Source organism: Cornus florida, unplaced genomic scaffold (genome assembly GCF_030987335.1).
Source record: "Cornus florida cultivar Cherokee Brave unplaced genomic scaffold, ASM3098733v1 CherokeeBrave_3.0.0_Hap2_Chr11, whole genome shotgun sequence".
In the NCBI taxonomy this organism is placed as follows: Eukaryota; Viridiplantae; Streptophyta; class Magnoliopsida; order Cornales; family Cornaceae; genus Cornus; species Cornus florida.
Genome location: NW_026775581.1, coordinates 64,586,240 through 64,658,328, shown reverse-complemented (window position 1 = coordinate 64,658,328; position 72,089 = coordinate 64,586,240). Strand labels below are relative to the sequence as shown.

Below are 72,089 nucleotides of genomic sequence, written 5' to 3'. Positions count from 1 at the left end.
ACTCGATTGGTTCACAATCTCCTTTCTACAGTTTCGGAGGTAATCACCCAACCTCAAAACATAGCTCAAAACCAACTCCATTTGCCTCAGTAAATGCCAAAGGCTTAACCTTCATCCTCCTTATACACAGGTTACAAACCGTCTAATGTAGTTGTATAAAGCAACTTAGATCATCAAAACCTAATCCTCATACTCCCCGGAACGTGCTATATAATCTTTGCTTCGTTCTGAGAAGAACTTCATCCGATTCCCAAACCCCTGAAGAGTTCCCTTTATTTACCTCGTTTAAAGGTAATACACAAAGATAACTATCCACCTCAACTTTATGAGTATCGTTCACTATACTATTAGCGAACAAGATCACTTTCACATGATCCCTAATTTTCAACATTTAATACCTTCTTTCTTGAGTTTGTTGAAATCTCCTCCACTAGAATCCTCTTTGGACTCCCATTCCTCGGTTGTCTCTTTTAGGAGAATAACTAAAATCGTGTAAGTCCCTTTATACGGGGACCTAAAACACACTCCTATATCCCTCATTGGCTTATACTTCCAAAAGTAATGCCAACCAGAACTAAACCTTAAATCCCAAGTTCTGCTTCTGATAGAGAACTCGATAACGTACTCCTCTACTCCTTCGGTCTGATTTGCTGTCGCCGCAGACCCCATCCTCCTTCTAGTGTCAACCATTCCATAATTATGGAATATAATTGATACCAGGAGCTCCTCCTAATGAACCGTAAAATAGTACAAGGAATCCTAATATGGCTCTAAGTTTTTCAGAGACGCAACGCGGAAGACTTCTAATAAAAGAAACTCCTAAGGACACTAGAACCTGGAGTGCTCTGATACCAACTGTGATACCCCTCGATTCTAGAGCCACGGGTGATCAAGTCCGAGCACAGATCCGAGGGATATCAGACAATTAATATATAAACAAGCAATAATAAAACTGAATTCATAATAAAATAATGATACGCTGAAAAGAATTCTAATTGTAAAACCTCCAAAATAAAAGTTTTAATATAAATAAACTTTCCAATCCGTACAACTCGGGAATCCATCTAGTGGACCCCTAATATTTCCAACTGGTAAAACATTTATAGAATTAAAATCCAAAACCAAAATAAGAAAGAAAATCCTATGTAGTCGGAAGAGTGAGTGACTGTATCTGCATCACCACGATCAAACCCTAAGCCTGGTACTCACGAACACCTGAAAAATAAAGGTGGGTCAGGCCCACATGCAAGTTCCATCCTACTACAATCCGTACATAAACCCGATACGCAGATACATCCTAGATAGCTCAGCAATACCTACAATAGTCCATAAATATATATATACACACTATAGGATGCTCACTAGCCTATAACATAGTTCAGCCTGGGTAGAAGGTGACATATAAAACACGCTTTTCAGAGGCCAAGTACCTAGACCTACCAGGGAACATTAGCTATATCTAGCTACTCAACCTTTGCAATATACGCACCCTAACCGTGATCAGGAGACTCAAGCTCGTATCACAGTACCATAAATATATATATAAATTCCTTCCTAATGCCGAAAGATAAAACAAGCATCCATTATGTCGTTCAACTGTTTTAGTTGACAGGACATGTATCCATGTAGGAGTTAACTATTTTAGTTAATCCATTCCGTGTGTAAGAAGGGGTAGGACTTAGCTTTTTGATCTAATCCATCCCTGATATGTCACCGTCCCATACCGGTACATATAATGCAAATGATCCATAAACGATGCACATTCATTAGAACATCAAATAAATCCAGAAACCAGCATAATAGAAAACAGATATTATTGAGATCCTATTATGCATCCAGTATATGATTATAATCATTAATCCTCTAAATAAATTGTTAAAGTATTGATAAACAATTTATATTATTCACATCCATACAATTGATAAAACAGAAGTTAAACAGTTCATCAATTAACATCCATAACCTGTTATAATGATCAGCCAGAAATATAAACTAAATACATTATACTAGATATCCCAAACCATCCTCTCATACCATATTATTTAAATTGCTAAAACAAAGACAAGTAATGAAATCCTCCATAAATCCTTAACAGCATGAAAGTTAGCATTTACACCACATGACGTCCCTTTGATCCTCCACTCCAAAACCTGTGCCTGATATAATATGACACTCTGAATTCCAAACTGCTCATTATATGAAACCCCAACAGTATTCCCACACTAGTCCATTTAGTTCGCTAAACCAAAACTAGCAACTAAAATTCCTACCACTCCTGACAGCATACCATTTAATATCTAAGTTAATACTGTCTATGCCCATATCCCACACCGAATTTTCTGGCCTCCATTAAAGTATATAAATAATTTATATAATATCCCAAAAGTAATTCGATACCAGTCAGTTTAAGTTATTAAAACAAAGTTATTAACTTAAACATTCATCCTTCCTTGACAGCATGCCTATTCCACGTTTCTATTTCCTGATGCCCCTTAAGATTAGCACCCTAGCATAACCAACTATTTAAGGGTCTTAATAGGTTAATTTTAACATATTTGAAACCCCCTTTAATTTTCAGTATTTGCGTTTAACCCCAGAACTCCGGAAAAATTACAGAAAACACCCCGTAGGGGTTTTTTTCCATGGGAGCCGGCTCCCCTTTATTGGAGCCGGCTCCTAGGCTTCTAGAGCCGGCTCTCCCTCATGGAGAACCGGCTCTCTCTTCATGGGAGCCGGCTCCCACCAATTAGGAGCCGGCTCTCACCCCTGAGAGCCCCTCTGCCTCGTCTCTACTTCGTCCGATGATTTTTCTGCGTTTCCGGCGAAGTCCGACGTTCCTGTCCCAAGTATTTTAACATTCCTAGGGTTTAATTTAAATTCTTAAAGCCCTAGAAACTTCTCACCATCCAGCATGCATTAATTGACAAAAATCTAAAACAAAAACAAAACCGTATCTAAAAACGCCAATCACAGTTAACTGAACGTATGAACAATCTAAAGTCTGATCACATGTGTCAAAATTCCATTATAAAGGTTAACTAACTTCCTAACCATCCTAACAACACCTCACATTGCATTATGAATTAATTTATAGAGGTTTAACACATAATCTAACAATTTATGCAAGAAAAGCCATCTTCAGTTATTATTCGGTTAACCAAATTTCAGACTAAACTAATATGCATAAAATTTGTTTTAAAAGTTTTAATTAAATTCCTGGAGTCTGTTTAGAATGCACAGAACACAAGTTTACAGGAAGGAGAGAATGAAACTTGCCTTAAGATTCCGATTTGAAACCTTCTATCGCCGTTGCTAAATTCTGCAACGAACTGTAGACTACCTGCAACTCTCCCACTGTTCCAGTTTTATTCCACAAGCCATCGAATCTTTCTTCCTTGATCCCACCTTCAATCCATGGCTGCAATCCTAATTGATTCTCTCAATCTCCCTCTGTTTTTCCTTCTCAAGGAACCTCTCTGTTTTTCCTCTCATAAACCCTTACGTGAATTGAGTTTTAATTTCCTCACCCTAGCAGACGTATAAGATTTATATATATACACGTCCCAACCTTAAGTCAAATTATATAACCGTATATTTATAAGATTTACGTAAAACCTAATTTAAGTCGGCGACTACACAAAAATAAAACCCTAAATCTAAACCATAAATACAACACACCTAAATTACATAAGCTACCAAAAACTACACGTCAATTACATAAATACAACACACCTAAATTATATAAGCTACCAAAAACTACACGTCAATTAAGTCACTAATAATCAAAACTTTAAATTAACCAATAATTAAATTAAAAATAATTACAATGAACTTAAACAACCACAATTATCAATTAAGCAAATAAAACCCTTAAACACAACCAGATAAATCATATTTAAATGCACATAAATCAACTAATCAATAAATCAATAAAATGCACATAAAATAAATAAAGAAATTCCAGTTATATCCTTCTAAAAATTAGGGGTATTACATGGTGCGCTGTGGAACTAATTCGCCCTCAGAATTCTCAACTACTGTAATACCTATTTTTTTAGCTACTACTTGAGTAAGACTCACCCACTTACTATCTGAGATGGGGTAGATTATTCCCGCATCTAGCAACTTAACAACTTCCTTCAACACCACCGCCTTCATATTAGGATTCAATCTTCATTGGAGTTCCCGAGATATTCGAGAATCCTCCTCCAAATGAATCTGATGCATGCAAACTGTGGGGCTAATTCCTTTCAAATCAGCCACACTCCACCCAATAGCCTCTTTATTTTCCTCAAGAACTTTTAAGAGACTTCTTTCTTGGGAACTTGTAAGATTGGAAGCAATGATCACCGAGAGGGTGTCATTTAAACCCCAGAAGGCATACTTGAGCTTTTTCGGTAATGGCTTAACCTCAAGCTTAGGTGGAGACTCTAAAGAAGGAATAGGTAGAGTACTAGAAAGTGGTAGAAGTGGTTCTAACCTAAAGTGAAGGAAAATCTATGATAGCAGTGGAATCTAGCAAAGAACTCACTTCAGCTATTGAAGCATCGATATCGAAATCTTCATAGTTGAAGTGATTCAGACAAGCTTCTAAAGGATCCTTGGATAAAATAGTTGGGAGTGATTCCTCAACCAACTCATCAATAACGTCAAGGAAGAAGCATTCACTATCATCGTGGGGATGATGAATAGCATTGAAGATGTTTAGCTTGACTTTCATATTTCTAAAAGATAGATCCATGGTTATAGTCTTACAGTTAATGTAAGCATTTGCTGTGGCTAGAAAAGGTCGCCCAAGAATAACTGGAATATACTTTTTGGAATCGTAGACCGGTTCTGTATCAAGAACTAGAAAATCGACCAAAAAATAGAACTTGTCCACTTTTATAAGCACATCTTCAATAATACCTCGTGGTTGTCTGACAGAACGGTCAGCAAGCTGTAGAACAACCGACGTAGGTTTTAACTTTCCCAAACTTAACTTCTCATACACCGAGTAAGGAATAAGATTAACACTTGCTCCAAGGTCAAGAAGTGCTCGCTCTATCACATTGTTTCCAATGGTGCAAGAAATTGTAACTTTCTTAGGAACTTGGCTTTTAGATTTTCTTTTAAGAGTGCACAAGTCCTTTAGAAATTTAGAATAGGCTAGAATTTGCTTTATAGCATCAAGCAGAGGAAGATTGATTTTGACCTATTTAAAGACCTCCATTATATCTTGAATTTTCTCCCCTTGTTTACCAAAGTGGGAGGGTTCCTTGAGACATTCAGGATAAGGCGCTTTTGGCTCATAAGCTGTCTCAGGGTTAGGAGTAGATAAAGAAGTGACTCCATCTTCAACTTCTCTTATGGATTATAGAATAACACTTGAGGAAACATCATTGGGATGTGGATTTTGAATGATAGGAATAATGGGATTCCTAAGCCATTCTTTTTCTTCCTGTCCTTTCTCAACTTGGTTATCAACCACTCTACCACTCCTCAATGTAGTGATAGGCTGAACTTGCTCATGATGAATATCTGAGGAATTAGTTTCATCAATCATGTAAGTCTGCCCTTTCGGGTTGGCTATTGGTTGACTAGGCAACTTTCCATCCTCTTTTCAAGATAGAGTACTCACTATTTGCCCAACTTATGCCTCTAGCTTTGCTATGGCTTGAGAATGAGAATTCAAAAGTTGGGTATTGGCTTTAATTTCACCTAGAGCATTGAGTACTTGTTCCTCAAAAGCAAAATTTCTAGGAGGAGGTAGAAGATTTGAAGCTTGAGTGGATTGATTCCTAAACTGAGGTGGACGGTAAATACCAGGCTGGTTGAAAGAATTATTTTGTGGCATAGGATTAGATGAATTTTTGTACTGCCCCTGAGATTGGGGAACAATATTTCCTTGGTTTGGATTACGCCATGACAAATTAGGATAATTTCTCCAGCCAGGATTATATATAGCAGAATATGGATTATAAGCTGGTCTAGAGAATGCAGCATTCACTTGCTCCTGTGGGATCTCAGATGATTGTCCAAACATAGGGCAAGTGTAGCAAAATGGTTAGGATTAACATAGATTGAACAAACTTCCTTTGGCAAGGCAGTTTGTGGATTAGCAACATGAATAAAGCCAGATGATAAATTTTGATCGAACCTATGGTTCAAGGCTTCTATTTGAGCGACTAAGTCTTTAGATTTATCTATCTCAAAAACTTTCTCAAGTTTATGTAATCCATGTGAAAACCTAGACCTAAAGGAAGAAGCATATTGCACTAAGTTTTCACTTAGGGCCTCAAACAGTTCCCAAGCATCAGCCAGACTATTACGTAGAAAAGCTCCATTGTAGGAAGCATCAACCATAATTCTATATGAATCAGTAAGACCATCATAGAAAATCTGTATTAAGTTCCACTGAGCAATATAATGGTGTGGACACTTTCTTAGAAGGTCATTATATCTTTCCCATGCATCATGAAGCTGTTCTCCTGGGATTTAAGAAAATACCATGATTTCTCTCCTTATTTGTGTGGTTTTACCTACAGTATAGTATTTCTTCAAGAACTCCTGTTGCAATATGTCCCATGTAGATATGGAATTTGCTGGAAGGGATTGCAACTAGGTTCTTGCTTTATCCTTAAGAGAAAATTGGAAAAGACACATCCTGAATGAATCATTGGATAGAGTATTCAACTTGGTAGTTGAACACAATTCCAAAAATACATCCAAGTGCTTATAAGGATCCTCTGTTTCATACCCATGAAAAGTATGAAGCATTTGGATCATAGCAGGCTTAATCTCAAAATGGGTTGCCTCAGCATCCGGAAAAACAAAGCATGAAGGGGAAGTGTATATGGTTGGTATGAAATGGTCCCGCAATTGTTGTTGCGGAGGAATAGGTATAACCCATTCTCCATTACCATTACCATTATTACCAGGTGCATTATGTTGCTCAGCCATACTTTCAAAGGAACTATCAATATTATTCAAGTGTTTTTTAAGCTTTCTTAACTGACTCAAAGTTCTCTCTATTTCAGGATCATGCACTAAAGGTTTTGACTTAGTTTGGCGAGTTAACATGCACTGGTTCCACTAATCCTAATAGTAATAAAAAGAAAATATTCCAAGTAACAAGAAAAACAATAAAAGCTCACAAAAGGTTTAACAAACCGAAGCTTCTCACTTAAGTGTCTTTATCCTAACTGCTAATTTGTACCTCAAAAGAAAAAGAATTAAGATGTGATATCAGAAAGTTCAAAGACTAGTAAACCAAAATAACTAATTAAAAACTAAAACAAAAACAATCTCCCCGGCAACGGCGCCAAAAATTGATGTGTCTCTCGCAATCGTACGATACCATGTAGGATATAACTCTATGCAAAAACGATGTCGAACCCACAGGGAAAAGAGATTTGTAGTTTAGTTTTTAACTTTCTTCTATGGTTTACAAGTAACTCAATTGGGAAGTTTGTTGGTTGTCACAATTTAACAAACTTAAACTATAAGATAATCAACTAAAACAAATTAAACTAAATTAAATTATCAGAGAGGGAAAGTCTTAGGGCTTTGACTACACCACAATCGTTATACTATGGTCAATTGAATCAACTCTGGGACTTTAACCAATTCTATTTTCAAATGAACTGAACTCAATAACATTCATTCAATTCGGAGTTTAAAGAAAGATGTTTTACAAAATTAGCTAACTATAACCTATCTGCGGTTAGCGTGGACTATTCACCTACCTACTTTACCTACTTTAACTACTTTGCGAATGAACCACCTTTCCTAAGCATAGATTATGAAAACATTCTTCTGTAAAATACATTAGAACGCCATTATATGACTTGTACTCTCGTGTCCAGCAGGGCTCCGCCAGATACCATACAACGAGTTAGGTTGAGAATAGAACCTAAATTATTATATCTAAGATAAGGTAATAACAATTTATATTCTACTACAGCATGAAAAACCATTTGAGTTGTCTAAAGTGCTCATAGTCATATAATCAAGAAAACATCATATATTAAAATAAACCCAGAGTTAAAACAATCAATTCATAATATAACGTTTGGTTACATCAGTGCCCTAAGAAAGGGTTTAGCTACTCATGACAAGGTTGGATATCATCTATGTTGAGTTCATCTCCATCGTCACGGACGGCACATCTCTTCTCAGGATCTTCACTTTCAAGGTTGTAGGAACCCTAAAAGTCACCACCCCTTCAGCCTTTTGAATAACACCGTAAACGAGATTGAAATTTTGGACCTCTTTTCTCAAGGCTTACGCCTTCTTTTGTAGAAGAAAATATATATTTGGTGGGCCTTTATGTTTCCTGGCCCAACTGGGATGAGATACAGCTGAAAAGATAGCAATCCCGTAGCTTTTAATCTGACATGTCATACAATGCTCGAGCTTCAGGAACGGATGCTCAAGCTTTAGGGCTCATGCTTGAGCTTCAGGAACAATTGCTCGAGCTTCTCTGGATAGATGCTCGAGCATCAGTGAATGGTGCTCGATCATCACATTAACACTTAGCCAGTTTTCTTCAACTATTTTTCGAAGCGTCTTTTTCTTCAACACTTAGAATATTTTTTGGGTTAAACTCCTTTAACATTGCTCAATCCAAGCTTTATGAGTTCGAGCACTAGGTCCCATGCTCGAGCATCAATGGATGATGCTCAATCCTTTGTGGATAGTGCTCGATTGTGGATATGATGCATGAGACCAAGGAGCATAGCCTTTTATTAAAATCAACTCATTAATTTCTGACGCCTCATGCTCGAGCTTGAGAGTCAAGGCTCAAGCACCCGTGATTAAGGCTCGAGCATCAAGTACTGATGCTCGAGCATTTGGGCTTTGTTGACTTTTCTTCTTCTCTTTGTTGTAATGCTTGAACTGTAACACTCGGGCTCGGGCTCTAAGGCTTTAATTGTTTCAAACTTCACCAATTTAGCTCCCGGCTTGCTCTGAATGACCAACGACGACTTTGTAAGCTTCGATATCATCATAAAGTCCCGGTTTTAACCATCTTTATGGGAAAGTACCTACAAACACACATTAATCATAAATTAGTCTAACTATGGATAGAAGTATCACTTTAGGCCTTAACAGATATGTATTTAGGGGCTCGAATATGTATATATTCAGCGCTCATCAATCATCACTAGATTAACTTCATTAATACACTTAGACATGTATAAGTTCCATTAAATCTAGAGAAAAGCACATGAATTATCTATTCTAGCATACATAGACATATGGTTAGAAATAGATAATCAATTGAAAGCATTAACCCATACATATTAAGTAGAAACCACAATATATATATAAATCTAAGATCAAAACATTTATTACAATTAAATCCCCAAAAATATACAAAAGACTAGGTCTAGGAAGCAAACTTAGGGGCTAACTCAAGCCCCAAGTAGATGTTTAGCCACTCATTGAAGTAGTCATCCAACCTTCAAGGGCTATCTCTATAGTAGGAATGATCTCCTTCTTGATGGAAACCCTAGATGAATGGAAGAAATCCCAAATGGTGTGTATAGCTCTCTAATCTCTAGCCTCCTCTCCAAGATTTCTAAGATTGTGCATTTTGATATATTATAAAAATGGCTCAAAATCCTTATATAGGTAACTCAAGTGTCACACCCAATGGTCAGGTCTCGTGCACTAAGGCCCTCTTAATGATTGCACCACGAGCCATCTTTTAATGAGCTGGACTCTGTTTTATTTTGGACTTAAGGAGGTTTGATCGATCGAATTCTGATGAGATCGATCGAACTATGGCTAGATCCATCGAAATATGGCCAAATCATCAGTCCTTGGGGGCGTCATTTTGAAATACGACAAATCTCTAAGATATTTTGGGATATTTTGGGAAAAAGACAAAAGTGGTAGGTGGGGATAAGATCAAAGAAGTTCGATCGATCTGAAGAAAAGTTGGATCGATCGAAAATGAAAATTCTTGAGGATAAAGACAAGAAGTTCGATCCCTCTTAGTGAGGTGAGATCAATCACTGTGAGATCAATCGAAGATTGGTCAGATCGATCGAAGCTTGTTGTTTTCCACCACTTTGCTTCCACTTTGCTCCTTTCCTCCATCCAGCTTGAGATAGCTTCTTTTAGGCTCTAATTTTGGCTGAATTGACTTATTTTGGAGATAAGCGCCTGAAAGGGGCAATAACATGAAATTAGTCTAAGACGGGAAAATAAGATAGGTAAAGGTCCTAGAATGTTCAAGCTTAAGGGGTTTAAATGCACACTTTTCAACGCTCATCACACCCCCAAACTTAAATATTGCTAGTCCCTAACAATGAACTACAAAGTAAAGAAATGAAATGAACAACTATACAACTATGAACTAAAAAGTAATAAATGGATAACACCACTTTCGTAGGGCACACGATTACATTTAGCATATGCAACAAGCCTTTTAAACCCCTAAGTTACCCTTAGTGGATGAGTGAAGTTTCGTAAGGGTTTTCAGAAATGATACCCATAAACATTAAGCTCATTCTCACAAAACAGGCACCAATATTGCAAACAAGCATTGGGAGAAAACTACCTTAAGTATGCAATTTTTCAACCATTTCCAAGCATTCTCCCAAATTCTCAACACCAAGCAAGCAAGTATGGTCCTCCATACATCAAGAAAATGATCATGCAAATGAAAACAATTCTAGAATCCTTTTTAAGTGGACCGGCATCAAATATGTTGCTATCTAAGCCAACTAAAGAAATGATCACATCCTTACCCTCAAACTAGAACAAAACTCTAGTACCGATTATCAAAACAAAGAGTAGACCTTTTATTAAAGCTTTATTGATCTAGGTGCGCTTATTCTTTTCACTAGATTTTTTTTTCTTTTTTCTATCCTAAGGATCAAAGATGGAAGCATAGTGTAATGTGTTGATCTATTAAGCTTTCCAGCGATCCATGAGGTCGAGCGTTAGGTTAATGACTCCCAAACCGGACAACTTTAGGGCACTAGGTGTTCAAACACCCCTAAGGACTTACAAGCTCAAACCAACTAGGCTACAAATCACCTTTTGGGAGAAGTCCTCACTTTTTTATTGTTTTTTGCAACCTTTTTTTTTTTTTTTTTTTTTTTTAGCATTCAATTATTAACTTAGAGTTTGGGCCCTCCACCTTTCGGTGCAAGAAATTCAGTGTTTGATGAGGCTAGAATCCCGGCTACTCAATGAAAAAGGTTTGTTATCTACCTTTATCAAGATGAAAGCTTTCAATGCACTACTAGCCCAATTGGGATATAACAAATTTAATAATCAACAAAGCATGTACCCCACAAATGAATGCTAGTGTAGAATCCTAGAGTGAATCTCAAAATAATCACAAAATCAGGATGATGTGGACCACAAGTGCAAGCAAGATATCAATCTTTCGAAAAATTTACTCCTAAATGGCATCCACAAGGCATACAAGGAGTATTGGACTCTTAAGTCAAACAATTTTTAAATTTTAAGTAATACAGTCCTCAAAAGATTAAAATCATAGCTAGTCATGGACCAATCATAGAAAATTCCTTAAATACACAAGTCATGCTCAAAATTTTGAATTGAAAACAAATACTGCAAATAGCACCCATTACCCCCAAACTTAAATGGCACAGTGTCCTCAATGTGCAAAGAGAACAAAAGAAAGAGTATACTAGTGCAGCTAAGGCAGAGAATGGCCGGGACACAAGTATCTGAAGCGGGTGGTACAACCCCCAAACTTGGGATTGACTGTGGTCCTGAAAAGATGGCACTGGGAGAAAAGCTGATCAGATAACAAAGGGGATAATAATTGTACACAGTGGATATGCAAGTGTAAATGGGATAGGAAATGAAGTAAAGAGAGAGAGGAATAAGAATAGTCCTGAAAAATTTTGGGCAGCACTCTCTCATTGAAATCACTGTAAGGTACCTGATAGTGGAGTCAATCACAAATAGATATATCAATATAATAGCTGACATCCAAAAATATCATGCATAGGATAAAGAAAATAAAAACAATGTAAGGTACAACACAGTATCTAGGCCAATAGACTGGCTGCAAAAATATAGTAACAGTATCAAAGTGACAGTCAAAAATTACAAATATATGAATAATAAGGAAGGAGAGAGAGAATGGTCAGGTAGATTAAGTCGGTCTGGCAGGGCGGGATCCTCGGATATCTTTGGATAAGTCCTACAGTGTAGCCAAGACGTCCGCACGGAGAGTGGTCACATCAGTGCTAAGGGAGGCCACATCTGACCGAAGAGAGACTACCGTGTCCTCTAAGGTCTGGATATGCTCTCCTAGGCTGGGTGTCTGAACTGAAGCATCAGGGATGACTGGATCATAAAACTGAGGTATATCCTGACTCTGCCCCTGGAAATGTAATGGCGACCCTGCCAGAAAGTGATATGGTGACTCTGCTGGAGGCTCTCGCTCCGGATCTATATCCATATGTGCATCTGCAGTTGCCGATGGGTCTGCTGGATCATCTGCTGCTGGTGCTACTGTCGTTGCCTCCATCTCTGCTAGCTCTGCCTCTACAGCCTCCTCAGCTGCCAAGATAGCCTCCTGCTCTAAACTCTTGATAAGAGCATTGTAGCTCTTATTCCAGTCCTTTTTGCTATAGTGGCAAGCCCCTGACTCAGGATGCTCATCCGGGTGAAAAGGATAATGCTGGTCCCAGAGAATTTGAGTAATCAAATGTCCGAAAGGAAGGAAGGTGTCTCGCTTGGGCCTGGCCTTGCTGATGTAGCTCGCATATAATCTCATCATAACATTCCAGTAGATTACAGGAATAGAAAACTAATGGCCTGTGTAGAAGGTATAGAGAGCTGCAAGAAAATCTGATCGCCGCCGGATCTTATGGCCCGCTATAAATACATTTCGGTACAAGACCGAATCAAAGAACCATAAATTATAGCGTAAATAAGTTTGGGTGGAGAATGTCTCGACATCACTGTAATGGCCAATCAAAGCAACAACTATATTTACATAAGATGGCCTCCGGAGTATAGGATAATGAAGGCCGGGAGGGTAGACGTGTGGGCATCGAGAAGCTGTGGCCAATGACTCAACAGTAATGCGGATGAGATGGCCATTAATAGTAGTCTGCAACTCCGATAGATTACTCGGGGATGGCTAAAGGTTCCGGTAGAACAACTGGACGAGCCGTGGGTAAACTGGGTATGTCCCCGGGGCCAGTATAGCTGAAATGCCATGGTGGTCAATATCATCAAAAGCTGCCCTGGTCAGAATCGACCGGGAGAAGAAAGTAATGTCAAAGATAGACTCGTGCGCCACTGTAAGGCGTGAATATCTCCTAGTAGGTCTATCTCGGACCTGGCCGGGCAGTGCTCGTGGTAGTGAAGGAGGTGGTATATGCGCAGCCTCATCGACTGATGAAGAAGATGATGATGTAGAAGCAGAAGAAGCAGAATGCTCAGACTGAGCTAGAGCTGGCTCCTGATGCTTCTCACGTTCCTCCACTCTCTGTCACACTCGGCTCTCATACTACCGACGAGTAACTGTCTTGACTCGAGCCATGGTCTGCAAAAGAAAGAAACACTTACAATAGTAATCAGTAACAGTTATAGGAGATATAAAATTAAAAGCACACAAATAGAAACATGTTTGTCAGGTTAAGAGAGACAACTCAAAATGAATCAAATGAATCTATGCAAGTCATAATACAGCCAGGTATGGACAGGGAATGTTCAAATAAGTGAAGCATACTAAATAATAGAAGTATGAAATGCATCTGATGTAGAAAACACAGGCATTGGGCATAAATAAACTAGCATGAACACTATGGAGGGTACAGAGATATGAATATGCAAAATGTTGAACTTCGATCGATCAGGAAAAAGATAAGATCGATCCAAGTTGGATCGATCTGGACATAGTGAGATCAATCTTTCTCTGATCGATCAGAGAAAAATGTGATCAATCGAACTCTGCAAAAAATGCAAAAATTCAAAGATCTGTGACGTGGACAACACGGGGGACACCCGAGCAAGCTCGTGGGTCCCTCTACACTTCAACAAGTCAATCGTGGTCACTTAACTAGGCACGTGACCCCCTAAATCAAAATCAGAACGAAAGATATACAAATATATATATATATATGCCTCGAAACTTCAAAAATGGCAACAATAGAACATGGAAGGCTTAAATCTAAACATAGTAATCATGAAAACTCAAGATTGAAGCACAAAATTAAAAACAAACCCAAAACTTACCAAATCTAACGAGAGAAGTGGAGACCGAGAAAGAGAGAGTAAATCTAGGGGCGAGGGAGAGATTAGAAGCGTCAAAGAAGTCGTCGGAGGTGGAAGAGATGATGAACAGTGGTGGGAGAGAGAAAAGGGTCGAGATGGATGATGAAATCAATCCAAATGACCCTTAGGTCATATTTTTAAAAACGATCTCCGATATGTTCAATCGATCACTAGGAAATCAGATCGATCGAACTCAGATCGATCATGAAGAAACTCATATCGATCTGGTTAACAAAACAATAAAGTATTTTTGAAATTTTTTGAAATTTTTTTTTAAAAAATATCAAATAAAACAAAATATTTTTGGATTTTTATAAAATAAAATAAAATAAAGGTAAAAACAAAAATAAAAATAAAATATTTTTGAATTAAAAAAAAAAAAAAAAAAAAAAAAAAAAAGAAGTCAAAGTCAATCAGGAAACATTCAGATCGATCGAACATAGATCGATCAAAGTTCCATCGATCTAACAGGTGAAAACCTGCAGATAAGTTCGATCGATACAAAGAGGGGTGATTTTTTATGGGTTCAAAAAATTTTCTAAGTATGGAATGAAGATCAATCTGAGGAAAATCTCGATCGATCTTGGAACACTCAGATCGATTTGAAATGAAGTTCATAAGATACACAAAGAGCTAAAATATGCAGGAAATTTACGCACAATAGGACAGAGAGATGATTGGATGCAGGGATGGCAGTTCGATCGATCGAACATATTTTGAGATAGATCAAAAAGGCAGTAAATGCTTAATTTCAGAATAAAAGTGCATGCATTCTCAATCAAAGTCCTTAACAATGTGTATGAACCAAGAACATATCTAGACGACGCAAGAAATAAAAGGTAAAATATAAATGAGGGAGGAATAGGGTTGTAAACCCTACGAAACACTAGTTTTTAACGTCTCTAGCAAGACGTTGGGCTCTTTTAGCCAGGATCAAAGATCTTGTTGTGCATCCCCTCCTTGACGGGGTGAAAAGCACTTTGAATTCCACCAAACAAATTGTTCCCTAGAGAACTCGTTGGATTTGAATCAAAGGAGATTAATAGTCCTTTGTCAATGCAATTTTTGGGCTTCCACGCCCTTTCAACACTAGCTTTCAAAGCAACACTTTTAGGAATCCTTTTTGAAGACAAACTATTTGAAATTTTACTTCCATGCAAAGACTCAAATTCTTCAATTTCTTTGTCAAGACACTTTTCCACAACACATACCTCTTTATGCTTGTCTATTGAATTCGGGGTTGGATTAAAGATGTTCAACTTCACTTTCATATGCCCAAATAATATTTTCATTATCCCCATCCTACAATTGATGTTGGCATTTGCGGTTGCCAATAAGGGACGGCCAAGGATAATAGGAATTTGGCTCTTGGGGTTCGGGACCGGTTCCATGTCAATGACAACGAAATCAATGGGGAAGAAGAAATTATCAATCTTAATCGACACATCCTCAATAATACCCTAGGGCTTTTTGATGGATCAGTCGGCAAGTTGCAAAACTACTGACATCGGTTTCAAGTCTCCTAAGCCCAATTTAACATATACTGAGTATGGAAGACGGTTAACATTTGCTTCTAAGTTTAAAATAACTCGATTAATGACATGGTCACCAATTATGTAAGATGTAGTAGGTGAACCTGGGTCCTTAAACTTTGGGAGGGTATTGTGTTGCAAGATAGAGCTTACTTGCTCGGTTAAGACCATTTTCTTTGGTGCTTGGCTCTTATTCTTCCTCTTTTGGGTGTAAAGATCTTTAAAGAACTTGGCATAAGCCAGAATTTGTTTGATTGCATCCAAAAGCAAAAGATTGATCTTCATTTGCCTAAACACTCCAATGATTTCATTTACTTTGGTCTTTTGTTTTTCAATGGCAATGGATCCTTTTAAGGCATCTGGAAATGGAGCCTTTGGCTCAAAAACCTTTTTAAAATCTTTCTTTGAATCACTTTCAACACAAGAAGTTTTCAAATCCTTTTTCAAATCATTTTTCATTACTTTCTCAACAAAGGGTTCATGCACATGCAATGAAGTAGGAATAGAATGTAAAACGGGACGGGTGTCAACTTTTGGTTGCACCGGTTCACTTTCTTCATTGGGAATTCCAACTTGGTTATGAACAATTCTTCCACTTCTCAAGGTTGTCACCGCATTGACATGTTCAATTGTGTGACCTTTTGATGAAGAATTGGTTTCCACAACAATTTGTTGCTTTGGTTGGGCATTTAGAGGCATTTTCCCTTTCTTTCTAGCATTCAAAGTACTAGTTATTTGCCTGACTTGGGTTTCTAGCTTAGCAATAGATTGGGAATGAGAATGAAGCAATTGAGTGTTTGCCTCTAGCGTACCCAAAGCGGTCAACATTTTCTCCTCAAAAGCGGGACTCATTGAGTTTCCTTGAGAATACGACGATTGATTAGGAAAATGAGAGTTAGAAAATTGGTTTCCATGTGATTGAAAAGAAGATCTATAACCTTGGGAACCTTGGCTTTACATTGGGGGTGGAACATACTTGTTTTGAAAACCACCTTAGGGAGGGTTTGAGCCTTCCCCTTAGCTTTTCCAAGAGAATTTTGGATGGTTCCTCCACCTGACATTGTAGTGTGTGCCATAGGGATTATTCACTTGGTTGACAAAATCAGCATTTGCTTGTTCATGGTTCTCACTTTGCACATGTCTATGGGGACAATTGGAAGTAGACTGTAAGACACTAGAACAAGTCATACAAGATTCATTAGATGAATAATGAACATGATTAGGGGAGGAAGACATTTGATTTACCGAATTTTGGTTGATCAAAAATTAATCAAACCTTTGAGACAATGATTTCATTTTGGTGGCTATGTCATTGGAATTGTTAACTTGATACAAGCTAACATTCTTCCTTCCACCTAAAATTCTACCATTTTTGGAAGACAAAGATCTATGCATGAAATTTTTACTCATACTTTCATACAGTTGCCAAACATCATTTTCATGTTTATCAAGATAGGAACCACCCATAGATGCGTCTACCATTCCTTTTTTATTATCCGGCGAACATTCAAAGTAGTATTGGACTAATTGCCACTTAGGAATGTCATGATGTGGACACTTCCTAAGCAAGTCATCAAATCTTTCTCATGCCTCATGAAACAATTCCCCTTCCCCTTGAGAAAATTCACGAATGGAAGTTCTCATAGCATTGGTCTTTGATACCGGATAGTACTTTTTCAAGAACTCTTGTTGCATTTCTGCACAAGAAGTTATCGAAAAAGGCCTAAAATTGTTGAACCAATATTTTACCTTGTCCTTAAGGGCAAAAGGAAAAAGTTTAAGTCCTAACTATCATGTCTGTGTATTCCATGAAGGAACACACTTTAAGAAACTCATCCAAATGCTTGTAAGGTTCTTCACTTGGAAGTCCATGATAGTTAGGAAGCATTTGAATGGTTTGAGGTTTGATTTCATAATGATGTGTTCTAAATGGGGGCAATTGAATGCATGTAGGTGCATTGTATTCATTCGGCACATAATGATCATGGAAAGCATTGGAGGATTCACAACCGCTGGTGCTACACGAACACCTTGATGGCCTTGCATAATGGGAGGTTGTGGAACAAAAATTGGCTGAGGCATTCCTAACGGAACATGGCCTTGTTTTTGTGGTGGAATGAATAGTCTTGGCATGCCTAATGGGACTTGGATGTTGTCATGATGTACATTAGGGTGGAGGATGCCTTGTTGGTCTATGTGGCCAAGGTACTCCACATGGTCCTTATTTTGTTCCTCCATTGGTAAAATGAAGTGATGAGAGCTACCCCTTCTCTTAGGATTACGAACAATGGATTCGAGATTCAAATTAGGAGGGACCAGAATAGGATTTAATGACCTACAGCCATGCATGCACAAACAAAACAAAAACAAGAAACAAGCAAGTAACAATCACTTCGCCTCCACAACAAATCAATAATCAACAATCCTCCACATACAATGATCCCATACTCCCATGCTTTAAACGATATGCAATGAAAAGTAAATTGCCAGCACAAGGGCTCACTATCTATCTAAGAATTTAAGAACTTGCCACCACGCAGGCTGACGATTTAACTAGAGATTGAGTTAGAGAGAGCTCACAAAGGGTCCTTAAGCAACTTCAATTTAGTTCTCAACTTTCAAGCTTTGCTATACTTTTTATGCTTAACTTAGCTCCTTACTTTTCAATTGTCCCCTTGCTTTACTTCCTTGCTCAATTCCCCTAGCCAATCAAGAACAAACACAATAAGTAACTAAAATAAAATGAAGTAAAAACACGATCAAAAGAGTACTAATTCTTAATTGTTTCCAAAACACGGCGTTGCCAAATCAATCCCCTGCAACGGCGCCAAAACTTGGTGTACGCTGTCGCGATGCACCCAAATTGCAATGGAAAGTGTGGCCAAGTTTGAATTTATTAAGTACCACTACTAACTCTAACTAAAAATATAGCTAGGGTGAGTAGGGATCGTCCCAAGTGATTGGGTGCGTGATTGAAATGAAAACAAGGTTGGATTAGTAGGTCAAGTGATCAAAATGTAGTTTTTTTGGTTAATTAAACTATAAAGCAATTAAAATTAAAGCAAGCAAAAGGAAATAATTTAGAAAGTAGGGAAAATATATAGAGGAGATGACTTGGGGTTTTAGAGCTCACCACTAAGTTTGACTTCACTAGACACTAGTAATTGTACATTAATGGGGAAATTGAATTGCACCTTGTGTATGTGTGTGTGACATTAATTGAAACTAAGCATAGATGGCAAATAAGTATAGATTGTCTAGCTAATTTAAATAGAAAGCACAACCTATTAAATGAAACCAAAATCCATTCAATGAAACCACAATTTATGCATACAGAACTATCTAAAGACATACACCCTTTGCATTCATAAGTATGGAACACCAAGGAATAAGAATAGATTGTCCACCTATCTAGGAATTTAAAGCAAATACACTACATCTAGACTAAAGACATGAAAATTAAACTAATTAAGCTAAAAGTGTGTCACAATCCATCAAGAAACAAGTGTGAACCATCAAATAAATTACAAGAGTGTTCAATTAAGTACTATGTTTTGATCATCACTAGATTAACTTCATCAATACACTTAGACATGCATAAATTCCATTAAATCTAGAGAAAAGCACATGAATCATCCATTCTAGCATACATAGACATATGGTTAGAAATAGATAATCAATTGAAAGCATTAACCCATACACATTGAGTAGAAACCACAAGATATATATAAATCTAAGATCAAAACATTTATTACAATTAAATCCCCAAAAATATACAAAAGACTAGGTCTAGGAAGCAAACTTAGGGGCTAACTCTAGCCCCAAGTAGATGTTTAGCCACTCATTCAAGTAGTCATCTAACCCTCAAGGGCTATCTCCATGGTAGGAATGATCTCCTTCTTAATGGAAACCCTAAATGAATGGAAGAACTCCCAAATAGTGTGTATAGCTCTCTAATCTCTAGCCTCCTCTCTAAGATTTCTAAGATTGTATATGATAAGTTCTTAAATGTTGCACATTTCAGCACCTAAGTTAGGGTATTTCAGTCTTTGCATCTATCTTAATTTCATGTGTTTAGTCCTAATTTATGTTTATGTGTATTTCAGGGCAATAAAGTTAAAATAAGCTAAGAACGGTCCATTAAAGCCTTTTTGGAGTCAAGCAAAGATATTCAGAAAAAGTTCAGAAAATGACAAAAAGAGGTCGTAGCCTATTGCTCGTATAGTGTGTTTATTCTTCGAAAGCGGTCAATCTCGGGCCTTTGATGATGATCCCAAAGATGAAGAAGCAAACCAATTAGCCCGGAGCCAAAATGGAGCTAAATAAGGCTTAAAGGAAATTTCCAACTCTAGGGGATCGATCCCCTAGGGTGGGGGATCGATCCCCCAGGACTTGGCAACATTACAGATTTTTTTTTATTGTTTGGGCTTATTTTGTGAACTATTGGGCTTTAATAGGGTTGTTACTTAAGGCCCAGTGAGCCATTAAATTAGGGTTAGTATTTATTTTATTTAGGTGAATATTATTTTGATGATTAGGTTTTTTTTATTATTCTATATCGTATTTTTTTTCTCTCTGGAAAAACACGGAAAAGAGGAGAAAAAGCAAGAACAGGATAGGGTTTTGAGAAGAAGCTCAGAGATGATGAATCCAAGAATGGAGATTGTTCTGTCTTCAACTCCATTAACCATGAGTGGCTAATTCTCCTACTTAGGGTTGGATAAACCCTAAGCATGTAACCTATTCTCTCTCTATTTTCATACTTTTTGGGGATTTATTTATGTAATTGATGTATAGGCTTGAATAACATGATTTAATTCTTTCAATTGTTTATTCGTATTAATCTCATGTTGTCTTATGTGTTATTGATGAATAAACAAGCTATACACTTAAATTCCTTGTAAATTGATTCTTGTGACGTCTATGCATGTGGTTAATTAGTTGTAATCATGTTCAAATTGATGGAAAATTACTTCTATTTGATGGATGGCACTACATGTTTAGGTTAATTTATTGTCTAATTAGTTTTAAATTCATGTTTAATTAGTTTAATTTAAGATTAATTAATTTAATTGCAATTCAATTATTAGATAAGTAGACCATCCATACTTATGTTTGAATTCTATACTTTTTTTCACAATTGCATTATCTTCTAGATTAATGTAAGCTAGAATTGTAACTTGAATTGATGGACCATTCTTTGGATTGGTGAATTGCACTACACTTAGTTTATTTGTCATTAGGTATGCAATTCAAGCTTGAAATTGATGCTTCATACTTTTCTTTGCAAGTATTAGCTACATTAAAATTACATTTAATTATTTCCCCAATTAGTTGAAAGTGAGTGAGTTAGGGAATGTGCTTAGTGGTGAATCCTACACCCTAAGTCTCTTTCCAATCTTTTATACTCTACTCTTTATTTGCATTATTAAGTTTAAAATTAGTCTAATCATAAAACCAAACCTTTTTAGCAATCACATAAGCACTAAAGTAGAATTCAATTCTGAAAAACCTATAATTGTTTAGATCTCTTGGGACGATCCCTGCTCACTTCATACTCCATAGTATAAGTGTTTAGTGGTTTTATAAATTTTAAAATATGGTGCCTACTTGACATTATTTCTAAACCTAAAGTATTGTGCATTATTTTGTGCACACGCTCGGTCGCACCATAATTTTGGCGCCATTGCCGGGGATCTAACGGTTTTAAAGAATTGAATTAAACATTAGTTCTTTGTTGATTTTCTACTTTTAAGTCATTTTAATTTTTAATTTTTTTTTATTTGATTTGTCAATTAGGTACTTGAAGCAAAGTGGAGCAAATGCTGGACTTAAAGCAATTAAAAAAATTTGAAGTTGCTTAAGGGCCATCTGTAAGTTCTCTTTAATTTTAGTACTTTAATTGTATACCAATTTGCATGCTTTGGACAGCCCAAGTGGAGGCTTAAATTGAGTTGTTTTATTTTTAAGTCCAAGCATACCTTCTTGTAGAAGGCATCGGCCCATGTGGAGGCATTTATTTGTTTTAAGTGCGTTGATATTATTGAGGAGTTTGGGAACATCGTATGTGGAGGTTGAAATTTTGAAATGTTGGTGTGTTGACTTGTTCTAGTGCATGCATGGTCGTAGATCACTTAATATTCCTCTTGTTCCTGTAAATCAAAATCTCGAAATTTTTCTTCGGCGTTTAAGAAGTAGTACTAGGGATAGTCATCTTAATTTTTCAAATTTTGATCTTCCATCACCTTTAATGGAAAACCCAATAGATTCAATTGGAGATCCCATTATAGATCTTGGTCATGTGGATCATAATGGTGTGCACCACCCACCACAAGTTCATATTGTGGATCCTCAAGGTGTGCATCCACCTTTGGGAATGCCACAACCAATTAATCATGCGGTGCAACAACCTAATCTAGGGATGCCAAGGCTAAATGTTGTTCCCCCAATTGGTGAGCAACAACAACAATATGTTCAAATGGCATACCCTCAACAAGGTCAAATGGCATATCATCAACAAGGTCAAATGCCATATCCTCCTCTCAATCCTCTAATGGTCCTTAGGGATCGTTACACTCCAAATCAATATAATGCACCCACTTGCATTCAATTGCCAAATTTCCGTGCTCATCATTATGAGATTAAGGCTTCCACCATTCACATGTGCCCCCTTTTCTATGGGTTGAGCAATGAAGAGCCTTATAAACATTTAGATGAGTTTTTGGAAGTTTGTTCCACCGTGAAAATCACGGATGTTCCGGAAGAAGTCCTAAAAATGAAGCTTTTCCCTTTCACTCTTCGGGATAAAGCTAAATATTGGTTTAACAACTTGCGGCCAAATACAATCACCTCTTGGGCACAATTGCAACAAGAGTTCCTAAAAAAGTATTACCCCGCAAGTCGAACCGATGCCATAAGAACTTCCATTCGTGAGTTTAAACAACAAGAAGGAGAACCCATTCATGAAGTATGGGAACATTTGAATGACTTGCTACGGAAGTGTCCACATCATGACATTCCTAAGTGGCAATTAGTTCAATGTTTCTTTTCAAGTTTATCCGATGCTAATAAGGGCATTGTTGATGCTTCTTATGGCGGAAGCTACATAGAAAGAAATGAAGATGAAATTTGGCTTCTTTTCGAAAAAATGAGTGAAAACTCAATGCATAGATCTTCATCTTCTAGGGGTGGTCACTTAGCAAATATGGGAGGAAAGAAAGCTCTAAATCAAATAGACTCTTCCATGGAAATTACCACCGAGGTCAAAAATCTTACTTAAAGATTTGATAAATTCCTTTTGAATCAAGGTCCGGTAATTCAATCTTATTCTCATCTTTCCAATGAAATGTGCTTGACTTGTTCTAGTTATACTCACCATACTTTAAATTGCCCTCTTGGACAAGTCATACCAAGTGAGTCTCAAGAACAAGCAAATGCAGCTTTCATTCATCAAGGGACAACCCTTATTCCAATACTTACAATCCGGGGTGGAAAAATCATCCTAACTTTGCATGGAGAAATCAAGGAGACGGTGCAAACCCTCCTCAAAATTAAGGTTCCCAAGTAAAGTATGTTCCCCCACATCTCCAAAATCAAAATTAGAATTCTCAAGGTTACCGTCCTTCATTCTATCCTCAGAATGTGAATCAATACTCTCAACCTCAAGCATCAAATTCTCAATCCTATTCTCAACCTCAAGCATTAAATTCTCAATCTTACTCTAATCCAAATCAAGCGCCTCCTAAAAGTTCCGCTTTTGAGGACAAGGTCTTGCAAGCCTTAGGTGATCTTCAAAAAGATAATCAATTGTTTCATTCTCACTCTCAATCAATTGCAAAGCTTGAAGCTCAAATTGGGCAATTAGCTAATTCTTTAAATGTGAGAGAGAAAGGTAAGTTGCCTAGTCAAACTGAGACCAATCCTAAGGGGCAATTTATGGCGCAAGCAAGTCCTGCATCAGAATTTTCTGGAAATGAGCAAGTTCAAGCAATTACTACCTTGAGGAGTGGTAGGAAAGTGGATAATAAGGTAGAGGTACCTAAGGAGGATAATGAACTGAAGCAACCAAGTGGTAGCATCCGTCCCATTCCAAATCCTATTCCTATTTCTTTGGATGCTAGTGGTTCCAAAATGGACATTCCGTCATCTTCATCACAATCTCCCCAATTAGAGAAGCCTTATGAGCTAAAAGCTCTATTTCCTCAAGCTTTTAGAGAGACTTCATCATTTGGGAGACAAGAAGGGAAAATTCATGATATGATGGAAGTGTTTAAACAAGTAAAAATCAATCTTCCTCTTCTAGATGCAATTAGGCAAATTCCACCATATGCAAAGTTCTTGAAGGACTTGTGCACACAAAAGAGGAAGAGTAAAGGAAGGGACCTTAAGAAAGTGCTTTTAACAGAACAAGTGAGTTCCATCATTCTGTCTAACACTCCTCCTAAGTTCAAGGATCCGGGTGCTCCAACCATTTCTTGTGTTATTGGAAACCAAGAGGTTCATAAAGCTCTCCTTGATTTAGGTACAAGTATCAATCTCATTCCATACTTTGTTTACTTGCAGTTAGGATTAGGGGACTTGAAGCCAATATTGGTAGTAATCCAACTAGCCGATAGATCAATTAAGAAACTAAGGGGAATTGTTGAGGATATTCTAATTAAGGTTGATAAATTTTATTTCTCGGTTGATTTTGTGGTACTAGATACTGAGCCAGTCCCTAATCTCACCAATCACATTCCAGTCATCCTAGGAAGGCCATTCCTTGCCACTGCCAATGCCACCATTAATTGTAGATCTGGCATTATGGACACCTCTTTTGGCAACATAATGGTTAAACTTAATGTTTTCAATACAAGCTAACATCCCACGGATGAAGACGAGTGTTTCCTAGTAGATGTCTTAGATGAAACCATAGAGGAGACTCTTCCCTCTATTCTCTCTAAGGACCCTCTTGAGGCGTGCCTTTGTGAAATGTTTGAAAGTTGTGGTTTTGACACAGAAGGATCCATAAGTGAGGTGAATGCTTTGATGGACTCTGTGGCCACTTTGGATTACCCACCTTGGAAAAGCAAGAAAGAACCTCTTCCTTCACTCTCTAGTACTCCACCAGTTCCATCTCTCATCTCTCTTCCTATTCTTGAGCTTAAGCCCCTTCCATCAAATCTGAAATACACCTTCTTAGGCCCAAAAGAGACTCTTCCGGTCATCATTGCTTCCAATCTTGAAAATAACCAAGAGAATGATCTTTTGGAAGTGCTTAAAGCTAACAAAGAAGCTATTGGATGGAGTGTGGCTGACTTAAAAGGTATTGACCCTTCTATTTGTATGCATCGCATACACACGGAAGAGGATAAAAGGCCATTTAGGGATGCTCAAAGGAGATTGAACCCAAATATGAAGGAAGTTGTCATGAAGGAGGTTGTGAAACTTCTAGATGCAGGAATCATTTATCCTATCTCTGATTCCAAATGGGTTAGTCCAACTCAAGTGGTTCCTAAAAAGTCAGGAATCACAGTTGTTGAAAATGCTAAGGGTGATCTTATTTCAAAACGCACCGCCACTTCATGGCGTGTTTGCATAGATTACCGAAAGCTGAATTCTGCCACTAGGAAGGACCATTTTCCATTGCCTTTCATTGACCAAATCTTGGAAAGATTGGCTGGGCAACAATACTATTGCTTCCTAGATGGTTACTCGGGGTACAATCAAGTGGCCCTAGATCCATTGGATCAAGAAAAGACCACATTCACATGTCATTTCGGTACATTTGCTTATCAACGGATGCCTTTCGGATTGTGCAATGCTCCTGCCACTTTCCAAAGGTGTATGATGTCAATTTTTTCGGACCTGGTGGAGAAGTATTTAGAAGTCTTCATGGATGACTTCTCAGTTTTTGGGTCCTCATTTGATTCGTGTCTCCAAAATCTTAAAAAAGTGCTTCAAAGATGTCGTGAGACTAATCTTGTGTTAAGTTGGGAAAAGAGCCATTTCATAGTTCAAGAAGGAATCGTGCTTGGATATGCCATCTCTAAAAGAGGAATAGAAGTAGATAGAGCGAAAGTTGAGCTAATTTCTGAATTGTCTCCACCTACTACGGTGAGAGAAATCCGCTCCTTTCTAGGACATGCCGGTTTTTATCGCCGGTTCATCAAAGACTTTAGCAAAATTGCTAGACCCTTGTGCAACCTTCTTGCCAAGGAGACTCCATTTGTCTTTGATGAAGCATGCCTAAATGCTTTTCATCAACTTCGCACTCTTCTATCATCCGCTCCCATCATGTAACCTCCAAATTGGTCATTACCATTTGAGATTATGTGTGATGCTTCCGACTTCGCAATGAGTGCTGTTTTGGGGCAAAGGGTAGATAAACTACCATATGTTATATACTATGCGAGTAAGACTTTCTCAGGTGCCCAATTGAATTATTCTACCACCGAGAAAGAGTTACTTGCCGTAGTATATGCCCTTGATAAATTTTGGTCATATCTCTTAGGATCCAAGGTAATTGTGTTTTCCGATCATGCCGCTCTTAGGCATCTTTTAATGAAAAAGGAAACCAAACCTCGCTTGATAAGATGGATTCTACTTCTTCAAGAATTTGACTTTGAAATCAAGGATAAAAAGGGCTCCGATAATGTCGTTGCCGATCATCTGTCTAGATTAATGGTTGAATCTTCTCCAAATCTTGAAATTCATTAATCATTTCCGGATGAACAACTCTTTCAAATCTCAAATGGGACGTTGCCTTAGTTCGCCGACATTGTTAATTATCTTGTAACCAGCAAACTTCCCATTACTTGGTCAAAACAAGAAAAGGACCGATTCTTTGCTACCATCCGGAAATACTATTGGGAAGATCCCATTCTGTTTCGTTATTGCCCGGATCAAATCATAAGAAGATGTGTGCTGGAAAGTGAAGTTCCGAGCGTCCTTGTGTTTTGTCACACACTTGCCTGTGGTGGGCATTTCAGTGGAAAAAAGACCACTTTGAAGGTTCTTCAAAGTGGGCTCTTCTGGCCCACTATCCACCGAGATGCCTATAACTTTTGCAAGGTATGTGTTCGGTGCCAAAAGTTGGGATCAATGTCAAAGAGAGACATGATGCCCTTAACTTCAGTCTTCGTTGTTGAAATCTTCGATGTATGGGGCATAGACTTTATGGGACCATTCCCAATGTCTTATGGCTTTCAATACATCCTCGTTGCCGTTGATTATGTTTCAAAATGGGTTGAGGCTTGTGCTACCACAACGAATGACCACTCCGTGGTAATTGCATTCGTTAAATCAAATATCTTTGCTCGTTTTGGTATGCCAAGGGCTATGATAAGTGATGGAGGAAAACAGTTCTGTAATCAATTCTTGAAGCAACTTTTCTTGAAATACTCCGTCACACATAAAGTGGCCACTCCCTACCATCCCCAAACAAGTGGGCAAGTCGAGGTGTCAAATAGGGAAATCAAGCATATTCTTGAGAAAACTATCAATTCGACCCAAAAAGATTGGTCAAAAAAATTGAACGATGCTTTGTGGGCTTACCGGACAGCTTACAAGACTCTAATAGGCATGTCTCCATATAGACTTGTTTATGGGAAGCCTTGTAATCTTCCGGTTGAGCTAGAACACAAAGCACTTTGGGCAATAAAAAGGCTCAACTTTGATTTTGATAAGGCTGGAAAGGACAGTTTACTCCAACTCAATGAGCTAGAGGAATTGAGAAATGATGCCTATGATAGTTCAAAAATTTACAAGGCAAGGACAAAAGCATTTCATGATAAACATATTGTGAAAAAGTCCTTTGAAGCCGGTCAAAAGGCTTGGTTATTCAACTCTAGGCTCAAATTTTTCCCTAGAAAGCTTCGAACCAAATGGGAAGGCCCTTATCAAATTATCTCCGTCTCACCTCATGGGGCGGTTGAACTTAAAAATCTAAAAGATGAAGGGACCTTCAAAATTAATGGTCAAAGGCTTAAACCATACATTGATGGACAAACTTTTCAAAGAAATGTGGAATCTGCCCTCTTGGTAGATCCCATTTACTTTGAAGATTGAGAACATCCCACGTCTTTCTAGCGACGTTAAACACTAGTTGTATCGAGTTTCTCCTTCGTTGCATTTTAATTTCCATTTTATTACTATGTTATTTTTATTTTTTCTTTTGTACATTTATGCATTTTTAAATTAAAAAAAATTAAAAAAGTAAAAAAAAATTGTAAAAGAGTAATGTAGGTTGGTGTTTGATTTTATTTCTATTTTATTATTATTATTATTATATATATTTCATGTTAGTTTTGATTTATTCAAAACCATAAATAAAAAAATAAATAAAAAATAAAAAATAAAAAAATAAAAAGTATTAGTTAGTATAGATTGATAAGTGATTTTATTTCAATTTTATTTTTTATTATTATTATTATTATTTTTTATCTATTTTTCATTTTAGTGTATATATTCTTTTTAGTTTTGTTTTGTTTTATTTAAAAAAAAAAAAAAAAAAAAAAAAGATCGATCCCCAAAATGGGTGAGAGATCAATCCCATTTTCTTGGCAGAGAGCAACAAAAAAATAGGCCAAGTGGATTGATCTCCCGTCCATGTGGATCGATCCCATTTTACTTGTATTTTCCCCTTCTCATTAAACAGTGAAGGGGACATTTTTTACCTAAAATTGTCGATCCCCCATCAAAGAAGATCGATCGCCCCTTAGCCCTTGAAACCACGAATACATTCCTCTCTTCTGTTGCTTGAAATTCTATTTCTTCCCCCAAAAATCTCTAAACCCAATTTCATCGTCCAACCCTCACGGTTCGCTCTTCTCTTCTCGCGGTTGTTCGTAGTTCTTCTCCGGTGTCGAGGCTGAATTTTTCCAGTGATTTAGGCTGGTTTCACCGGCGATCAAGGCTGGATTCTCTCCGTAGATCGCAGCTGGTTCACGGTTCTTCTCCGGCAATTTTATGGGTCGCCGTTTGCCGTTTTCTTGGTCGCTGTCTCCAGCGATTTCGGCTTGGTCTCACCGGTGATTTCGGCTGGGCTTATCGCCGGCGAGTTTGTGGGTCAAAATAAAAAATAAAAAAAACAGCAACAGAATGATTTCGGCTGGGCTTTATCTTTCCGGCGAGTTTCTGCATCGCCGTTTTCTCTGGTCGTGGCTGGGTCGCCATTTTCTTCTGGCGAGCTTTTAAATCGCCGGGTTCTTCTCTGATCACCATCACGACTGCTCTCTCTCCAACGAACGCGGCTGGGCTCTTCTCTCCGGCGAGCTTGTGGGTAATCTTCGCCGGCGATTCTTGAACTGGTTTACCCAGTGCAGCCGGTTTCTTCTCCGGCGAGCTTGTGTTAAATAAAAAAGAAAAATGTAAATAAATAAATAATAATAAATAATATTTAAATAATAATAAATAAAATAAAATAAAAATTTGAATTGTGGTTTTAAAAAAAAAAAAAAAAATGGATTGATGATTTCTTAAAAAAAAAAAAAACAGTTGAAGTGTTGTTAAAAACAATTGCATTGATAATTTAAAAAAAAAAAAAAAATTTGAATTGATTTATTTTTAATATAAAAAAATATATATATATTTCAGTAGCATTCCATCTTACTAGAGACGTTAAACTTAGCTCATTTTTTTTATTTTATAGGTTATATATACATATTCTTTTTCTTTGTTTCTTAAAAAAAAAAAAGAAAAAAAAAAAACTTAATTTTCTTTCCATTTATTATTATTTGTTTATTATTATGTATATATATATTTATTTTATTTTAGTATATATTTTTCTTTCTAATTTAGTATATATTTTTCTTTCTAGTTTAGTATATTTTTCTTTGTTTAAAAAAAAAAAAAAAATTTGGGAGATCAATCCCATTCTTGTAAAAAAAAAAATTCAAAAATATTTGTTTCCAATATGCCCTTCTGACTGGTTAAGAATGTTTTCAGATTTTATCAAGGGTTTCATCTCATATCTCTTTGTAATGTATTATATATTATTTTGAATTGTATGAATTGCTTATCCCATGTGATATTTGATGTGAGTTTGCTAGTATGGTTATACAGATAGGTTTTTGCATCCAAGTTTGGGGGAGCCATCTTTCCTACTGGATCATTGCCGGACTTCATAGTCTTTACCATCACGATATACTCTTTCCATTATTTTTCATTATTCTCATTGCACATTGAGGACAATGTACAGTTTAAGTTTAGGGGTAAGGTCATCATGATTCATTCTATTTAAGTTAAGCTTTAAATGCATGATGAGATTTGAGATGTGTTTGGCAATGATTTCGAACTTTTGAAGTATAGTTCCTTTGAAAAGCAAGTTATTAAGGTCTAATACTTCTTGTATGCTCTAGGATGCCATTTAGGGGTAAATTTTTAATTTTTGATATTATGTTTGCTCTTGTGGTACACATTATCTTATTGGTTGAAAATGTTTTGAAAGTTGATTCTAAAATTCTACACTTGCACTTGCGCACACTAGCATTCAATTTGTGGGGTACATGCTTAGTTGATTATTGTCTTGGTTTATCCCAATTGAGCTAGTATGCTTTGAAAGCTTTCATTCTTGATAAAATGACCTTGCAGAAAAGAAATAAAAGCACTCACCAAAGGTGAGAGGAACACAAAAAAAAAAAAAAAAAAAAAAAAAAAAAAAAAAAAAAACCTTCATTCTTTCAACATGTCAACTGATTAAAAAGGAAGACAAGAAAAGAATGTAAGATGTATGATTAGTTTGAGTTCGTAGCCTAGCCATTCCGAGTCATTACGCCCTTAGGAGTGTCTTTACACTTAACGCCCTAAGACCATCTGGTTTGGGAGTCGTTGGCTCAACGCTTGTTACAATAGGTGATTAGAGAGCTTAAGGAACTTGAACATTGCACATGGTCATACATAAAAATAAAAATAAAAATAAAAAAATGAAATCAAAGAATGTTTGATTAAATAACAAGGTTCATTCAATGTCTTGATGTCTGGTACTATATCTGCATGCTAGTTTGAGGGTAAGGCTATGCCATTACTTTGATTTGTTAAGACAGCAACACATTTTGATGCCAGTTCACTCAAAAGGATGACAGAATTGATTCAATTTGCATGATTAATTGATTGATGTGTAGAGGACCATTTTTGCTTACATGATGTTGAAATGTTGATAATAGCTTAGAAATGGCAGAAATATGCATACTTGAGGTAGTCTACTTTCAACACTTGTTTAATATGTGTCGTTACTTCTCAAGTAAGAAAGAGCTTTTGATGTTTGTGGGTACCATTTCTGGAAACCCTCACGAGACTTCACTCGTCCACTAGGGGTAACCTAGGGGTTTAAAAGGCTTATTGCATATGCTAAATGCAACCGTGATCCCTACGAAAATGGTGCTATCTTTATTTACTTTATTAGTTCATAGTTGTATATATGTTTGTTTCATTTCCATGCTTTAGTTCATTGCTAGGGACTAGCAATATCTAAGTTTGGGGGCGTGATAAGTGCTTAAATGTTGCACATTTCAGCACCTAAGTTAGGGTATTTCAGTCTTTGCATCTATATTAATTTCATGTGTTTAGTCCTAATTTATGTTTATGTGTATTTCAGGGCAATAAAGTTAAAATAAGCTAAGAACGGTCCATTAAAGCCTTTTTGGAGTCAAGCAAAGATATTTAGAAAAAGTTCAGAAAATGACAAAAAGAGGTCGTAGCCCATTGCTCGTATAGTGTGTTTATTCTTCGAAAGCGGTCAATCTCGGGCCTTTGATGATGATCCCAAAGATGAAGAAGCAAACCAATTAGCCCGGAGCCAAAATAGAGCTAAATAAGGCTTAAAGGAAATTTCCAACTCTGGGGGATCGATCCCCTAGGGTGGGGGATCGATCCCCCAGGACTTGGCAACATTACAGATTTTTTTTTATTGTTTGGGCTTATTTTGTGAACTATTGGGCTTCAATAGGGTTGCTACTTAAGGCCCAGTGAGCCATTAGATTAAGGTTAGTATTTATTTTATTTAGGTGAATATTATTTTGATGATTAGGTTTTTTTTATTATTCTATATCGTATTTTTTTTCTCTTTGGAAAAACACGGGAAAGAGGAGAGAAAGCAAGAACAGGCTAGGGTTTTGAGAAGAAGCTCAGAGATGATGAATCCAAGGATGGAGATTGTTCTGTCTTCAACTCCATCAACCATGAGTGGCTAATTCTCCTACTTAGGGTTGGATAAACCCTAAGCATGTAACCTATTCTCTCTCTATTTTCATACTTTTTGGGGATTTATTTATGTAATTGATGTATAGACTTGAATAACATGATTTAATTCTTTCAATTGTTTATTCGTATTAATCTCATGTTGTCTTATGTGTTATTGATGAATAAACAAGCTATACACTTAAATTCCTTGTAAATTGATTCTTGTGATGTCTATGCATGTGGTTAATCAGTTGTAATCATGTTCAAATTGATAAAAAATTACTTCTATTTGATGGATGGCACTACATGTTTAGGTTAATTTATTATCTAATTAGTTTTAAATTCATGTTTAATTAGTTTAATTTAAGATTAATTAATTTAATTGCAATTCAATTATTAGATAAGTAGACCATCCATACTTATGTTTGAATTCTATACTTTTTGTCACAATTGCATTATCTTCTAGATTAATGTAAGCTAGAATTGTAACTTGAATTGATGGACCATTCTTTGGATTGGTGAATTGCACTACACTTAGTTTATTTGTCATTAGGTATGCAATTCAAGCTTGAAATTGATGCTTCATACTTTTCTTTGCAAGTATTAGCTATATTAAAATTACATTTAATTATTTCCCCAATTAGTTGAAAGTGAGTGAGTTAGGGAATGTGCTTAGTGGTGAATCCTACACCCTAAGTCTCTTTCCAATCTTTTATACTCTACTCTTTATTTGCATTATTAAGTTTAAAATTAGTCTAATCACAAAACCAAACCTTTTTAGCAATCACATAAGTACTAAAGTAGAATTCAATTCTGAAAAACCTATAATTGTTTAGATCTCTTGGGACGATCCCTACTCACTTCATACTCCATAGTATAAGTGTTTAGTGGTTTTATAAATTTTAAAATATGGTGCCCACTTGACAGTATTTCTAAACCTAAAGTATTGTGCATTATTTTGTGCACACGCTAGGTCGCACTAGTGTATTTTGATATATTGTAAAAATGGCTCAAAATCCTTATATAAGTATCTCAAGTGTCATACCCAATGGTTAGGTCTCATGCACTAGGGCCCTCTCAATGATTGTACCACGAGCCATCTTTTAATGAGTTGGACTTTATTTTATTTCGGGCTTTAGGAGGTTCGATCGATCGAATTCAGATGAGATCAATCGAACTATGGCTAGATCCATCGAAGTATGGCCAGATCGATCAATCCTTGGCAGCACCTTTTTGAAATACGAAAAATCTCTGAGATATTTTGGGATATTTTGGGAAAAAGACAAAAGTGGTAGGTGGTGATAAGATCAAAGAAGTTCGATCGATATGAAGAAAAGTTGGATCGATCGAAAATGGAAATTCTTGAAGATAAGGACAAGGGGTTTGATCTATCTTGGTGAGGTGAGATCGATCACTGTGAGATCAATCAAGGATTTGTCAGATCAATCGAAGCTTGCTGTTTTCCACCACTTTGCTTCCACTTTGCTCATTTCTTCCATCCAGCTTGAGATAACTTCTTTTAGGCTCTAATTTGGCTGAATTGACTTATTTTGGAGATAAGCGCCTGAAAAGGGTAATAACATGAAATTAGTCTAAGATGGGAAAATAAGATAGATAAAGGTCATTGAATGTTCAAGCTTAAGGGGTTTAAATGCACACTTTTCAGCGCTTATCATGGCCCTTCACCTGCTCGCTCCCTAACTTCATTGAGATCCATCTCCCTACATCGTCTTCAAATATGATTCTACAAAAGCAACTACATGATCAATAAAAGAATACATGAAATAACTCAATCCACGAGCTATAGTGCTCACACTATTCATTCAATAAGAACTAAAATATTTAGAAACTTAGAAGTGATCAAACCCTTCACTTACGTGGGTCAAAACCTTCCGTAACTCAACATACAACACTGTCCTGAACACTCAAACCCGTCAACAATGAAACAAACTAGTCATGTATACATCCACTCCTTAGTGGATGAACGACCACAACGCAAACCTAAGCGTGCAACCATGTCCCAAAATACGATCATATCTAGCATGCTCATTTAAAAATTGTCACATCCTATACTATATGCTTTACATAACTCATGCTCAATTACTTGCAATAAGAACTTGTATAACATATTTTTAACAATAAGAACACTTAACAATTAAGCACGTAGTCAACTAAGCATGCTTTCATCAATGGTAAACAATTAACAATTAAACATGTAACAAATCAAGCATGTGCTAGGCAACTCAATCATATAATTAGCTATACATAAACATTTAGTAAATAAGTATGCTTTAAATAAATTTATTCATATAAGTAGTTACACATAAACATTTAACAGTAAACAGTTGGTTATGCTTTTACATTCAACAATTAATAAACTCAATGAGTAATGAACATATAGATATCTACCAAACATGGCTATGTAATAAACATATTAACATTTAAGCACATAAGTACGCAATACCATTAAACCTAAACAAGCAATCGTCATATAAGTACGCAATACCATTAAACCCAATTCTGAATCAACTTGGGTCAACCCTACCCGTCGACCTAAGTTTTCGAACCTAAAGCTCTGATACCAATTTTGTAACAACCCGAACCTGTGGGTCCGAATAGCTAACCGGGTTACCCGAACCCGAGAACATCTAAGGGTAAAATGGTCAACTAAGGTATGAAAATAAATAATATAACTCTAAATGAGTCAAAATATGTCAACATAAGTCATAAGGGTGATTTAAACTCATGGCACAAAGTTTAGGACACAAGAATAAGGATTTCACACCATTGCCCCCTTCATTTTCAAAGAATTCTAGAGCAGTTCACACTAAAAAGGTCGTAACTCTCTCTACGATTGGAATTTTTGAGTGAATTAATTTCATTGAAAAGATGACTTAAAATCCTTGAAGTTAGACTCAAATTTAACCCAATTTGGAGTTAAAATGAATGAGATATGATCGTTTAAAGTCGAGGATTTAATACTGACTCAATTTTCATTTTGGCAGACCATGAAGGCTATTCCAATCGGCCGAAATGACCCACCGGTCGACCGATTGTGGCTCTGGAGCATCCGAGGCTACTGGTTTCAATTCCAAATGGTATCGGCCGACCGAAATGGCATACCGTTGGACCAAAATGGCATACCAATCGACCGAAATAGCCCATAAATGCATTTTTCTCACTGTTTTGAATGTCTGAACAACTTGGCATCACATGGTTAGCACTTGAAACTTTTGATATGATGAAATCCTTATCCCAAACAACTATAAACATGCTCACATTGATAATATAACATCCATATATCATAATGAGATTAAATTACATCATTATACAACAAGATAAATTCAATTACATTGAACATAGATACATGAACTTCAATTTATAAATTCTCTAACTATATATAACCATGTGAAGGCGTCTCATCCATTCCGCCGCTCCTAAAACCCTAAAAATGTTTAAGATAAAAGGGGTGAGCACCATTACTCAATAGAGAATGCCTAAATGGCGTTTCCTCAAGCCAAGTAAGCATGGCATAAAACACGAAAGAGCATAATAAGATGAATGAGCATCAACACATTTTCCATCATTCCACACAATTACAATCTGAAAAATGACTTTACTTAAGCAACAATTTAACAAAAAGTCCTCTTTAACAACTAAGAAACCCATAGATAGCATTGATCTCAATTTAAACAACAATTTAACAAGCAATGATCATAGATGAAACCTATAATCCAATACAACCAATTCATGTAAAAATTCAACATGTTTTTAAAGGAAACACAACAATCACTTACAAGGACTTAGGACTACACAAGTTAGACAACCCATATCTCAAAGAAGCTAGCCAAGCCAAACAAGCCGTAAGGCCTCCAAATTTTTGAAATCCTTAACCCTTTGCAATATTGGTTTCAATTAAAAGCTCTTTTCAAGCTCATCACTCCTTCACCTATAGCTTCATCAATATCTCATTTTAATCTCTCCAAAAATAAGCTTGAAGCTTGGAAGACATTTAGTGTATATAAATAGATACAGAGTGAGAAAGTGAAAGTTTTGAGAGAGAGAAAAGCCTTCTGCCGAGGGGAAGAAAGAGAAATGAAATGGTTTAGTCAAAATTTGACTTGTGGTCCATGACTTGCCACTTGTCAAAATGTGTGTTTTGCAACTTTTTGGTTAGTTACTCTTTTGCTCGTCAACATCCATTGTAATACCAACAAGGTTCCTAAAATATCTCCCACCAAAATAAATACACCTATATATGTATATGCATGTGAAATGACTACAATGCCCTTTAATTAAAATGAGAAAACCGGGAAAAGTTCCGGAACCCAAAAATCGTCTTGACTTTCCAAAAATTCTAAAAATAGTCCCGTCGCCTCTAAATAACTTAAAAAAAATATATATACATTTCTAAAATTCTCCGATCAAGAAAATGACCAAAACGACCCTTGAGGTCCGTGTGACACGCAAAACGAGGCAATGATTAAAATAATCCAAAAAAATCAAATAAATTCCAGAAAATAGGAAAAGTCGGTAACATTACACAAATTTTGTAACAACCCGAACCCATGGGTCCAAATCGCTAACCGGGTCCTTACCCGAACCCGAGATCATCAAAGGGTAAAACGGTTAACTAAGGTATGGAAATAAATAATATAATTCTAAATGAGTCAAAATAGGTCAGCATAAGTCATAAGGGTCATTTAAACCCATTACACAAGGTCTAGGACACGAGAATAAGGATTTCACACCATTGCCCCCTTCATTTTCAAAGAATTCCAGAACAGTTCACACTAAAAAGGTTGTAACTCTCTCTAAGATTGGAATTTTTGAGTGAAATTAATTTCATTGAAAAGCTGACTTAAAATCCTTGAAGTTAGACTCAAATTTGACCCAATTTGGAGTTAAAATGAATGAGATATCATCATTTAAAGTCGAGGATTTAATGCTGACTCAGTTTTCATTTCGGCAGACCATGAAGGCTATTCCGGTCGGCCGAAATGACCCACTAGTCAACCGGTTATGGCTCTGGAGTGTCCGAGGCTACTGGTTTCAATTCTAAATGGTACCGGTCGACCGAAATGGCATACCAGTCGACCGAAATAGCCCAAAAAGGCATTTTTCTCACTGTTTTGAAGTTTGAACAACTTGGCATCATATGGTTAGCACTTGAAACTTTTGATATGATGAAATCCTTAACCCAAACAACTATAAACATGCTCACATTGATAATATAACATTCATATATCATAATGAGATTAAATTACACCATTATACAACAAGATAAATTCAATTACATTGAACATGGATACATGAGTTCAATTTATAAATTCTCTAACTATGTATAAGCATGTGAAGGCGTCTCATCCATTCTACCGCTCCTAAAACTCTAAAAATGTTTAAGATAAGAAAGGTGAGCACCACCACTCAGTAGAGGATGCCTAAATGGCGTTTCCTCAAGTCAAGTAAGCATAGCATATAGCACGAAAGAGCATAATAAGATGAATAAGCATTAACACATTTTCCATCATTCCACACAATTACAATCTGAAAAATGACTTTACTTAAGCAACAATTTAACAAGAAGTCCTCTTTAACAGTTAAGCAACCCATAGATAGCATTGATCTCAATTTAAGTAACAACTTAACAAGCAATAATCATAGATGAAACCTATAATCCAATTCAACCAATTCATATAAAAATTCAACATGCTTTTAAGGGAAACATAACAATCACTTACAAGGACTTAGGACTACACAAGTTAGACAACATGTACCTCAAAGAAGCTAGCCAAACCAAACAAACCCTAAGGCATCCAAAATTTTGAAATCCTTAACCCCTTGCAATATTGGTTTCAATTAAAAGCTCTTCTCAAGCTCATCACTCCTTCACCAACGGCTTCATTAATATCTCATTTTAATCTCTCCAAAAACAAGCTTAAAGCTTTGAAGACATTTAGTGTATATAGATAGATATAGAGCGAGAAAGTGAAGGTTTTGAGAGAGAGAAAAGCCTTCTGCCGAGGAGAAGAAGAGATAAATAAAAAGGTTTGGTCAAAATTTGACTTGTGGTCCATGACTTGCCACTTGTCAAAATTTGTGTGTTGCAACTTTTTGGTTAGTTACTCTTTTGCCCATTAACATCCATTGTAATACCAACAAGGTCCCTAAAATATCTCCCACCAAAATAGATGCACCTATATATGTATACGCATGTGAAATGACTACAATGCCCTTTACTTAAAATGAGAAAGGCTTAAGAAAATGACCAAAACGACCCTCGGGGTTCGCGTGACACGCAAAACGAGGCAAGGATTAAAATAATCCAGAAAAATCAAATAAATTCCAGAAAATAGAAAATATGAAAAATCGGTAACATTACATTAGCCCACTAAGGTCATTCCTTCGGCCCAAATATCAATTCCTTTGGCCCATCTTCCTTAAATCTAATCCTTTGAAAATTAAATAAATAAAAAGATTAAATTAAACTATTAATTACAAATAATTCACAATCAAATACAACTTTTTTTTTTATTTTTTTTTATACTAGGCAAGAAGGGTTAAAAGTTAGATTAGTAGATGTAGATAGTCAAAACCTGGCATTCTAAAATCCACCGGAGGCACTCACCCACTAGGCTATCGAGGCATCTGCATTCACAATCAAATACACACAAGCATAAATACACATACAGTCAAATAAACAACCAAATAATTACAAACAAATTAAATAATGCGAACATGCCAAATCATCAATAATAATAATAATGCCACGCAAATTAAATAAAAACAAGACAAATAATTAATTAATAATTTAAACATTTAATTAAAATCAAACACATCATTTAAATCAAATTAGAAGTAATTAATTTAAATAATAGATCCTTTAAAATATAGAGGTATTATAATAAGGACACGGAAGGCACCCGTGAGCAATTTAGCGACCTCGAGCCCCAAATGGTAGTTAAGAGGTACCATTTGCCAAGAACGATTAGCAAATTCTCCCTAAGGACGGCGGGAGGTACCCAAAGTCCAGCTAGTTAGCACGTTTTTGGTGTGGGTGTGTGTGTGGCATACAGTTGCATGACCCATTTCATGCATTGCATTGCATTATTTTGATATTAATAGTCATTGATGGGTTAAGTGAAATTTTATGAGATCCTAAGCATGATCCCTCTATCTTATCTCTATTCTTTGTGTGTAAAGCATACCTTTGGTTACTTTACTTGAAGAAATGACACTTAGGCAATCTTCACTGAGCCGTTATGCTCACTCTATATTTAACATATTTTGGGTAATAGGAAGGAAGTGGTGAATGATATTCCTCTATAAGCTGAGATGGGGCTAGAGAGATCATTTTTTATATCTCTTGTGATCAAATTCTATTTTGTAAAACCTTGGCAAATGACATGTATTTGTTTTCTAGTTTGTGGCATTTTCAATATAACCTTATTCTTTTGGACATATTTATGTATATTTTGGATATGTATATGATGATTATGAAACATTTTGTTCAATGTTAAGGACGAATGATGAATAATGGATTATGTTTCGACTAAAGGTGCATTTTGATTAAGATCTATATTTATCAATGTAGATGGTGTTCATTTGGTGTATTTCATATTTTATATAAGTTTCAGATCATTTTGGAACCCTTGTGATTGATATAGGTGGAGTCCATGGACATTTCACCTTGAAAATGGCTCATTTTTCAGCTCTCAGGGTGTTTCGGCTGGCTGGTGATATAAGCCAGCCGACCGATAGTGTATTTTGGGCTTGGACATAACCTTAGGAACCTAGAGCATCGTTTTAGCTAGCTGAAAATCATTGTTAGCCGACTGATCCTTGAGTTTCAGCCGGCTAACACAAGTTTTAGCTGATTGAAACTTTCAGCTCACCTATAGTTTTAACCCGACTTCAACTGGCCATATCTCTTTCATTTTAACTCCCAATTAGGTCAAATTTGAATTCAATTTCAAAGATTTTGAGTCAGCTTTCCAATGGTACCAACCTCATCCAAAAATTAAAAATTTAGAGGAAGTTATGACTATTTTAGTACGGACTATTCCGGTAATCTTCTAAACCAAAAAGGGCCACTAATGTGAAAATATTGTTCTTGCATCTAGAATCTTACGAAATGAGTTTATAAGGCCATGATGACTTAGATAGACTTCCTTTGACTCATTTAGAGTCAACCCACTTCTCTCTCTTACCTTGAAATAGCCATATTTCCCTTGTGTGTCATCGGGTTCGGATAAGGATCTGGTTAGCATTTCGGATCCCGGATTTGAGTCGTTACAAATTTAGTCAAACTCTAACTTAAATGTGTCAGGAGGGACCTATTTGCACCAAATTAAAACTTTTGGGGTGCTTTCCACATATGAAGGGTGTGATACGCATTGTAAGCATACTATATGGGTGTATTATGCACTTAACCCAATATTATGTCCTCATAATTATCTTTAACAAGTTCTCTAATAGATATTTGGGTAAATTACCTCCCTTGAGGTTTCGTTAATATAGATTGACCTCCTCTCTTGTGTGTTAAATTACATTTACCGATTTGTTTGCAAATAACACATATCTTTATTTAATAGTCAATATGGTCAAAGATGAAAAATGCTGATGTCAGCATATTTTTTTCCAGTGAATGGTGTCAACAATTTTGTAACTTTTAAATTTCAATTGTACCTTTGGAAGACATGTTTATTGTAATAAAATACAATATATACATAAGGGCATAAAACATAATTACAAACCCGACAAGTTTGACAAGGGAGGTCAGTATAATTTAACAAATGAGAAAGGAAGTCAGTTTATATTGACAAAACCTTAAAATAGTTCAGTGTAATTTACCTTTTTGCCAGTAGAATCACCTCTTAATCTTAGGATTGCTTTTGTTTGGGTAGAGATTGCCATTGTATGGTTGATTTATAGTGTCATAGTCAATCCATTGGTCTAATCCACAACCTTCAAAAGATTACTTTATATTACAATATTAAATAAAAAAATACTCCCCCTAATGTATTATGTTTCTATCCCTTAACAATGTTTCAACCAAGGGGGGTTGGAAGGAAAACAATGGAAAGTGAATCTATGTCATGTTCTTTCAAAAGGAAAGAATTAGGATAGATAAGGATTATGTAGAGAATGATTAGTCTAACCTAAGTAACCTTCATATGGTGAAAGAGTTAAATTATTCCTTTTATCCAATTTTCACAAGAAATGAATTATTGTTGTCTTTAATACTTAAAAAAAATTATTTTCTTTTCTCTACAATATATTTTTGTCAACGAATATTTCCATCTCTCACAACTAAGGCTATCCTTACAATCAAGCCACCAGGCCAAGTGGGGGCTCTACTTCACAAAAGGGTAGTTGAGCATTTTCAAGCCACGCATAGGCTATGTGTGAGTGTAATTTTTTTTTATTTTTTGTAAAAGGATCAAGGCTATTCTTTCATTTGTTTTTCCTTGTAGTTGGTTATCTTAGTGTACGTTGAAAATAGTCCTAAAATTGCATTAATGATAATGGTCATCATTGTCATTATCAACTTTGCATTTGTCCCATATGAATTAGGTCAGTCATATGAATTCTCTTTTTTCATTCATTCCTATTATAAACCATGCCTTTTACAATATTTCAATTTTAAAAATCATTCTTAATTGCTTCATCCCATGTAAGTTTTGACTATTCTCTTTTTGGCTTACCTTCTAGGCAAACAACATTTCCTCTCTTAGCAAGTGCATTATCCATTCTAAACTTACCTTTTCTAATTGTATCACTAATAGGAGCTACTCCTACCTTATCCCTAGCTTGTTCATTACTAATCCTATCTCTTCTAGTTGAACCTATCATTTATCATAGCATCCTCATTTCCGCTATATATATATATATATATATATATATATATTTCAAGGCAAGAAGTGTTAGAAGTTATATTAGTAGATGCAGAGAGTTAAAGCCTCGCACTCCAAGGTTCACTGGAGACACTAACTCACTAGTCTATATAGCATAACTGGTCTAATAACCATCCTATCGAATTTTTTTTTTTTTTAATTTTTTAAAGATTTGTTATCACATACTCCATAGGATGCAACTAGTTTGCTTCCATTTTGTCCACCCTGCTCTAATCTCACTTACTACATCGCCATCTATCTCCATATATTGTTGTAAATTGAACCTAAGTAGCAAAAATAGTTATATAAAGTTAGAGTAAACTTTTTTTTTTTCAACTACCATAACAAACAAACACAAACTAAACCCTTAAGAAAAACAAAAATATAAGACAATTTCAGGAAAATTTGCAAAAATTATATAAAATTTGAGTTATATATGTTGCGTACAATTACAACCTTCACAAGTGAAAGTTGTCCATAGGCTAAATATAGTGGGTCTGAAAGCCCAAAAAGGGCTCTCATTGGAATGACAGAGGAAGTGAGTTTGAAGATCCAAAACTTGGCACGGGCGAGTTTAAATATAGTGAATTTTAGCAAATACTTTGTGGGGGCGTTATTATAATTTAATCAAAACCATAGGTAAGAAATATAAATAAAAAGAATTCAGTGGGGACGAACACCCCCACTGTGCCTACTGTAAGTCCGTCCATACATCTAATAGTTTTGCTTCGTTCGGTAGGAAAGAAAAAAAAATTGAATGCAAGAGAGATAAGAAGGAATGGATAAGACATTCCTAGAGAAGAGATTATGTACTACTCTCTTTTTATTCGGTTTGGTGGAAGAAAAGAGAATAAATTCACATTTTATTATGTTCGTTAGAATGGAAAGAAAGTTAATTGTTTGTATACATCTTAATTGTTTGTACCATTACACCCATCATAGCTATAATATTGTAATTTATAGAGGATAGTATTGTAATTTAAAATTGTATTATATTATTTAGAATAATATTGTAATTCAAAACTTTCATAATACTATCACTTGTCTTCCTTCCTCTCCGCCCACATTTGGAGAGATGAAAATTCATAAAGAATGAAGGATGACTCATCCCTCTTATTATCATTTCTCTCATTATTTCCTCTCTACAAAACAAATGAAGTTTGTTCTTTCCTTCCTATTTTCTATCCACACATCTTCCTTCCTTCTTACCAAACATAACATTTAAGGTTATGTTTGGTATAACAAGAGGAAAAAGAAAAGAAATGATAACATTAATTATGAAAGAAAAAGGAAAGAATATTGTTAACCTCCTATAATGTTTTGTAAATTAGTGAGGGAAAAGAAAGAAAATGAGATTCTTAACCCTTAATAATGTTTGGAGGAAAGAAATGAAATGAAACTATTTTAATGAATTTATCACTATACCCTTTCATATTTAAAAGACAAATATGCAAGTAAGAAGTAGCAAGATAAATATAAGGGTTAAATGCTCTGACACCCCCCTCGGGTTTGGATTTATTGCACTCATATTATACCTCAGCCATTTTTTCTCTCACACCCATATGAAAAGTAGGAAAAAATTGATTTTACTATAATACCCTTACCTTTATTTTAACTTTAAACTTGTGTAAACAAATAAGACGTGAAATGATAATATTATCCTACACCCAATTCTCTCTCTCCCCCTCCCTGAATCGCTATCACAGTTCACTGTATTTCTTTCTATCCAAACAAATAAATAAATAAAAGGTAGAGGATGAAGGCCCAATGGTGGCCAATCCCTAACAGGATTTGCCACGTCATGAGGCAAGGGAAGAGGGAGGGTGGATCTTGACGGTGAGGCAAGTGAAGAGGGAGCGCTATTTCTTAATTCCTATATATATATATATATTTGTCAAGAGGTAGAGTGGTTATCAAAAGAGTTTTTTTTTTTTTTTTTTTGGCTAGACCAACTCTCTATTTGGTTGCTAAGAAATGGAAGGAAAATAAAATGGGGTTTTTTTTTTTTTTTTGGTAAATTCTATAGGAATGACTTTGCAAAATGGCCATGGCTTTTATTTTTTATTTTTTATTTTTTCCCCCTCCCAAGTGGTTATGGTGTGGTGGCGGTGGTTGGGGTGACAATGGTTTGTATGTTTTCTACTCTTCCGTGGTACTGTGGTTGTGGTGGTGTTTGGGTTCGCCATGAAGAATTGTTAGGGTTATTTTGGTCCATTAAATTGACATAATATTTACATAAAACCATAAAGGGTATTTAGGCATTATATTTTATCAATTTGAAGAAAGGGGTGTCACAACAAGATAAACCAAAGCTCGTGGGGGTGTATTAGCAAAATTGGTTCTGGTTTAATACAAGAGCAATAAACTGAAACCTCAGAGAGGGGGGGGGGTGTTTGAGAGCATTTAACCCTAAATATAATGATTGTGCAAAGTCTCAAACTGAAAACAAAGGGAGGGTTAAAGAGAGTAAAAACATGTCCTAAGACTCGTGTTGTATTTTGATTTTGTCTATTATAAAAGTAGGGGTGGTCACGGATCGGATTAGGCATCAATCCTAATCTGATCCGTTCCCAACGGATTAGGCAAATCTTAATCCGCCACCGATCCGTTATTCCACGAATCAGATCCGTGTGATAACGGATCAGATCAGATTGAATCTGTGGATTGGATTTTATCTAAATTATCCATTATTATTATTATTATTATTATTTATTATTTATTTATGTTTTAACCATAACCCAATAGATAAAATTTTAATTTATTTATATTGATTCATATATTTAAATAATTATTAACTAATATATCCTTAGAATCCATTAAATTATCATTAACTAATTAAATTAATTAATATATTATTTGAAAATATATGTATAAATTTCACAAATCAGATCGGATCGGACCGGACTCATGGATCGGATCGGATTGGACTTTTAATAGCCCAATGCGTGAGTTACAGATTCAATTTTTTTGAATCCGTCATCTATCCGTGGGTGTAGCAATCCGAAGATCGGATCGGATCGAATCGAATTCACGGATTATTTGTCCACCTCTAATAAAAAGATGCAAAAATGGTATTAGAAAAGTTTCACCAAACTTTGTAATCCTTTCCTTCCATTTCCTTTCATTTTTGGTAACATAACAAAACCTACTCACCACCATGCCTAATTTGTATCTCTCTAAATCCCTCCATTTCATTTCTTTTCCTTTAAAAATTTATACCAAATATACAATTTCTCTCCATTACCTTTCTTTTCCAAACTGGGCCTAAATGCATGAAAGAATGTGAATATTTATCCTATCCATTATAAAGACCAGCCCAAATTTTGGTATTTAGTGCTACCTTATTTAGCTTCCGAAGTGGTATTCAAAGTCCTTCCCAATTATTTTGGTTTCAACAATTAATTTCATCATTATCATGGTGAAATTTCATATACTTTTACTCGCCCTACAAAAATAATAATATTCATCATTTAAAAATTTAAAATTTCAAAAATGGTGACTTTAGTGTTGAAATCCATAAAATGATGAAATTCAAATTTAAAATTTTGAAATTCAAAATGGAGAATAAAATTTCAATATAAATGCGGTGAAGTTGCACCTCTAGAGGAGGCTAAAGGTTCAAATACCATAAGAACAAATTCAGTCAACATTAATAATAGAGAAAAGTGCAAAAAACCCATGTACTATCGGCAAACTTGCAACTAACCCCCTAAACTATCAAAATTGCATAAACCCCCTAAATTATACAAATTTGTTGCAGATCACTCCATCCATCACTATTCGGGTAGGATTCGTCATTGTTCTGGTCAGATCTTACCATTAAAGTGACGACGTCATATACACTATAATTTTAATTACTATAATACCCTTATGAGCTTGAAAAGACACTAAAGCCCCTTATTCTTGTAACAATTACACCCTTTAAGCACTCCCAAACCAGAGAGCGGGGGGAGAGACAGAGAGAGAAGAGACTAGAGAGAAAGAAGAGACCATAGAGAAAGAAGGGACTTGGCGGGATGGCTCGACCTCGGATGATGGCGGCTTGTGCACGGAGGACTTGGCTCTCGGTTGACTAAGCCGTAAAGAAGAAGCTTGGCTGCAGATGGAGGCAACGACGAGCTCAAGGGGGCTCAGCAGTGAACTGTGGACGGCTGTGTGCTCGAAACACGGACGGCGGGGTGCTCGGCTATGGATGGTTCAGCTATGGAAATGGCGGCATGAGCCGGTGAGCTTAGAACGAACGGTGGAATGGATCGGCGAGCAAGGTGGGCAAGGCGGTGACGACGATGGGCTGGCGCAACGATGCAGAGAAGTGTGACATAGCCGGTGGATCTGGCGGGTGGTGCAAAGGCACGGCACCGACGGGCAACAAGAAGCTCGTCTCTGTGGTGAGTTCGACCAGGATGATGGTGCTGTTGTCAAACCCATTGTTGCTCGATATCGTAATACTACCCATGCTCGGTGAGAAGTGTAGTTGCATTGTCGCCTCTGCAGCCCCCTCTTCTCAAAACCCTAGAACCATGAAATCCCTAATCCTCTTCTTCCCCCACCCCACTAATTCTCAACATCAGATCCACCGACACAATCACACAAAAGTGACGACGACAACTCATATTCAATTGAATTACTTGTTTCGTGCCTTCTTGGAGGCCAATGCATTTGAATAATTTACAATAAATTACAGTTTTGTGTGTGCATGTTTATGTGTGATTTCAATTGCAGATGAGAGTGAATGAATCAGAGTATGTTGTTTGTAAATTTGTAATCGCTTTCTCTCTTTCCGGATTGGAGTAGAGAGAGAAAAAGTGTTGTGGCGGCAGCGACGGCACGGAGGCGGCGGCTACGAGGTTGAGGTCGAAGGAGGAGGCATGGTGTTTAAAACTTGAAACTACATCCTTTATTTTAAGGGTATACTTGTCTTTTAGAATTTCCGGCACCGGTCATTAACCTGGTGGATTTAATTGCAACAAAATTAAAGCACAAGAGGTTTTTTTGTAGTTTAGGGGTAACTTGCAAAACCCCCATAGTTTTGGGGGGGGGGGGGGGGGGGGGGGGGGTTTGGGGGGTTTATGCACTACTCTCTTAATAATAATGATAATAATGTTAAGCATCAACATCTAGCGCAGATGTCATGATAACCTTATGCTTAAAATGCATACAGATCCACATGATAAAAGCGTTTTCACATGGGCACACACAAAGAAGTCGATCATTAGTTTAAAAACCAATGCGCGCGCGCACAAAAGGGATCTGTCTAGTTTTGTAGTTTAGGGGTAACTTGCGAAACCCCCATAGTTTTGGGGGGGGGTGGGGGGGGGGGGGGGTTTATGCACTACTCTCTTAATAATAATGATAATAATGTTAAGCATCAACATCTAGCGCAGATGTCATGATAACCTTATGCTTAAAATGCATACAGATCCACATGATAAAAGCGTTTTCACATGGGCACACACAAAGAAGTCGATCATTAGTTTAAAAACCAATGCGCGCGCGCACAAAAGGGATCTGTCTAGTTTTCTGCATCTGAAGGAACATATTGTTTACTTCAACTTGAATGGTGGTGCACTGACCTGTCAAATACCTATTGTTCTAGAAACCTGAATAATTCAAATAGGAAACAGCCACACTTCGATCAATTAAAAACTGAATATCCTATTGTAATGCTTCTCGTAGCTTGATGCTTGGAAAGAAAACTTCCTGAGTTACTGTTATTCTATTCATACACATATACATGTTTTGCTTCTGGAAGCAGTAAAAGGATACTACTAAGCTTTTTGAGCTCCTTGTCTTGCTCTTGATGTTTGTTGCCCTATCTCAACACACAATAGGTGAATTGGTTTTCTTTGCCCTTTAATTCTAGGGTCCATGAATGTACTTGTATCTACAAAGTGGATCTGTCTAGTTTTCTGCATCTGATGGAGAAGCTAGTGACTTCATTCTTTTTGCACCCTTTTGTCTTCTCTTTTCTTTCCATATTATTCATAGCATTCCTCGTCAAGAAATGGCTCCTCAATACTTCTACTATCAACAAACATCTACCACCCTCACCACCAAAGCTCCCAATTATAGGAAACTTCCACCAACTGGGCTTCCTCCCTCACCGCTCACTCCGATCTTTAGCTCGATGACATGGCCCTCTCATGCTACTTCACCTCGGCAGTACACCAACACTCATCGCCTCATCTGCTGAAGCTGCTCGAGAGATCATGAAAACACATGATATCGTCTTTTCAAACAGGCCAAAATCCAACATAGCTAAACGGCTTCTCTACGATTTCAAGGACGTGTCCGCGGCCCCTTATGGTGAATTCTGGAGGCAGATGAAAAGCATTGTTATGCTCCAGCTTCTAAGTAAAAGAAGAGTTCAGTCTTTTCATTTTGTCAGAGAAGAAGATTGAAGAGTCATCTTCTTCGTCCTCAGCATTGAATTTAAGTGAAATATTCACGTTGCTAGCAAATGATGTGGTGTTTAGGGCAGCTGTTGGGAGAAAGTACAGTGGAGGGGAAAGTGGGAAGAAGTTTACGCAGCTATTGAAGGATCTCATGGGGTTAATGGGCAGTATGGATGTTGGGGAATTCATTCCATGGCTTGCATGGATCAATCATGTCACTGGTTTATATGGTAAAGTGGACAGAGTTGCAAAGGAGATTGATGAATTCCTGGAGCAAGTAGTTGAAGAGCATATGAATGTCCTGAAAAGGAAGAATAATGGTGATAAGAGAGTTGAAGAGGAAGGCAGGGAGGATTTCCTTGATATTTTGCTTAGGATCCATAAAGACAGTACTGCTGGTCTTTCCATTGATAGAGACTGCATCAAAGCTCTCATCTTGGTGAGGATCTCTCTCTCTCTCTCTGCGTGACAAATTAGACTTTTATTAAGAACCAGAAGATAAAACACTAACATTCCTACGGAGTCAAGACAATACAGACAACTCATCAGCTAAACAAGAAACATTAATAAAACAATACAAATGAAACATCTGCATCAGAAAACAGCAATGGAATACTAATTTTTTGTCATGCACTGTGTGTGCGTGTGTGCGCGTGCACTATGGCTAGTTGAAAGGATATTCACATCAAGGATACTCACATCTATTAAACAAACTTTACTAACCATCTGAAGTTGTTTTATCTTTGGATTCTTGTAGGACATCTTTGCTGCTGGAACTGATACTGCCTCCACATTCCTAGAATGGGCAATGACCGAGCTATTAAGACATCCCAGAGTCATGAATAAAGTGCAAAGTGAAGTGAGAGAGATTGTTAAAGGCAAACCACACATCACAGCTGATGATCTGGAGGAAATGCACTACCTTAAAGCAGTGATCAAAGAAATTGTTCGTTTGCATCCTCCTGTCCTATTAATCGTACGTGAAGTGAGTGAAGATGTCAGAGTAATGGGCTATGACATTGCAGCTGGAACAATGGCTATGATCAATGCTTGGGCAATCGAAAAAGATCCCGTTTCATGGGTTGAACCTGAAGAGTTTCAGCCTGAGAGGTTCTTGAATTCTTCTATAGATTTCAGAGGGCATGACTTTGAATTGATTCCATTTGGAGCTGGCAGGAGGGGCTGCCCGAGGACCTCCTTCGCAATGGTCACCAATGAGTTTGTGTTAGCAAATCTCGTGCACAAGTTCGATTGGGCATTGCCTGGTGGAGCCAAGGGAGAACATCTGGACATGACTGAATGCCCTGGTGTTACAATCCGCAGAAGAATACCTCTCCTTGCTGTTGTAACTCCATGTTCTTGCTAGTGTAAAATGTGACCGTGTCATATCTGTTGCATGTTTCCTGGTTTCAAGAATCAAACATATTTAGAAAGAGACTGTGTAAACATAGACCAACTATTATTAGCTTAAAGCATTATTGGATTGTGAATTATATATGAACTAAAATCCGAAAAAAAAAAACTTTCTGACTTGTCACATTTGTTTGTGTTACACTAATCTTGTCTGGTATAGATGGAGGAATGTCAAAAATGTATTTCTCTTTACTGAACACAGAGCTTGAAGAAAAATTGCAATTGGATACAGGAAGCTGTCAAGGTGATCTACCTCGTGAATAATTTTTCCAGTTAATGATATAGCACTGAGCTCAATCAACACAAGCGACAAAATGAAACATCAAGAGCTTAATGAGTTCAAGAGACTACAGTAGCTTGAAATATGGACTTTCACTTTAAGCAAGTCACCTACAATACCAGATACCTCATCATTGGAATTAAAATCCCCGACTGAAAAGTTCTGTGGTAAAATGTGGATGGCAAAAGAGAACAGACCTCCTACGAAGACCCTGCCCAGCCAATATGGGAACCCGGCCGCCCTGACCCAAACCCGTGTCCATCTGGTTCTTTTAACCCATCCCAGAAACACATCTAAACCCGGCAGTCTAGTTTTCCCCAATGACAACACAAGTGGAATTTATAAGACAGTGAAAAAGTGGAAACAAGAAATGATACTGAAAAGCTACACAGATATCACAAATCATATACATTTTTGAAAGATTAAGGGAGATAAAAACACACATTCTAAAATAGGGGATGAAATTGATATAAGGAGTATACCTTAGGGGCGTTTTCCGCCCTTAACCCAACATATTACTCCAATTAATCGTGGACCATTGATTTCAATTATTAAGGAATATGAGAAATTTTCATTGGCCGGCGACATTTTAGATCCTCGAGTGTGGAATATTTTTTCCATCCATAAAAATAAAGAAGTACTCATCAGTTTAAAAACAAGTGCGCGCGCACAAAAAGGATCTGTCTAATTTTCTTCATCCGATGGAGCAGCTACTCACTTCACCTATTTGTTTACTTCCACTTGATTGGGTGCCTCACTGGCATGTCAATTAGTACCTTTTGTTCTAGAAGCCTGAATAATTCAAATAAAAAACAGCCACACTTGATCAATTTAAAACTGAATATCATATTGGAATTCTTTTTATATCTTGATGCTGGGAAACTTCCTGTTATTCTCTTCATACACATGTCCATATTGTTGCCACATCTCAACAGGCTATAGTTGACTTGTCTTTCTTTGCCCTTTAATTCAAGGGTCTATGAATGGACTTATCTCCACAAAGTGGATCTGTCTAGTTTTCTGCATCTGATGGAGCAGCAGCTAGTGACTTCATTCTTTTTGCATCCTTTTGTCTTCTCTTTTTTCCCCATATCATTCATAGCATTCCTCATCAAGAAATGGCTCCTCAATACCTCTACTATCAACAAACACCTACCACCTTCACCACCAAAGCTCCCAATTATAGGAAACCTCCACCAACTGGACTCGCTCCATCACCGCCCACTCCGATCTTTAGCTCAACGACATGGGCCTCTCATGCTGATTCACCTTGGCAGCACGCCAACGCTCGTCGCCTCGTCCGCTGACGCTGCTCGAGAGATCATGAAAACACATGATGTTGTTTTTTCAAACAGGCCGAAATCTGAGATCGTTAAACGGCTTCTCTACGATTACAAGGACGTGTCCATGGCCCCTTATGGTGAATTCTGGAGGCAGATGAAAAGCATTTTTGTGCTCCAGCTTCTAAGTAATCAAAGTGTCCATGGCCCCTTATGGTGAATTCTGGAGGCAGATGAAAAGCATTTTTGTGCTCCAGCTTCTAAGTAATCAAAGAGTCCAGTCATTTCATATTGTCAGAGAAGAAGAAACAGCCCTCCAGATGAAGAAGATTGAAGAGTCAGCTTCTTCATCCTCGGCATTGAATTTAAGCGAAATATTCACGTTGCTAACGAACGATATGGTGTGTAGGGCTGCTGTTTGGAGAAAGTACAGTGGAGAGGAAAGTGGGAAGAAGTTTATGCTGCTATTGAAGAATTTCGTGGGGTTATTGGGCAGCATTGATGTTGGGGACTTCATTCCATGGCTGACATGGATCAATCATGTCACTGGTTTTTATGCTAAATTGGACAGAGTTGCAAATGAGATTGATGAATTCCTGGAGCAAGTAGTTGAAGAGCGTACGAATGCCCTGAAAAGGAAGAGTGATGGCGATGAAAGAGTTGAAGACGAAGGCAGGGAGGATTTCCTTGATATTTTGCTTAGGATCCATACAGACAATACTGCTGTTGATAGAGATTGCATCAAAGCTCTCATCTTGGTAAGGATCTGTGTGTGTGCGTGTGTGGCAAATTAGAATTTTATTAAAGAACCAGCAAGATACAACACAACACACACTCCCACGGAGTCAAGACAATACAAACAACTCATCAGCTAAACAATACAAAATAGTGAAGGAATACAAATGAAACATCTGCACAGAAAATAGCGAGAAATCAACAAATACATCTCAGAAGAACTAGCTGTAAGATATATATTTTGGTAAATTCCTGGACTTGGCCCAGCGTAGTCTCACCAAGAGCTTCTAATATATGCTAAATCCAGTAGCATTCATAGCAGAAAGGAAGAAACTTCAATTGAAGACCAGGTTTCCAAACTTAGAGCAATCCAGTTAAAGTACTCTTACTAGATATTTCCCAATTACTAGTCTTACAAAATCATTCAACTAGCCTCGCGGATCAATCCAATCCAGTGAGATCAATTTTGAATGCAAAAAGCATTGAACAAGCCTCAACTTTCCAATGAAAACAGAATGGAACTTTATCTACAGTGTATAGTGAACTTTGTACAAATTAGTAATCCAATCTAAATGTTCCTTTAGGCTGTATTAAGAGAAGATCAATTCAGCACAAACCCTTACAAATCTGATTGATATATAGCTGTTAATCATTTAATAATTGAGACTATTAATTCTTTGTCATGCATTGTGTGTGTGTGTGTGTGTGTGTGCGTGCCTGGTTGCAAGTATATTCAAATCAAGGATACTGGCATATATTGAATAGACTTTACTAACCATATGAAGTAATTTTATCTTCTGATTCTTGTAGGACACCTTTTCTGCAGGAACTGATAACACCGCCACAGTCCTAGAATGGGCAATGACAGAGCTATTAAGACACCCCATAGTCATGAATAAAGTGCAATATGAAGTGGGAGAGATTCTTAAAGGCAAACCACAAATAACAGCTGATGATCTGGAGGAAATGAACTATCTTAAAGCAGTGATCAAAGAAACTGTTCGTTTGCATCCTCCTATCCCATTAATCGTACGTGAAGCAAGTGAAGATGTAAGAGTAATGGGCTATGACATTGAAGCCAGAACAATGGTTATGATCAATGCTTGGGCAATCGGAAAAGACCCCGTGTCATGGGTTGAACCTGAAGAGTTTCAGCCTGAGAGGTTCATGAATTCTTCTATAGATTTCAGAGGGCATGACTTTGAATTGACTCCATTCGGAGCTGGTAGGAGGGGCTGCCCAGGGACCTCCTTCGCAATGGTCACCAATGAGTTTGTGCTAGCAAATCTAATGCACAAGTTCAATTGGGCATTGCCTGATGGAGCCAAGAGAGAACATCTGGACATGACTGAATGCCCTGGTGTTACAATCCGCAGAAGAATACCTCTCCTTGCTGTTGCAACACCATGTCATTGCTAGTGTAACATTTTACATGTCATGTTTGTTGCATGTTTCCTGTTTTCAAAAATAAAACATATTTAGAAAGAGTGTGTAAATATAGACCAAGTATTATTAACTTAAAGCATTATTGGATTGTGAATTAGATAATATGAACTAAATTCCTAAAATGAAACTTTTCTTACTTTTCACATTTGTTTGTGTTACAGTCATCTTGTCTGATATAGATGGAGAGATGTTGGAATGTAATTCTATACTGAACGCAGAGTTTGAAGAAAAATTGCACTTGGATACAGGATGCTGTCAAGGTGATCTACCCAAATGATATAATATTAAGAGCTCAATCAACACAAAAGACAAAATGAAACAACATCACTGTTATAATGAGCTTAATGAGTCCAAGCGACTGCAGTAATTTGGAATATGGAATTCCACTTTAATCAAATCACCTACAATACAAGATACCTCATCATCATCACCATTATCAACAACGACAATAACAACCAAGCCTTTTTCCCAACTATTTGGGGTTGGCTACATGATGTTTCCATTCCGTATTCATAGGATTCATGTTCATATTAGACATGAATTTTTTTTACGCTGGCTGACAAGCTACCTAATGCAACCCTACTCCTTTATCCGAGCTTTGGACTGGCTGTGTAAAGAACAGAGGCGGAGTTACCAGATACCTCATCACTGGAATTATAATCCCAGGCTGAAACGTCCAATGGTAAAATGTGGATGGCAAGAGAACGGGCTTCTTATTCCAACACCACCCAACCAATATGTGCACTTGTCCACTCTGAACGAAACTCGTATCTGTCTTCTTCCTTCAACCCATCCAAGAAACCCATCTAAACCCTGCAGACTAGTTTGCCCAATCAGAACACGAGGAATTTATGAGATGGTAAAAAGATAGAAACAAGAAATGACAATGAAAGGTTGTGGGCTGTCGTTGGGTGTTTGCAGTTAAGCATATTCCAGATAGGGCATTGCCACGCATGCTCCTTCTAGGATGGTTTCTCACCTTTGTCGCTCCTAGTATGGGCTCAAGCAATCCCCTCAAGCTTGGTCTGATCGATTTGGCATTGCCACGGTCCAGTTTGGTTTCCATCAGAGTGCAACTGATCATAACTTGTTCTTATGCCATTCAGGTGGTAAGATAGTTGCTCTCATTGTGTATGTGAATGATATTGTTCTTACTAGAGATGACACTACCGGGATTGCTGAGGTTAAGAGCTATCTTGGCTGCTAATTTGAGATTAAGGATCTTGGTCCCCTTCGGTACTTCTTGGGCATTAAGGTGGGTCGTTCCTAGGCTGGCATTTTCATCTCTCGGCGTAAGTACGTTCTTGGCTTGCTTCATGCTTCTGGCCAACTTGGCGCTTATCGTGTTGATTCTTTGATTGAGCAGAATCATCGATGGATTAATTCTGAGGGGTAGTTTTGTCGGATGTTATCAACGGCTAGTTGAGAACTTCATCTACCTGTCCATGACTCGACCTGACATTGCTTATGCCTCGAGTGTCGTGAGTCAATTCATGCACTCTCCTCGCACCCCTCATTTTGGTGCAGCTATTCGGGTCCTTCGCTACCTGGCCGCATTATTTTGTTTGCCAATCATGGTCACTTAAGGGTTGAAGCCATGCTAATATGCAGGATCAATTTTAGGTAAGAGGTCAACTTTTGGCTAGTGTACTATTATTGGTGACAACTTGATTACTTGGCACGGTAAGAAGCAAGTTGTTGTCTCCCAATCGAGTACAAAGACAAAGTATACGGATGTGGCTCTTGAAGTGTGGGAGTTGTTATGGCTGAAAATGTTGATGACAAACTTGTGCCTTCCGGTGTCACTTCCATTCTTACTTTACAGTGACAACAAGTCTACCCGCCAGACATTCTTACAAAGGGTGTTAGTGTCACGCCCCAAATTCCACGACTCGGGTCGCGAAGAAAAAAAATAATAATAAAAATAGATAATTAAATAAATAATTAATTAATTATATTCACTTGAGTAAATAAATAATTAATTGGAGAAAACCGGTGTCATCCACCACATAAATAATAATAATAATAATAATAATAGTTTCATAAAAGAAATAATAGCATGATTAATTAATCATTTATATTAGACTATCCAAATGAACCCACATGTACACAACTTAAACAATAATTGTTCAATCCCACTATATAAGTCATGGCCACCATGGCCTCATTACAATCCATAAGGTGAGAAATAATGTTAAGGGATTACATGAGTAAAGATAAAAGAGAAAATTCTATAAAAACTCCAAAAGATAGATGGGTGAGTTCCTACGTCATTTCCCTCCTCCAAAAGAATATTACAAACATGTCATCAAATATAATATCCAAAATACACTGTGCCAAAATACAAGTCCAAAAGTAAACTACACAATGGATGTCACAATTATCACAAGTAGCTCAAAAATGTTATCAAGATCCCAATCAAGCTAGGGATGAGGAACCTCCTCTTGGGCAATGCCCTTTCCTGAAAAATATAAGAATCAACGGGGTAAGCAACGAATTGCTCCGTAGGAATGTCCCATGAATATAAACTGGGTTTCTCAAAATTCTACAAACATTGTATGGTCATACAAAACATGCTCCCTAACGTCTAGTCTCAAGGGGAACCTAAATAGGATCATCCTAGTCTAGCATAAATAATATTAATTCATTCATCAAGACAAACATAAATAATATAGTGTAATGTACATAAATTCACAAGTTGCAATAACACATAAATGCTAACTTGAAAATAAAAGTCGAAATCAATTAACAGGATAACTCGGAACACACCCACACTCCTGATCACATAGCCATGCTATGCGCCTAAATAAAAATAGTCGTTTTCGGATTACTAGTCTGCCGCAAACTAACCAATTAGCCAATATAAAGTGGGGAAACTCATGTTTCACCCGCGAGCGCCGAGCCCTCGCATTCTCAAGATAACAACCCCCGAGTATCTCCCAAAATCAACAAACAAGTACACAAAATAATCCATATACCATGATATGTCCAAATTGCACTTCACATGCGCACATAAATTAAACTAATCACATAATCCATGTCCTATGGTCCAAATCACTATAATGGCATACTCTTTGATGCAATGTCAACAAATTGGGTATTTTAAAGTCATTTAAATTCATGTTATCATTATATCAAATTTCAAGTGTGTAAAAGTTTAACATCATCATAGAAATATACATCTTCAAAATTAACCTTCACAAAATAACAAATACATGATAATTCCATGAATAAACACAAAATATAAGGCACTTTACACATTAAGATCTAGGACTTTAATTAACATCAACAATATCAACAATGGAACAAATAACATATTACACATGAAAATTGATATAAAAATTCAATAAAACATTATGGACAAGCAATTAAATCATTATATAAGCTCTCTAATTAAACCCACACACACAAGTATATGCATAACTCACACAATGGTCATAAAATTCCAAGAACTCCTAGGTTATAAGCACAATACACCCCTACCTCAAGCTAGGAGCAAACCCTAGCTACTCCAAAAGAAAAATGTGCTCCAAATCCAAAATTGATTGAGGGGTTTTGTTCCTCTCGTAGTCCCTGTCAATTTTCCTTCTATGCAAGCTCAAAATCTCAAAGGTTGGAGGTGAAATGGTGGAGAAATGGTTGAAGTAAAATGAAAAATAAAATAATGGGAGAGAGAAGAAAGTGTGTCAGTGAAGTAGGAGAGAGAGAGGATTTTTGGGCTTTTATTCCACTTTCTCTCTCTATATAAACACACATATACATATCACACACATTCCCATCCACACATATCTTACCCACTAGTCAACCTAGGCCCCACAACAAAACAAAATGCAATAAAAAGAAATAAAATAAAAAAGGAAGAAAATAAAAATAAGACTTGGTCATCACAACCTCCCCAACTTAAAGGGATTTCGTCCTCGAAATCAGGTCATACCTCAAGTCGCGAACAAATCCGAGTACTTGGAGCGAACCTCCTCCTCCCGTTCCCAGGTAGCCTCCTCAACTCCGTGATGCCTCCGTAAACCTTGACCAATGGAATGGTTTTGTTTCTTAACACTTGCTCCCTAGTGTCGAGAATCTGCACTGGCCCCTCCTCGTAAGTTGCATTCTCATCAACCTCAATGTCGGCCCACCTCAAAATGTGTGACAAATCTAGCTCATACTTCCTCAACATAGAAACATGGAATACATTGTGAACCTTATCTAAATGTGGGGGTAACGCCAAGCGATACGCAACCTCACCAACGCAATCCAAGATCTCGAATGGCCCAATGAACCTAGGAGACAATTTCCCACTTCGCCCAAAACGCAGTAATCCTTTGCGTGGAGCGATCTTGAGAAAAACATGGTCTCCCACCTCAAAAGACAAAGGTCTCCTCCTTTTGTCAGCATAGCTTTTCTGCCTATTTTGAGCCGTGACCAACCGTTGTCGAATCAACTTGATTTTCTCCGTGGTCTCAATAACAATGTTAGGACCCAAAGCAGCTGTTTCTCCCACCTCGGTCCAACAAACTGGAGATCTACAAGGTCTTCCATATAATGCCTCGAAAGGTGCCATCTCAATGCTGGCCTGATAACTGTTGTTGTAGGCAAACTTTACCAAGGGCAAGTGCCTCCAAAATCTAAGATGCAAGCTCGTAGCATATCCTCCAATGTCTGAATGGTACGTTCTGACTGACCATCAGTCTAGGGATGGAATGCCGTGCTAAAATGAAGCCTTGTGTCAAGAGCCTCCTGAAAACCCTGCCAAAAATTTGAAGTGAACCGTGGATCCCTGTCCGAAACAATAGACACCGGAACCCCATAGAGCCTGACAATCTGCCCCACATACTACTTACTGAGCTTCTCTGCATCATCAGATACTTGCATAGGCAAAAAAGTGAGCTGTCTTTGTCAACCTGTCGACTATGACCCAAATGGCGTCATTCCCCTTCTTTGACCACGGAAGTCCCGCCACAAAATCCATGGTAATGTGCTCCCATTTCCACTCCGCTACTGGCAATGGTTGCAACAAACCCGCTGGCCTCTGATGCTCGGCCTTCACTTGTTGACAAGTAAAGCACTTGGCCACAAAATGTGCAACATCCCGTTTCATACCCTTCCACCAAAACTGACGTCTTAAATTGTGATACATCTTGGTACCACCTGGATGAACAGTAAGTCAAGAATGGTGAAAGTCCTGAAGGACACTATCACGACAAGGTAAAGGGACATACATCTTTCCCTTGAACCTAAGACCTCCATCTGAATGTAATGTCCAACCATCTACAGACTCGCCACCTGAAATCCATGTGCGAATGGACTCCATCTCATTATCTTGCTTTTGTGCCTCAATTACCCCGCTAACAAGGGTTGGTTGAGCCACAAGACTAAACAAAGTAGCCGATGCATCATCATCACTGAAATACAGACCCATCTCTGCAAAATCCTCCATCATTTTCCATTTCCGGATGGCAATGCTAGCCAAGTTTCCATGTGACTTCTTACTCAAGGCATCTGCCACAACGTTAGCCTTTCCTGGGTGATACTGCAAATCAAAATTATAGTCCTCCATATGCTCCACCCATCATCGTTGCCTCATGTTCAAGTCCTTTTGTGAGAAAAGATACTTGAGACTCTTATGGTCGGAGAAAATCTCAAACTTCTCCCCGTACAAGTAATGTCTCTATCCCTTCAATGCGAAAATCATTGCCGCCAACTCCAAATCATGAGTCGGATAGTTCTGCTCATGAGTCTTCAACTGTCTAGACCCATAAGCAACCACCCGTTCCGTCTGCATCAAGCCGCAACCAAAACCATCCCGTGAAGCGTCACAATAGATCACATAACCCAAACCACGTTCAGGAATCACCAAAACTGGAGCCGTAGTTAATCTGGTCTTCAACTCCCGAAAGGTTAGCTCACAAGCCTCATTCCATACAAACTTGATTCCCTTGCGAGTAAGTCGAGTCATAGGTGCCATGACTCAACCTGACGTTGCTATGCCGCGAGTGTAGTGAGTCAATTCATGTACTCTCCTCGCACCCCTCATTTTGGTGCAGCTATTCGGGTCCTTCGCTACCTGGCCACATTATTTTGTTTGTCAATCATGGTCACTTAAGGGTTGAAGCCATGCTAATATGCAGGATCAATTTTAGGTAAGAGGTCAACTTTTGGCTAGTGTACTATTATTGGTGACAACTTGATTACTTGGCACAGTAAGAAGCAAGTTGTTGTCTCCCGATCGAGTGCAAAGACAGAGTATATGGATGTGGCTCTTGAAGTGTGGGAGTTGTTATAGCTGAAAATGTTGATGACAAACTTGTGCCGTCTGGTGTCACTTCCATTCTTACTTTACAGTGACAACAAGTCTACCCGCCAGACATTATCCAAATTTAAGAGTGCATTGTCCAAGTTAGGAGTCTCAGAAATCTAGGCAACTAGACCCAAGTTAGGAGTCTCAGAAATCTAGGCAACTAGCCGAGATATGTTAGCCTAGAATCATGGAATTAGCCTAGATATAGTCTAAAATCATGGGATTTGACCCTATTTACCCATGTATTTAGGCATAGAATTTGCGGTGATTTTATTTGGTTTCCTTATCGGTAATTTTTAAAATTTGTTTTTTTAGTATATGGATTAGTCTCCTTCAAGCCTTTACCAAATATAATTTGTACACATCTCTATTCAAACCTGACCTGGATTCGGTAAGGATCTTCTGAAGAAAATCTATGTTTAATTTAATTTAAAATTCAAACTCAAAATTAAAGTCCAGAAAAATAAATGAATCATATGCTAACCCTGATCCTGACCGAATTTATGATATCGAGGATATGGGAAAAAAAAAAAAGTTATAAAAAATCTTAGTAGTAAATTAGTAATTGCTTGTAATTGAGTAAAAAATACCATGGCTCCCCCATCTCTTTCTAGCTGCAGCCATATCTTTCATTTGCTTCAACTCGTATTCCTCTTCAACTGCTTGTACTCGTATGACTTTTTAATACTACATAAAAATCAAAGATGACCCGTCACATTAAATTCAGGCATACACACATACATAGTTACGTACATATACATATATATATATATACACACACATAAGCATATAGAATTATAGATCGATAACAGATCAAATTGAAGTATTGAACAAAAGATTGAAAAGGTATAATAAGATATACTGACCCTGTGTCGAGTTCTCGCATGAATTTCGGCAACTGGAGCCTGACAGTATTGAAGGGTGAAAGGCCAAGACCCAGAGCTGACCCAAGAAGACCTCGAAAATTGAAATTTGGTTATATCCACTTTGTGCATAATAGACCCGAGTAATGAAGAAGAAGAGAAGAGACCAATTGGGTACTCCAAGTGGTAAGGTGGGTTGGGCTTGTAGACGAGTTGGTCCAATTAATTAATGTAAGAAAAATGCTTTATAAGGCAATAGGGTTTCTTTGATTGGGCCTGCCCAAGACCCACCAGTTACAATATTGTTCAATTGCATAGTAGTACATGGCATTCTAGTTACAATAATATCCAATTCATATAAATGAATTCAATAGTTTTCTCATGACAATAGTTTTCTCATTTAATCACGGAATTGAAAGGCTTATAATATATATCATTTGACTATTCACATCTTTAAAAAAAAAAAAAAAAATTGTCTCAATTCAGTTGTTAAATACTCTATTTAATTCCGTTATATTCAAAATTGTCGTGGAATGGATAATAATCTTCTAAAGAAAATTGATATTTAATTCAATTTAAACTTCAAAATCAAAATTAAAGTCCAAATCAGGTATAAATGAATTTATATACAACTTCTGAAAAAAATCTATATTTAATTCAATTTAAACTTCAAAAGTGTTTTCAGACATTTTAAGAAAGATATATAGTGATGACATTAGCTTTAACGGAAACTGACAAGAACAGTTAATTTGTTACAAAGGTGTTAACTAGAGGGAGGTGAGTGAGATTCTTCAAAACTAAAGATAGCGAGTGTAATTTGTCCTATTCATAGGGGAGGTAGGTATAATTGGGTAAGTTAACTAAAAAAACAAAAAAGTTAGCTCGTTAGGTTTCATGTCAGAACCTTAAATTAAGTCAGATTAAATGAATTACCGTACAACTTCATGCCTTGGCCCCTAGGTGATAAATAGAGACATGACAGTGGTCGGCCATGTTACCAAACCTACTCCATTTGAGAAGTTCTAGTACAACCATACCACTTCGGATATGGACAAGTGTGATTTGGGGGGGTCCCATCCTTTCTAATTTTGTATATAAAGTTAATTTTACATCCTTTCTAATTTTACTTAATTCTTACCAAAAATAAATAAATATAAGTTAAATAATAGAAAGGAAGTAAATGATTACAATCTTATCAATTTATAAATAATTTTATGTCGAGCATGAAAACATCGAATTATAATCTTAAAATTTAAATTTAAAATATATATACTAATTTAAACTCTTTCAATTTTAAATCTAAATCTTCTTTCATTCTAGTATCATCAACATAAATAGTAGTATATTGTGATAAGATTAAATGGGTTCATGAATCATAATATGATGAAACAAGAAATAATCACACTCTAATCTCAAACAGTTCTCGTGTTATTTTTGTTCATCAAGCAACCTACTGCATGCACCCTCTACAGTTGGGTCAAACATAGACTAATTTAATCATTTTAATCTGCAGTCCGTCTTTACAGTTTTGTACTAATTAGGTCAGCTTAAACCCGTTGTTATTAAACATAGTCTATTTATATTTGTTTATCTACTTTTTACTTACCCAAAAAAAAAAATTTATTATTATTATTATTTTTGCCTTGCCTTGTTCTGAGCAATTAATTACAACAAGTTCTCAGCTTTTCTTGATGCTCTCTCCAATTTTTCTCATACCTTTTTTTCCAATTTTTCTCATACCTGTTTTTTTTTGTTATTGTTAAAGTTGATCAAGCCCAGAAGAAAAACAGTGCAGACTAGGAGGCTCATGAAACATACTCTACATTTTGTTATTGTATAGATTTCTGTTTAAAGGTTGGTAACAGTAATGTTAATATAACATTTTTCCATTAAAATAAACTTGTATCGATCAAAAGAAGGGTAGTTATATTTACTTCGTAATCAATATAATAAAAGAGTAATATAATGAAATCACTTTTGTGTCCTCTTCTCTTAGCGGAGGCATTAAATGCCTTAAGGTAGAGCCGCCACGATTTTGTCTTTATTATTAGTCCACGATTTTGTCTCTACAATTGGGTCAAAAATAGACTAACGTATTGTTATGTGTATAAAAGTCTCTATTTGAGTTTGGTATTGAGGTCAGCTTAAACCAGTTTTAAAATACGAAGATCTTTGTCTCTCCCTTTCTTGTTCTGAGCAACACTACAATGAGTTCTCATCTTTTCTTGATGCTCTCTCCAATTTTTCTCATACCCTTTTTGTTATTGCTATTGATCAAGCCAAGAAATAAAATTGTTGAAGCTAGGAGGCTCCCTCCTGGTCCTAAGAAGCTTCCATTTATTGGTAACCTGCACCAACTAGGTGACTTACCCCATAGATCACTTGAACATCTTTCAAATGAATATGGACCTCTCATGTTCTTGAAACTAGGTTCAGTGCCCACTTTAGTGGTCTCCTCAGCCGATATGGCTAGAGAGATCTTTAAAGAACACGATCGCGTTTTCTCAGGCCGGCCTGTGCTGTATGCTGCCAAGAAATTCAGTTATAACTGCTCTACTATGTCGTTTGCGCCCTATGGTGGGTACTGGAGGGAGGTCAAGAAGATTGCAATGACGGAGCTGTTAAGTGCAAAGAGGGTGCAGTCCTTTGATGCGGTGAGGGAGGAGGAGGTGACCCTTATGGTTGATTTTATAGCTCATTCTTCAAGTCCAGTCAACCTGAGTGAATTGGCGCTTTTGCTATCGAATAATGTTGTTTGTCGTGCTGCTTTCAGTCGAAAGAGTGATGAAAAAGGAGAGAATGGAAAGAACAAGTTTGATGAGATTCTTCATGAGACACAGGACTTGTTGGGTGGATTCTGTGTTGCTGATTTTTTTCCATGGATGGGGTGGTTCAACAAGTTCAGTGGCTTGGAAGAAAGGGTGGAAAAGAATTTTAATAAATTGGACAGGTTCTATGACAAAGTACTGGAGGAGCACCTTGACCCCAAGAGGCCTAAACCGGAGCACGAAGATCTTGTAGATGTGTTGCTTCGAGTTCAGAAGGATCCAAGTCAAGTGATTAGGCTCAATGATGAACAAATCAAGGCTGTTATAACGGTAAGTATGTAGCTTCTTTGCCTGCTCTAATTTCTTTGGACTCCTTTGGTTCTGTTTTCTGAGAATAGTTTTTTGTTTCCAAAATAATGAAAAAAAAAAAAAAAAAGTTCAAAATTTTGTCACTAAAAATTGAAAAAACTTAGAAAACTGATTTATATTTGATAACTAAACCAAATTGGTCTCTCGTTAATTCACTTTTTCGACTTGAAATTTTTGTGACTAAGGAAGAAATGTTTTAATTTGAGCATTGCAGGACATGTTCATTGCAGGAACTGATACATCCTCAGCCACTTTAGTATGGATAATGACAGAGGTCATTAGGAATCCATCAGTGATGAGAAAAGCTCAGGAAGAGGTGAGAGACGCTGTCAAAGGAAAAGGGAAGGTGGAAGAAAGCGATATTTCAAAACTGGTATACCTGAATTTAGTTATCAAGGAGACACTTCGACTCCATCCACCGGTCCCATTGTTGGTGCCACGAGAAACAACAGAGAGCTGCACAATTAGAGGCTACGAAATTCCTGCCAAAACAAGGGTGTTCTTCAATGCAAAATCGATAGCTACAGACCCAAAATGTTGGGAAAATCCCAATGAGTTTCGACCTGAGAGGTTCTTGAATAGCTCCATTGATTTCAAAGGACAAAACTTTGAGCTGTTGCCATTTGGGGCTGGTCGGAGGGGGTGTCCTGGCATCAACTTTTCGCTGGTGCTAATTGAGCTTGCACTCACGAATCTCCTGTATCATTTTGACTGGAAACTACCTCAGGGTATGAACCTAGAAGATATTGATATGGAAGAGGCATTTGGTCTTACAATGCACAAAAAAACTCCACTTTGCCTGGTGGCCACCCCCATCCCTGTATATATGTAAAATGAATAGAAATTAAGATTGAAGGTTGGAGATCTGAAACAGATTGTATTTATGTACAAGATCACCAATTACTTTAGTTACCTTGTAACCATGATCTATTCACACATAAACAGATGCATGAAGGAGAGGTTGGCTCAACTTTGCACACCTAAAGGGCATAGTGTCTACCAAAGCATGCACTGAAACTAATATGGTTATTGGCCATAATGTAGGTGATAATATTATTTACATAAATAAAGAGCTTAGTTCCATGTTAGTAAAGCCCATACGTACTAATATTACATGTTTATTCTCACTACATTTAGTGATTGAGATTGACCTTATGAGTTATTTTTTTTTTTTTTTTGACTGTTTGATATAATTCAGGGAAGTTATCGATCAGGATTAATGTAAGCAATTTAAAATTCTTTCTTTGTCGATGATTAGTGTGATTCAAGAATTTGATGTATTGTAACTACATTCAAAATTATTAGGTGAACATTGAGTTTTCAGATCCGGTTCGGGTTAATTTGGGAATGCTCAAGGATTCTCTGTACATAAGGTACCTTAGGCAACCATATTTTAAGAACATGCCACAGGTGACAACCGTGACATATGTAGGTCTGCATATTACCTACCAACCATATCTAAGCACAATTTTGCAATATTCTTGTCAATTGGAGCACTATACAGTCCATACCATCTCACTTAATCCATTGGTGGCTAATTACATAATTAGGTTACTATAGTCAGTATATGATGTGTTCTTCTTTCTATATATATATGCTTGAACTTAGGATTTGATGCTAAAAATTTGAATTTTTTTTTTTTTTTTTATTATATATCACCACTCTTTGCAAAGAAATGGCTTTTGTCATTGTGTGGAGATCATTGATATATATAAGCTTGAATACCTTTGCTCTCTCCTTTCTGCAAGGTCGGCCAAATTATCTAACTTCAGCCAAAGAGTATTCTTTCTGTAATATTGCATATATAGGAATATTCTCAGGATGAACCAATTTTATGTTAGCAAACTATTTGCATGCCTTGAATGCATGACTTCCTAATAGATAGGACTCCACCAAACACCTTCCAGTATAAGAATCTTCACCAATCTCACAACATGCATATCTATCGATTCTCTCCATCAATCTAAAATTCATGGAGCAAAAGAAACATTTCCCTATTGTTTTCAAATTTTCGGTCACTACCCTTTATTTGTTAGCGCAGTCTTTTGGTTTTTGTGCTGCTGGAAATCAGAGAGGAAAATGGCAGGTTCTTCTAAACAGCACAGGTGTGGTGGCCATGCACATGACACTAACCCACCACAACACTGTCATACTCTTTGACAAGACAGGCTCTGGCCCCTCCAATTACCGGATCCCTCGGCGCAACAACGGAACAGGGTGCACGGGGAACCGCGCCAGCTTGATAGATTCATCCTGCTATGCTCACTCCATTGAGTATGACATTTCTGGAAACACACTTAGGCCCCTGGTTAGGCTGGACACGGATCCCTGGTGCTCCTCGGGTTCTTTCCTGAGCAATGGAACCCTTATTCAGGCTGGTGGTTATGGCAGTGGCACGCGAAGAATCCGGTACTTTGAGCCTTGTGATGATGGACAGTGTGATTGGCGGCAATCAAGGACAATGCTATCCGATGGAAGGTGGTATGCTTCGAATTTGGTACTACCTGAGAAAGATAGGGTCATTGTTGTTGGTGGAAGAAGGGTGTTCACTTATGAGTTCCTACCTAAAGTGTCCTCCAAGGACACATATTCATTCAATCTTCCCTTCTTGCACCAGACTTATAGCAAAAGGGAAGGAGGATTCAATCTTTACCCCTTCCTTCACCTTCTACCGGATGGAAGTTTGTTCATTTTTTCTGACAGGGATTCGATCGCTTTTAGTTATAAACGGAACAAGGTGATCAAGACCTTTCCTAGGATCCCAGGAAATGGATCTAGGACACACCCGAGTACAGGTTCATCCGTGATTCTCCCTTTGGAACACAGTGACCGGTTCCAAAAAGCGGAGGTCATGGTGTGTGGAGGAGCAGCTTCAGGAGCTTATAGAGCTGCCAAACGAGGCAAATTCTTGGAAGGCTTGAGCTCTTGTGGAAGGATGGTGGTCACAGGACATAGGCACAAGTGGAAGATGGAGAACATGCCCGGACCTAAGCTATTAAACGACATGCTGATCCTCCCAACAGGTCATATTTACAATCATCATCATCGTCCTTGCCTTAATCTCCATATAAATGGGGTCCACCACATGAATTCTCTGTTCCCATTTTATTCTATTATAAGCAATTTGTCGTCTAAATATTTTACATTTTAAAGTCATTTCTAATGATTTCATTGATCCCCTCCAACAGGTCATATACTAATCATAAATGGCGCGCAAAGGGGATGTGCAGGGTATGACAATGCAGCAACTCCTTCTCTCCATCCTTACCTCTACAGCCCAAAGAAGCAACTAGGAAGAAGGTTTTCAATCCTGAAGCCCACTAGAATAGCTAGGATGTATCACTCCTCAGCCATTCTTCTTCCTGATGGGAGGGTCTTAGTCTCAGGTAGTAACCCTCACAGTAGGTACAGATTGAGAAATGTGACCTACCCTACTGAACTGAGAATGCAGGCTTTTATCCCACACCACATGGACAGTCAATTCCACCGTTGGAGGCCGAGCAACGTGTCGATATACTACAGCAATGGCACCAATGACATCCTGTATGGTCAAGAATTCTCTGTTAGGTTCCGGCTAAGGGGGAAGCCGGGCAGGGTGGTGATCAGTGCCTATGCGCCGCCTTTTACAACTCACTCGATTTCGATGAATCAGAGGATGCTGAGGCTGAGCTGCAAAAATGTGGTTAGGAATGGGGATGGTTGGAATAGTGCACTTGTGTATGCTCCTCCATCTCCTAATGTTGCACCTGCTGGATATTACTTGCTCACTGTTGTGAATGATGGAATTCCTAGCATGTCTCAGTGGGTTAGGTTCATACATGCCTGAGGTTTGTTTACTTGATTTTCTTTATTGTGGAATGCTTTGTTTTTAATCAAACACGTAATAATATAAGCTTTTTAAGCGAGAATATGCTGCTAAATAAATTCATGGTGAAGTGTAATATTGACTTGTTTAATTTACATTCTGGATTATATGATGATAAACACTTGAAAATGAGAAAAATGATTTTTAAAAAGTATTTTATGGTAAAACAAAAGTGTCGTAGTGTATAAAAATTTACTAATGATTTCACCATGACTAATATAATTTTCTTTGTTATTTCTTTTATATGGCCACAAGTTTTGACAATCTTCTCCCACACCTATTTTAATTCTTTTAAAATTTATTAAAATCCTCACTTTAGAGATTTCACTAGAAGTACATTTAATATAAGCTTTGTTTTCAAAAGAAAGTACCACCCAACAAGAAATTATTACCAAATAAAATGGAACTGATCCACAAGTTTTTTAAAAATTATTATTGCCGCTTGCGCGACTGTCCATTCACAATCACACTTCTTATAAGCTGAAAAATTAATAATAGAAGATGTAATTAATGCGTTTTTTCCTATCATATTGGAACTATGAAATTTCAACTTATAGGATCAAATTACCCTTTTATATTATTTTGGGTTTTATGTAATTGAATTGAAATAATATTATGAGATTGAGTTTTAATTGAAGTACTATTGTAACGATCCTAAACTGCATACCGAAAATAATAATAAAAAATAAAAAAAAAATTAAAATTTCGGCATGACCTCCGCTAAAAATGGTTCTACAACAACCTGTTCAAATGAAAAAAAAAACAAAAAAACAACGGCCTTTCAAGACCTATCCAACCTGCCCCAACACACCATACAAAAGAAATATAATACATTTCCCCAATACCACAACATCAACAACCTTCCCTAATTAACCCATCATCATCATCTCTTTCAACTTAAGCATTTACATGGTCTCAGTTTACAACAAAAATAAATCAGTATCTTAATTATGTTACAGGGCCATGATTTGCAAAAATAAATACACTTTTACATAGTTTGAGACAATACAAAAAAATGGGTTAAGAAACAAAAGATAACAAAATATAACTCCTAATCTTCTTCAAGCTTGCGGGGGATTGTCATCCGCCACTTCTTTTCCGAACCCTGAAAAATGTTAAATAATAGGGATGAGCAAAATTGCTCAGTAGGTAGTGCCTAAGGCACACCTTGTAATGACCCAAATCTTCATGGATCCGGATCATTAAACGGGTCCTTACCCGACCCAAAATCATCCAAGGGTAAAACGGTCATTTTACGTCAAAATTAAATAACAAGGTCCAAACGTCAAATTGGTAATTTTCCATGAATCCATAAATTGAGACTCAAGGGTATCATAGTCCTTTACTTGTACCATATAATAAATAAAATAAGGTTCGGGACAAAATAGTCCTTTTGGGTGGTTAAAATATAATTATTTCATTTTGGTGGGTCATAAAATAATTACGTGCAACATTACTTGGGGCCAAAATGAAATTATAAGAACTTAAAATTTGTAATTACATATGTGACGTAAACCGGTCGACGTATATGCATCAAACGTCGACTGGTTTGGGTTAGGAACAGTGGTAATAACCACTGCCAAGAAACCGGTCGACTGGTTTGGGATACCAGTCGACTGGTTCTGAAAATAAGTTATAATGGATACCAGTAGACTGGTTTGGGATACCGGTCAACTGGTTTGGGACGCATGCGACCATTCTGCCAAGATACGGGTCGACATTTGGGAAGCCACATGTCGACCGGTTCTGGGAAAATTGCACTCCCACTTCCCACTGTCCAGTGATAAGTCACTTACACCAATACTTGGTAATTAACCACCCCGCCACTACATTCACGTACAAAATTAAGATATACTTCAATATCAAATTGTAATAACAACCACCACGTTGGTAACGTAATTTACCATACGTCACTAAAACACACTAAACTGATTTTGAGTGAGTAATATTTAATTGTATTTTCTCAAGGATCATTCACAAACTTAATTACATTATCCAATGGCCATAATTGCAAACTTCTATACATTCTCCAAAAATTATGATTATACATGGAATGGCCGAATACAAAACAGCAAAAAAAATCATCTTCTAACAACTTTCAATTTTGAGGTGGATTGGCATCCGCCGGTTCTTTTCCAAGACCTGAAAAAAAAAATAATATATATAGTGGGGTGAGCAATATGCTCAATAGGCGACACTTAAGACACACATCTTGTGTCCTTATGAATCCAATCAAAGCATAGGCCAATGGGAAATGGGGATCATGCAATGTAGGGTTAAAACAACTTCAATGTCAATTCCAAGTGTAAACAATGCAATGCAATGCATGATATGTCACTCCCCATTTTTCATTTCTCAAGACCATACTTTCCAACTATTAATACAGCCCGCCCTTTGGTAACCCCGTCGCGACACGAGAGGAGAATTGGCTAGTGTCCCTGAACCTTGGTAACCCCGCGGCGTCATTATGGGGTCCAGCTAGCTCAACCACGCTAGGGCGACTCCCTAGTCCCTTCTAGGCTATATTAACCTCCGGCCCGTTGGTAACCCCGCAGCGACCGGGTTTATCCAAACCATTTCACAAAAACTCTTCTCCCAAAATTCCAGTTTTCATTTCAAAAACTGATTTCTCCCATTTCATGCAACCCAATGGCATGTACATGTATATGTATCTCAAGCTTACGATATTATGGCATGTAGAAGTTTTACATTTCATAATTACTTCACAACTAAGCATATATCATATTCAACATCATCAATTGAGTCATCAACACATTAAACACAACAAAACTATCACCACAACATGTTTTTCACATAAAACAAATCATAATCAAAATCATGAATTTCTCTAGACATCAATTACACAACATTGAAACAATTAACTCTCAAATTAAGCATATTTATCACACAAAGGAGATATAACTCACAATGGAATAAGAAGGAAGTGGATTAAGGGCCCCTACCTCAAGTTTGCACCAAAACCCTAAAGATGGGTCCTCAAATTCGAACTCCAAGAGAAGGCTCAAAACTGAAATTGTTGGTATGGATGCGTAGAGCTCGTCGTGCTCTCCGTTTTGCCTCAAACGGTACCCCAAAACTCCAAAGATTGAATGAGTTATGAAGCTTCAAAGATTGCTTCAAAAGGAAAAGAAAAATAAAGGAGAAAGAGAGAGAAGAAGAAATGGACGGGGAGAGAGAAAAATGAGAAATAGAAATGGTCTTTAGACCATTTGGTGCTCAATGGTGGGTCCCACCACTTTGAATTTCTTTTATCTTCTTCTTTAATTTCAATTTACACCACATGCACATGTACAATGCACCATATACAAATACCACTTAATCCACATAATCTAAAATGCCTAAAATGCAAATGGACCCAACCACAATCCCGAACACAACATGCAAAAAGACAGAAATACCCTTGTCTCCACAAATTATTGGAAAAATGAAAATACTGAAAAATCAGAAACATCACACACCTCTTGAGACCCCGTAAATCCACACAATGAATAGGAATAAGGAAATTGGGATCATACCATGCCGGGAGTAAAAGTATAACTATGATACCACGTCATTAATCCAATACCAAAAATAAATATGCCATGCATTGAGGTGCTGTGCCATGCAATGTCACTCCCCATTTTTCCAAAACCATTTCCATTATCATTTTCAAACTGTTAGTGAACCCGTCCCATGGCAACTCCGTGGCAGCACGAGAAGAGGATTGGCCACTGTCCCTGACCCATGGCAACTCCATGGCGTCATTTGGGGCCCAAGTAACTCAACCACATTAAGGCGGTCTCCCTAATCCCCTCTAGGCCTCACTAACGCCGCAGTCCCTAGGCAACTCCTAGGCGGCCGGATTTTTCACAAAAATTATTTTCAAAATTCTTTCCCAAAATCCATTTCCTTTCTTTCAAATCAATTTTTCCCATTCTATCCCAATGAATGCATATATGTCTTATGCATTTCAATGACATACCAATAGAAATTTTTTTATTTCTTACAAGTCAAATATTTACAATATACATGCCTCATAGGAATATTCTAGGAATTTATATCATGCTTCAAAATCATAAAATTCAGCATTTTAAAACACAATAGACATAAAATTTAGCATCAATCTTACATGGTTCTTTATCACATAACAACTAACATGTGTATATACACATCTCATATACAACACATAACCAATATGAAAAATAACACAAATTAGAACACAAATTAAAGACAAATTATGAAAAATAATTCACCAAAATCTAAGAGATTGTGGACTAAACACCCCTGCCTCAATTTAAGCTAAAACCCCCAATTTCTACCTCAAACCTTCAAAATGGGTCAAGATTTTCGGACTCCCTAGGTTGCTCAAATCTGAAATTGCTGGTACACACATGTAGGGCTCGTCGTGCTCTCCGTTTTGCCGCAAACGGCACTTAAAAACACTAAGAAATGAGGGAGAAATCAACAATTAGAACTTGAAGTGAAAAAAAAAAAAAAAAAGAAACAGAAGCCAAGAGTGAAGCAACGTG

At 37.1% G+C, this 72,089-nt stretch overlaps 3 protein-coding genes and 1 long non-coding RNA gene across 9 annotated transcripts; 3 read left to right on the top strand and 1 right to left on the bottom strand.

Moving 5' to 3' along the window:
- Positions 1-47,481: 47,481 nt before the first annotated feature.
- On the bottom strand, positions 47,482-60,681 carry LOC132283318 (uncharacterized). 6 transcript variants are annotated; one of them, XR_009471994.1, is made up of 5 exons: positions 60,562-60,681; positions 60,286-60,382; positions 49,169-49,649; positions 48,946-49,063; positions 47,482-48,707 (listed from the first exon to the last, which is right to left on the bottom strand). It is a non-coding gene; the product is annotated as an uncharacterized LOC132283318 (long non-coding RNA). The 6 variants fall into 6 exon arrangements; XR_009471996.1 differs by having other exon boundaries at positions 48,970-49,063; XR_009471992.1 differs by having other exon boundaries at positions 48,946-49,042.
- Positions 50,954-53,486, top strand: LOC132283317 (cytochrome P450 71A8-like). The gene is made up of 2 exons (XM_059785257.1): positions 50,954-51,977; positions 52,765-53,486. The coding sequence occupies exons 1-2, from the start codon at positions 51,423-51,425 to the stop codon at positions 53,371-53,373; spliced, it is 1,164 nt and encodes a 387-aa protein (XP_059641240.1). The 5' UTR covers positions 50,954-51,422; the 3' UTR covers positions 53,374-53,486.
- Positions 60,682-62,706: 2,025 nt separating the features above from the next.
- Positions 62,707-64,665, top strand: LOC132283316 (cytochrome P450 71A9-like). The gene is made up of 2 exons (XM_059785256.1): positions 62,707-63,656; positions 63,910-64,665. The coding sequence occupies exons 1-2, from the start codon at positions 62,766-62,768 to the stop codon at positions 64,525-64,527; spliced, it is 1,509 nt and encodes a 502-aa protein (XP_059641239.1). The 5' UTR covers positions 62,707-62,765; the 3' UTR covers positions 64,528-64,665.
- Positions 64,666-65,667: 1,002 nt separating this feature from the next.
- LOC132281201 (aldehyde oxidase GLOX-like) lies at positions 65,668-67,521 on the top strand. The gene is made up of 2 exons (XM_059782926.1): positions 65,668-66,718; positions 66,884-67,521. The coding sequence occupies exons 1-2, from the start codon at positions 65,668-65,670 to the stop codon at positions 67,519-67,521; spliced, it is 1,689 nt and encodes a 562-aa protein (XP_059638909.1).
- Positions 67,522-72,089: the final 4,568 nt, after the last annotated feature.

What these genes read in the sequence shown, in the direction of transcription:
- LOC132283316 (XM_059785256.1), top strand. Translation starts at nt 62,766, where the DNA reads ATGAGTTCTCATCTTTTCTTGATGCTCTCTCCAATTTTTCTCATACCC. An exon ending in AAATCAAGGCTGTTATAACG is followed by an intron (nt 63,657 to 63,909) that starts GTAAGTATGTAG and finishes TGAGCATTGCAG; the next exon opens with GACATGTTCATTGCAGGAAC.
- LOC132283317 (XM_059785257.1), top strand. Translation starts at nt 51,423, where the DNA reads ATGGCCCCTTATGGTGAATTCTGGAGGCAGATGAAAAGCATTTTTGTG. An exon ending in GCATCAAAGCTCTCATCTTG is followed by an intron (nt 51,978 to 52,764) that starts GTAAGGATCTGT and finishes TGATTCTTGTAG; the next exon opens with GACACCTTTTCTGCAGGAAC.
- LOC132281201 (XM_059782926.1), top strand. Translation starts at nt 65,668, where the DNA reads ATGGAGCAAAAGAAACATTTCCCTATTGTTTTCAAATTTTCGGTCACT. An exon ending in CATGCTGATCCTCCCAACAG is followed by an intron (nt 66,719 to 66,883) that starts GTCATATTTACA and finishes CCCCTCCAACAG; the next exon opens with GTCATATACTAATCATAAAT.